Genomic DNA, 72,089 nt, shown 5'->3' on the forward strand with positions numbered 1-72,089 from the left:
ATTATCTCCATTTCCCTCCTTCCACCTCTAACCCCATTTGCCCAGTGTCTTATAATTTGAATGGTAATCGATTGATATATGGTCTCACATTCTAACACCCTCTAATATTTGATTTGAAGGTAGATGTGTAGAGCAGAAATCTTAACAAGAATCTCTTAAGATGTATTAATTACAAAAATTTACCATTTTAATATTAAATTTACCATTTTAACAATTTTTAATTGTACAATTACTGGTAAAACACATTTACATTGTGTTCAACCAGCACCACCATCCATTTCCAGAGTTGTTTTCGTCTTGAAAAGCTGAATATTTGTACTCATCAACAATAAGTCTCCATTACTCCATCCTTCCAGTCCTTGGGAACTACCATTCTGCTCTCTTTCCATGAGTTACTACTTTAGGTATCTCATAGAAGTGGAATTATGCAGTATTGGTCATTTTGTGACTTACACTTTTTTTGACATAACGTCCTCAGGGTTTATCCATGTTGTGGCATGTGACAGAATTTATTTCCTTTTCAGTGTTGAATAATACCCTACTGTATGCACATTTTGTTTATCCACAACCATCTGTGGATGGTCTTTTGGGTTATTTTTGCCTTTTGGTGGAAATCAGAATTCATAAACATCTCAATACTTTCATTAAATAAAGCCAAATTCCATCCAATTTTGAATATATGTCGAAAGTGAATAGCTGGATCATAAGGTTATTCTATTTAAAAGTTTTTGGGAAACATTTGTAGTAGTTAACTGGAACACCTATGCTCTAGACTTTGTTTTCAAAAGCAAGTTTCAAGGACAAGAGAAAAAGAGTGATCACTAGTCATGAATAGAGCTCCAATATTTGGGTGAGTCACAAAATTCTGAAAGAGTTTGTCACTCTTGCTACAGTGCATTGCTTAAATCAGGTGTCTAGTAACCACTCTGAATGGAATGATGAAGCCACTCTCCAGTGATCAGCTCCTGAATAGCAGTTTGGGCATCCATTATAATACGTTTTCTTTCTTATTTTGGTAAAATCCAAAGTTACAATTACTTAATTTTTCTTTAGTAGTTCTATTTGTATAAAGAAAGTACCAGTAAAAGACTGTCTTTGAAATATTTCAAAACTTGGGAAGAAGTCATTTTGCTACCCTCTAGTCTCTTTCAGTTTTTCTCTGGTAACCATCTATAGTAACAAAAACAGGGAACAGGCTTTTGCTATCCCAGCTCTGTGTTGTAATCCATTAGCTCTGTGTGAACTTTCTGATCCTTTTGAACTTTGTTTCATTCTTTGTAAAATGAGAAGCGGTATAGTCTTTAGTATTTTGTTGTGACAATTTATTAATAATATATCCAAGAGATTGTGAAGTAGGAGATGAGCAATTTAGGAGGGTACCTCAATAGGTACAGAGAAAGCATTTGAAAAAATCCAGATCCATTCCTAATTCAAGCTTCCACTAGATTATATAGAATTGAAGGAAATTTCCTCACCTTGAAAAAGGGCTAACAAAAGACCTGCATCAAATGTCATACTTGAGGGTGAAAGCCTAAGTGATTTTTCCTTAATTTCACAAATAAGGGAAGATTTTTGGCTTTCACCACCTGTATTTAATACTGAAGTAGTGTTCCATATAATGCAATAAAACACATGAAAGAAACAAAAACTATAGAGTTTGGAAAGGAGAAGTGAAATTATCTCTATTAACAGCCAGCATAAGTGGCTCTCTGAGCAGAAAATGGAAGAGAATATACAAAACAGCTACTAGAATAAATTGGTTTAACAAAGTCAAAAATGTACCTAGTATATGATCCAGCCGTTCTACTCCCAGATATGGACCCAAAAGATAGGAAAACATATTTCTATAAAAATATTATATATACAAATGTTCACAGCATTTTTTATTTGTAAAAGCTCCACTGGGACTAACCAATATGGTTAGCAAGAGGGGAATAGACAAATTATTTTGTAGGCACATGATGTGACACCACACAGAAAAAAAAAAAGTCCTGATAATGATGATCAATGAGAATTTTTAAAATAATTAGGTTGAGAAGAAGCCAGACAAAAGAACACATATGATCTCATTTTATAAAATTATAAAATACCCAAACTAATTCGTGACAGAAGTGTTGGCTTTAAATGAGGGTAGGAGAAGGTTGAGAGGATTACAAAGAAACACATGAGGAAACTTTTGGGGTAATGCATATGTTCATTATCTCCATTGTGGTGATAGCTTCACAGATAAATATATATGTCAAATCTTATAGAATTATTCACTTTATGGGGAGCCTGGGTGGCTCAGTCATTAAGCATCTGCCTTCAGCTCGGGTCATGATCCCAGGATCCTGGGATGGAGCCCTGCATCTGGCTCCCTTCTGGGTGGGAAGCCTGCTTCTCCTTCTCCCTCTGCAGCTCCCCCGACTTGTGTTCCCTCTCTCATTGTGTCTCTCTCTGTCAAATAAATAAATAAAAATCTTTTTAAAAATAAAAGCAAAAGTCTTCCTTTAAAAAAAAAGAATTGTTCACTTTAATTTGGTAGTTCATTGTTATACAAATTATGTATAAATAAAGCCATTAAATATCTAAAATCTACCAAGTACTATCCTCCCTAAATGTGCAAGTCTTCTTGTGTGACACAAAATGGAAAATATTTCTCCTGTAGGATTTCATTGGCATGAAATGTTTTCTTTTAAATTCTAGATAATGACTTTCTACATCATGAGCTACAATGTTTATTTTCAACCAGCATCATCCCAACCTATTTAGCATTGTCCCTGCATATCTCAATAGAAGTTTGTAGTGGCTTGTCCCAAATTCCTTTCTAGCATAATTTTGAGGCAGGTTCTGACAATGTGATTTGGAAGGTGGAGGGAAAAAGGATACATGAACCCAAATAGTACCCAGGACTGAATTTCTTACTTCACTCTCCATCTGGGTAAGTGTTCCCATGATGGATCAGACTCATTAAATCTGTGCAGAGATGCCTCCAGGAAATAGCCTGAGCTGTTTCTGTATGTGTCTAGAGATAACTGTTACAGGGCTTTATAGAAGATGTGTCACTCTCCAGAACTTTATGCTGATAATCCTGATTTCTTACCTTGTGTGAAAAATTATTTGATTAATGTTTAGGAACCAAATGTGACATATGGATGATAATAAGAATCTTTGAGCTAAAACCTGTTAAGAGTATATATACCGTGAGTATTTGTTGCTTGATTCATATGTAATAGTCACCTTATGTTGGAGTCACTAAAACAGTGACAATATTAGAATCTCAGATCATTCAGTCTCAGATCATTGACAACTTTATGTATGGTGTTTCTTTTGTCTAGAATTCCTGTTTTTTACCTTTTAATAATTCTGAAAGTCAGGAATACTTGATTGATAAATGCCTGCCTATGAAATAGTGTGACATTTCTTCTGAAAGCTTTATTAAAAATAGTATTTAATTATATTAGCAATTGCTAATAATTTAGAAACAAAAAATATGTTATATATCAAGTAAAGGCCATTTGTTCTTTTTTTTTTGGTTTAATGTAAAAATTATTCAGTGAATACTTAAAAAATGATAGTCACAGTTCTAAATGTTGGGGCACAGTGCCAAAAATCACAGAACCACTCAGCAATGACTTGACTTACTATTCCTTTCTCTGTGTTCAACCTCAACCCCTTTCCTGGCAGTCAGTGGGTTTGGGGCTGGTCCACATAGACACATGAGAATATGAAGTACTGTAGTAAGATGCTTTAAGAAGTTTATTACCCTCCCTGTTTCAGAAATGCCCTAGGATGCTATGTTAAAGAACTTCCATATCAGTCAGTGTCTTAAGAACAAAATAGACCTGAAAAGTCAGGATTGCTATTGTTCAGACTACCCAGGGCCACCTGAAGACTGACATGTGCCTCATCAAGTCAGGGTTGAAACAGATGTCTGACTTGGGGAGGATTCTGGCCAATGTGCATGCATTTTAGTCCCTGTCCACCAGGGGGTGCAGCTTCCTACCACAATCACATTTCCTGTGTGAAATGTGGGCTTCCACTGATCATTTTTCTGTCACTCCAACATTTCTTCATGGTAAGAATGAGGAACATTTTTTAGGTGACGCTCCAGAGATGAAGTGTTCTCCAGGCTTCGTGATTGTGGTACTCTTTATGCTTGGTAAGTAAAATGCCTCTTAACAAATTTGGACTTTTTCTTCCATTGTATCAGAAAACCTTTAACTATAATTTTATCAAATAGCTTTATACACAAGGTGACAGGTCTCTTTTCTTTTTCCCCAGGACAAACCCAGGGAGACTCGGTGACTCAGACGGAAGTCCAAGTGACCCTCTTAGAAGAGGCTTCCCTGACTGTGAACTGCACATATTCAACAACTGTGTTTCCCACTCTTTTCTGGTATGTCCAGTATCCCGGTAAAGGTCTACAGCTCCTCTTGAGCTCCTCGAGAGACCAGGAGAAGAAAAGCAACAAAGGTTTTGAAGTTACCTTGGACAGCAAATCCAAATCCTTCCACTTGGAGAAAGGCTCCGTGCAAGCATCAGATTCAGCTGTGTACTACTGTGCCCTGAGTGACACAGTGACAGGGACTGCAGGGGGAGCTGAGCACAAATTGAGCAGAACAGGGTCCTGGGTGCTGAGTGTCTTTGCCTGATCCACTCTGGCTCCAGCACAGTCTGTTGTTGTTTGTCCCTCAGTGTCTGATTGGTACAAAATCATACAAGTAACTAGAGCATAGGAAACAGAAGTAACATTCCCCAACCCCAGCTGTTCCTTAGGAACATTGAGTATAGTTTGATGCCAAGAGTTCCTCAACCAGGGTGTATGTAACTCATTTAAGGTAAAACCACGTACAATAAAGTGGTCATGTGCTCATCCTTACAGTGAAGGTCCAGCCCCACAAGTTTTTCATGGCATCCTGGTGGGTATTACTGTGTCTATGACACTTTTAGAGACACACAGTGTGCCTGAGAAGGTGGCCTCTGCCTAGTATCTTCCTGACAGAGTATAGCAGGAGAGGTGATGGAGATGATCAGCCCCAAACCAGGGTTTTAGTAGAGAAAGAAGGGAAGGGAAAGAAAGGTGGAGAAACACATGTACCCGAGCAAGGGAAAAGAGGCCAAGGACCTCTGCCCTGTTTTTTTGTTTTTGTTGTTGTTTTCCTAGTAAATCAGGTGATAGACACAAGCTGATATTCAACATGGAAGGGTGGGGACAGAAACAGAGTGGAGGAATTGGCCTAAGTCCTGGCCAGTTAAATAGATCAGTTGGCTTTCTGACCGTAAGAACTCAAGTGAGATTGTTCTCACTACCCAGGAAATATGGTGAGAGAAAATGCTCTTGCAGTCATGTTTCCTAACAATATAGTTAGATAAGTGACACCGGGAGGGAAATCCTATAGATTTCTCTAACACCTGCTTTGGAACCTCTCACAGAGGGCCACAAATCATGGGATTGGAGAATGCATGGGAGTAAGTGAAGTTTTGCAAGGAATAATAGAAAACACAATGTCCATATTACACTGCCAGATTGGCCAGTAATGTTGCAATCTTCCTTATTTTAAAACATTTTTAAGATTATTTATTTAACATAGAGAGCTAGGGAGATTGACGGGGGAGGGGTGAGGTAGGGGGAAAGCAGAGAGGGAGAAATTGATCTGAAGCAGATTCTGAGCTCAACCTGGAGCCAGACAAGGGGCTGATCTCACCATCCTGAGATTATGACCTGAGCCAAAACTAATAGTCAGTCACTTAGATAATAGTCAGTTGCTTAGCCAACTGTGCCAGCCAGTTGCCCTTTGATCTTTACATTATTATCTCAGTATATTTTATGAATAAGCCATGACCAAAATATTAATACATTTCTTTATATAGTAATGATATATTCTTGGTTTAAATTAATTTTTATTTAATTCTTTAAAATATAATTTTTTTCAAAGCTCTAGAAATATAAATGCATGTCAATATGTACTTTAAACAATTCAAAAAGGTATATAATAAGAATTTCCCTGACATTTGGACAAACAATGTAGACTAGGGATGCCTGGCTGGATCAATCAGTAGAATTGCAACTCTTGATCTCAAGGTTGTAAGTTCTAGCCCCACAGCATGTTATGAGATTACTTAAAGTCTTTTAAAAAAAAAAAATCATGGTAGATTATTGCTCATCTATTGATTTGTCTAAAATTCTATTAAAAAGATAGTAAAGACATCGCAAAGGGCAGGAAGCCACAAACCTACGTTTTGTGAAACAAGGAAAGAAGCTACTAGCAGAGGGTGACATCATCCAATTCTAGAAAATGTGTTGTATATGGAGAAAGCAAACTTGCATGAAAGACCAGCTGAAGAAGAAAACCAGGCCTAGTGTAGAAGAAATTAATTGTGTGCTGTGCCCTCCAGAAAGAGTCAGGAAAAAGAAGCACCACAGAATTTTTGATATTTGAGGAAGATGGTGTTGCCAGCATTGATGTGTGCTTGTGTTTGTGTGCTCTGTGTGCCTGTGTGCATGTGTTGAGGGTAGTGGGGTGAAGAAAGTAAAGCAAGTGGACTGAGAAAACTTAAAACTCACAGAATAGCCATCCATCCATAGCCCATTATAAGAAGCATTGATCACTTTCTTAACCTAGCAGGAAACTGGACGTTGCTCTTTGAGGAACTGAGAGGAGCACATATATAAATTCCCCCAAATCTGTGTATTAGTAAGCGTTTTAATTTTTGATCACCAGTTCAACGTTCCTTCCTTAAATAAGTTATTCAGTTCCTCCCTCTATCCCCTGGCAAACACTGATTTTCTTACTGTCTCCATACTTTTGCCTTTTCCAGAATGTCACATTTTCACATATGAGAATGCAGCCTTTTCAGATGGGCCTCTTTCACTTAGAAATATGCATGTAAGTTTCCTTCATGTCTATCCATTGCTTGATAATTCATTTCTTTTTAGCACTGAATAAGATTTTTTTAATCTGATCTATAAAGAACTTTTCAAACTAAACACCCCCAAAACACAAAAAATACCGTCAAGAAATGGACAGATGAATGGACATTTCTCCAAAGAAGACACACAAATATCCAACAGACATATGAAAAAAATGCTGAACATCACTTGGCATCAGGGAAATACAAATCAAAACCACAGTGAGATACCACCTCACACTAGTCAAAATGGCTAAAATTAACAAGACAGGAAATGACAGATGTTGGCAAGGATGCGGAGAAAGGGGAACCCTCCCACACTCTTGATGGGAATGCAAGCTGGTGTAGCCACTCTGGAAAACAATATGGGGGTTCCTCAAAAAGTTGAAAATAGAGCTACCCTACAACCCAGCAATCGCATTACTGGGTATTTACCCTAAGGATACAAATGTAATGATCTGAAGGGGCATGTGCACCCCAATGTTTACAGGAGCAATGTCCACAATAGCCAAACTATACAAAGACAAACTATGGAAAGAACTTAAAAGTCCATCAACAGAAGAATGGATAAAGAAGATGTCTCTCTCTCACACACACACACACACACACACACACACACACACACAATGGAATATTATGCAGCCATCAAAAATGAAACCATGCCATTTGCAACAACATAAATGGAATTATGCTAAGCAAAATAAGTCAATCAAAGAAAGACAATTATCATATCTCTCTGATATAAGGAATTTTATAAGCAGGGTGGGCATCATGGGGGGAAGGGAGGGAAAAAATGAAACAAGATAGGACTGGGGAGAGAGACAAATAATAAGAGACTCTTAATTTCAGGAAACAAAGTGAGGGTTGCTGGGGGGTGAGGGGAGGATAAGGTGGCTAGGTGATGGACATTGGGGAGGGTTGTGCTCTGGTGAGTGCTGTGAATTGTGTAAGACTTGCCTGTACCCCTGAAACAAATAATACATTATATGATAATTTTTTAAAAACAAGCACAATGAGACACCACCTCACATCAGTCAGAATGGCTAAAATTAACAAGTCAGAAAACAACAGATGTTGGTGAAGATGCAGAGAAAGGGATATCCTCTTAAGTTGTTGTGGGAATGCAAACTGTTGCAACCACTCTGGAAACAGTATGGAGTTTCCTCAAAAAGTTAAAAATAGAGTTATCTTATGACCCAGCAATTACTTTACTAAGTATTTATCCAAAAGATACAAACATAGTGATTCGTAGGGGCACCTGTACCCCACCATTATAACAGCAAGGTCCACAATAGCTAAACTGTGGAAAGAGCCCAGATGTCCATGGACAGGGGAATGGATAAAGAAGATGTGGCACTTGTGTGTGCACACACACACACACACACACACACACACGAATATTACTAAGCCATAAAAAAGAATGAAATCTTTGGATCACTACGTTTGTATCTTTAGGGTAAATACCCAATAGTGCAATTGCTGGGTCATAGGGCAGTTCTATTTTCAACATTTTGAGGAACCTCCATGCTGTTTTCCAGAGTGGCTGCACCAGCTTGCATTCCCACCAACAGTGTAGGAGGGTTCCCCTTTCTCCGCATCCTCGCCAGCATCTGTCATTTCCTGACTTGTTGACTTTAGCCATTCTGACTGGTGTGAGGTGATATCGCATTGTGGTTTTGATTTGTATTTCCCTGATGCCGAGTGATATGGAGCACTTTTTCATGTGTCTGTTGGCCATCTGGATGTCTTCTTTGCAGAAATGTCTGTTCATGTCCTCTGCCCATTTCTTGATTGGATTATTTGCTCTTTGGGTGTTGAGTTTGCTAAGTTCTTTATAGATTCTGGACACTAGTCCTTTATCTGATATGTCGTTTGCAAATATCTTGTCCCATTCTGTCAGTTGTCTTTTGATTTTGTTAACTGTTTCCTTTGCTGTGCAAAAGCTTTTGATCTTGATGAAATCCCAATAGTTCATTTTTGCCTTTGCTTCCTTTGCCTTTGGCGTTGTTCCTAGGAGGATGTTGCTGCGGCTGAGGTTGAAGAGCACCCGAATGTTTATAGCAGCAATATCCACAATAGCCAAACTATGGAAAGAACCTAGGTGTCCATCAACAGATGAATGGATCAAGAAGATGTGGTATATATACACAATGGAATACTATGCAGCCATCAAAAGAAATGAAATCTTGCCATTTGCGACAACATGGATGGAACTAGAGCGTATCATGCTTGGCGAAATAAGTCAAGCAGAGAAAGACAACTATTATATGATCTCCCTGATATGAGGAAGTGGGTGATGCAACATGGGGGCTTAAGTGGGTAGGAGAAGAATAAATGAAACAAGATGGGATTGGGAGGGAGCCAAACCATAAGTGACTCTTAATCTCACAAAACAAACTGAGGGTTTCTGGGGGGGAGGGGGTGTGGGAGAAGGGGGTGGGATTATGGGTATGTGCTTTGGTGAGTGCTGTGAAGTGTGTAAACCTGGTGATTCACAGACGTGTACCCCTGGGGATAAAAAAATATATGTTTATAAAAAATTTTTTTAAAAAAAGAAGAATGAAATCTTACTGATTTGCAATGATGTAGAGGGGAACTAGAGGGTATTATGCTAAATGAAATAAGTCAGTCAGATAAAGACAAAAAACATATGATTTCACTCATATGAGGAATTTAAGAAATAAAAACAGACGAAAATAGTGGAAGGGAAGGAAAAATAAAGTGAGAGGGATGCATGCAAACTCTAAGAGACTCCTAACTACAGGGAACACACTGAGGGTTTCTGGAGGGGAGGTGGTGAGTTGAGGCAGAACTGGGTGATGGGCACTAAGGACGCACTTGAAATAATGAGCACTGGGTATTATACGCAACTGATAAATCACTGAATTCTATCTCTGAGACGAATAATACAGTATATGTTAATTAAATTGACTTTAAATAAAAATTTTTTAAAAATACAACTTTGAGAAAAAAGAAGTCTCCTTTATCTGGATATGCCATAGTTTATTTACCCTTTCTTCTACTGAAGGACATCTTGATTGCTTCCATCTTTTGGCAATTATGAATAAGGCTGCTATAAATATTTGTGTGCAAGTTTTGTGTAAGCAAGAGTTTTCCAACCATTTTGGTAAACATGTAAGACTGCCATTGCTCGATCATTTGGTAGAAGTCTGTTTAACTGAGTAAGATACTGGTAGTTAGTCTTGTGTTCCAGTGTGGTGGTACCATTGTGCATTCCTGTCAGTCACGCATGAGGTATCCTGTTGCTGGACATCCTTCCTGGTATTAAATTAAAAACAAAAAACAAACAAAACAAAACAACAACAACAACAAAAAACCAGATCAACCTTGAAAGTTCCCTGGGCAAAGATCACTTCAAAATCAATTAAATCCTTCAAATAAAGCTTAATTTAATTTATTTGGGCAGACTACCTTGACCTGAATCATTTTTTGCTGTACCTTTGGAAATCGTAAGTGAAACTTGAACTATTTCCCAAGTTTGGTATTTGGTGTCCACTGAGCATCTTCTGATATCGTTTACAGGAATTCTGATATTATAACCAATGCTGCCTGTGAAGAGTAGACACTCCCAGACTCCTCACTATATCAACTGCTTTCTAGCAATATACCCCTGAGCCTCATTCCATATTTTGGTTTGAGTGTTCCCTCTTCATGAACTGTCTTTTCAGATGTGCACATGACACTTTTATTATTAATTACTACTTTGGTGAAATTCATTGGATTGACCTGGGCTATTTTTGAGTTTCTGACACCAGCATTTGGTGGTGGTAGTATTTTGGATTTTGGCCATTCTAACAGGTGAGACTGCGCTGTCTTTTTTTTTTTTTTAATGTAATTTGTATTGTGTAGCAAACACTTACCATGAGATATAGCCTCTTGAAATTTTAAGTGTACAATATGGGATTGTTGGCTATGGGCACAATGTTGTACAATAACTCTGTAATCTCTCATATGCTGCATTAGTAACTCCCTCTTACCCTGTATGCAGAGCCTATGGCAACCTTTTCTTTGATTCACTCTTTGGTTCTATAAATTTGAATATTTTAGATACCACATTAAGAGTGGAATCACATACTATTTGTCTTCCTGTGACTGGCTTATTTCAGTTACCATAATATCCTCAAGATTCATCCATGTGGTTGCATATTGTAGGATTTTCTTTTCCTTTTTCTTTTTAAGGCTGAACAGTACTCCGCTTATGTATATAGCACACTTTCTTTATCCAGCCATCTGTTGTTGGGGCATTCAAGTTGTTTCCCTATCTTGGCTATTGTGAGCAGTGCTGCAATGAGCATAGGAGTGCTTAATAACTCTTCGAGATTCTGATTTCAATTATTTTTTAAAAGATTTTATTTATTTATTCATTTATTTATTTATTTATTTATTTATTGTCAGAGAAAGGAGGAGAGTACAGCAGGGGTAGGAGCAGGCATGGGGAGATGTAGACCCCCCACTAAGTAGGGATCCTGGGATCATGACCTGAGTCAAAGGCAAACATCTAGCTGACTGAGTCACAGAGGTGTCCCCTGATTTCAGTTCTTATTATTACATACCCAGGAGTGGGATTACTGGATCATATGTTAGTTCTGTTTTCAACTTTTGAAGAACCCTTATATAGTTTTCCATGGTTAGAGCATTGTGCATTCCCACCAAGAATGCACAAGTGTTCCAATCTCTTCACATCCCTGACAACACTGTTGTTTTCTATTTTTGATAATAGTCTTCATTGTTTAATGTATAACATATGGATGATATAAAAATTTGTTGCAAATGTAGTGGCAAATACATTGAGATAGTCATCATTAAAAGGGAGTAGAAAATTACACATGTTTAAAGTATGTGCTTTTTTTTGCCACCTTTAGGTTGTGGCTAGTATCAACATTTTAAATACTGAAATATATAATGGGATGGCCCATTTTACATATTTACATGACTCTGTGAGGTGATATTTCACTAGGACTTTGATTCATATTTTCCTGATCATTAGTGACATTGAGTATTTTCTCACATACTGGTTGGCAATTTGAGTATCTTCTTTGAAGAAATGTCTACCTAGTCCTTAGACCATTTTTAAAAGTTGGCTTATTAGTATTTTTAAACTATTATTATAGGAGTTCCTTTTATCATTTGGATATTAGCCACTTATCATATATATGTCGTTTTCAAATATTTTCTTCCACTCTGTAGGATGACTTTTGATGTTGCTGACTGTTTCCTTTGTTGTACTGAGTTTGATGTGGTCCTTCTTGTTAGTTTTTGCTTCTGTTCCCTTTGCTTTTGATGTCACATCATTGATCACTGTTAAAACCAATATTGTGGAACTTCTCTCCTATGTTTTCTTTCCAGAAAAATAACTTTTAGGGTTGCCTGGGTGGCTCAGTGGGTTAAGCATTCGATTCTTGATCTAGGTTCAGGTCATGACCTCAGGATTGTGAGACTGATCCTTGTGTCAGGCTCTGGACTGAATGTGGAGCCTGTTTAATATTTTCTCTCTCTCCCTCTCCCTCCCCCAGCTTGCATGTACTCTCTTTATAAACTAACAAAAAAAAATCCCTTAGTTTGTGACTTTTCCTATTGTTTTGCTATTTCTGCTGTAATTTTTGTTATTTCCTTCCTTCTCTAGACTTGGAACTTACTTTATTCTTTTCTTAGTTCCTTGATCTGTAAATTAGGTTATTTAGTGGGGATCTTTTGTTAGGATATTAGATCTATATACATAATTCCTAGGGGAGAATATCTAAGACAAAGGAACACTTTAATTTAGGAAGCAATGCATTAAAACATGCATTTAAAAGATAAACTGTTAAAATGATTAAGATATTTGTATGTGTAGGTATGACTCCAAGATTGCTTTTTTGTGATACATTTCATTTAATAAAAATACTAAAATTGTCTCCCTATTAAATAAATGTGATATGCATAAACAAGACAGTCAAAGTCTCCCTTGATTGAAATTTGCACTTGATTTCTCATGCGGAGAATGATTATAGACAGTTTTGATGATGGTTTCTCAACTTCTCTTAATGGGTTTTTAGAGGCATTAGCAATGTGTGCTTTCAATAGCTCTTAAAGCATTCCCAGTTGTGAAAGAATGGATATATGGGGGACCACTGAAGAATGTGTAGAGGCTGTTACTCACACTTGTTTTTATCCTGTGCTCTATCGAGATGTGAAATTTGCTTAATTTCACTTTCATCCTTTTCTGCAAATCTCAATTTACTCTTGATATTTCATCTCTCCCAGTTTTCTCTCTTCTGTTCTCTTTTATACTGGAATATTAAATGTTTTAATCTCTTCTTTTCTTCTTTAGATCTTCCCTTTGCAGGAGTGACCTTAGTTCACTAACGAGGTGTTCTCTTAGGTAGCTTTGACTGATTCCACAAGACTGACCTTCCTTGGGATGGCTCCTGTGGGTGTGGTGGGTTTAGCAGTTGAACGAAGGGCTTTAGTCTTTCCACACAGAAGCAGCAGGAGAGTCCCATCCTATCTGCTCACCTTTCTTGGCTGTTTTCTTTCAGCACTTCCACAGATCACCTGGTGCTCATCAGGACAAAGGCACTTCTTCATCTCCTCACCTATTTAACCAATCCCCAGCCCTCTCCCTTCTGGTAACCATCAGTGTGTTCTGTTTAGTTAAGAGTCTGTTCTTCCTTTATCTCACTCTGTGTCTTATTTTTTCCTTTTACCTTGTTTGGCTTGTTTCTTAAATTCCACAGGAGTGAAATCATATGGTACTGGTCTTCCTCCCAACTACATTATTTTCCTCATTTTCCCCTCATTATTATACTCTTTAGCTCTGACCATGTTATTGCAAGTGGCAAAAATTTCATTCTTCTATATGGCTGAGTAATATTTCATTACTCTTCATATATTTTGGAATCTAGTAAACTACCCCAATGAAACTAAAAGTTCAATGAATATTTGTGGATTTCTTTTGAACTGCAGTAAAGAAATCAAAATAAATAGCACAAAATGAGATTTACCGAATTATTTTCTGATATAATTTTCTTTAAAATTCCACTTTAAAAGTAGGTTTAAGTCTACTTGTAATCCACATTCAATTTAAGGAATAATCTTCAATTCTGACCATCTGCATTTCCTTCATCAGGAAGATTGGAATGAATAGGCCTGGGGATGTGTGTCCCAGGAGTTGCCTCGTCTGAAGGCATCTTAGTTGACCCCTTCAGTCCTCTAGGGGGCACTATAGGCCTAACACGAAGCAAAAACTTCCTGGTGGTCCAAGCTTGAACAATTAAAGAGAGAACAGAAATCATGTGAGCCAGTCCAATTATAGATAGGAAAGGTGGGGAGAGAGTGGGGACCAGGTTTTGTGTAAAGCTCATCTAAGGTTTTCATTTCTGCCATTGCATATCAACTTCAGACATCTGTAGGCCACATCTCTAGAAATCCATTATAGAGACAATTCTTAGAGACAGGTGACAGGATAGGGATAGTTCTGGACCTTGTGACCAAGGAAATGAGACAGAAAACATTCTTTTACCTGGTATCAGTTGTTATGAATAAAAGCCCCTAAACCTATTGGCATTGAAATTATTTCAAAATCCCCAATATCCTACCTTTTTATATACCTCTGCTCAGAGTGGAGGGAACAAGAAAACAAGAAAAAAAAAAAAAAAGGAACAAAAAATAGAAGAAAAGGAAGAGATCAATATTGACTTTGACCAGCAACATTTTGACCAGCAACATGTGACTTGGCCCGCCTCAGCTATGTGGGTGAAAGAGTATCCACCACTAGCCACAGGAGAGGTGGAGAGGTGGAAATTAAATCAAACGGGGGGGCATTATGCAGAAATGTGTTTTTTCACCAACAAAATTCTGGTTGGAATAATTTTTTATGCAGATGTTGGCTGCCTGTTTTGGTTTCTAGAACTCTCCCAACTTCAAGAAATTGTAGCTACTTCTGCAGTACACAATGCATGCTACCAGATAGTTTTCCTTTATCAGTATTGTAAATACATAGCTGAATTCTCACATTGTCTAAGTATGCAATTTGGGGAATGGAGTGTCTCTTCCCTATGAGTCTTCAAGGTTCTATGTAAGCTCCTTTGGGACATTGACACTTCTAGGAGGATCATTTAGCTTTCCTCACATGCTAACCCATAAATCTTACATAAAGTGTTTTCAGGAAAATCCCTTATATCTTCCTTTATTGGAAATTTGGCACCTACCTCTCTGCCTTGCTGGCAAGCATACTTTTGGAGAGATTACTCTGCACTGCTACTGGGTCACTGTGGGTGGAGTCTGGAGTTCTGTGAATGACGGAGCTGAGGTGTGATTGGTGCTCAGTGGTTCTGTTGGAAGCGATTGAGGGTAAGAACACAATTTTTCTACACTCTGCAGACTGGGGTGTTCCTAATACAGCCACTGAAAAAGAAACATGAAGACAGACTGGGGAGCTCTGCTGGGGCTTCTGTGGGTCCATGTTTGCTGTGAGTTGCATTCCTTATGGGTATTGGGAGGAGTCCACAGCCCAGTGGTGAGGGGAGTGAGCGGACAGAGAACTCCTAGAAGGCCCTACATCATTGGGATTGGTTCTTTGAATATTTTACAGGTTTGAAAATGGCACCGCTGACTCCCCAGTCATATCATTTGTGTTTTTCCCTTTTCACACAGGGGTGAGAGGGATGACGGTGGAGCAGAACCCTTCAGACCTGAGCCTCCAGGAGGGAGCCAACTCTACTCTGAAGTGCAATTTTTCTAGCACAGTGAACAGAGTGCAGTGGTTCCGACAGAATCCTGGGGGCGGCGGCTTCACCTCATTGTTTTACATATTTTCCGGGATGAAGCAGAGTGGAAGGTTAACCTGCACAGTGAATACTAAGGAACAGTCTAGCACCCTCCACATCACGGCCTCCCGACTGGAAGACTCAGCCACCTACCTGTGTGCGGGGGAGGCACAGTGCTCCCGGGTGATCTGCAGCCTGCACCCAAACTGCAGCTGCACCTGCAGCCCCCGCCTCTCCCTGGGGCTGGCATTTTGCCCCCATAGCAGCCTTCGCATATTTTTAGACTTAAGTTACAGCACTTTTTTTCCCTTCTAAATTACAACTACCAGTGCTCTCAATTCACTTGCTTTTTCCTGCCCTTTTTCTTCCAAAAAGCCCTTTGTAGGTTAAAAAGTTCTACCATGGAACCTTTGGAGTAAGTGACAGAGATGCCCATATCCAGTACCCTGGGAAGAGAGATGTCCTGGCAGCTAGCATATAAATTATTTGTAAATAGCCAAATGGAAAAGGCTTGAAAAAATAGATGGTCATCAAAAATAGAGAGAGAGTTGACTAAAATTTTTAGTTACCTGTAAATGTTTTACTATCAAAGGATAGTAATGAGAACATGTGTAATGTTTTCTCCAGTCTGTATTCACCATTTTCCCCTTGAAAATACAAATAAAAATAAAATAAAATAATTTTATTGAGGGTCAGGCACTCTACTTACCTAATTGCATATATTTTTATTTTAGTAAGGTAAACCCTGTGAATATAGAACTTTTATTTCATGCAAGAATCAATGAGGATTTTAGAGCATAAGTGCTTTAGTGGAGCTCTTATTATTCCGAAAGCTAGTGAATCTGAGGTGATATAAGAGCTTATCCTCTGAGTATCTGATATAGAAGACACTTTAGAATCACAAAATCTTAATGATTTCCATTGATCAGTTTTTACAATATGTTAACATATCACTGACAGAAGTATTTAAGTCATTTCTAAATAGCACCTTGTGTGGACGAGTTTATGAGAATTTTCATTCCACTCCATGAAAATCATTGCTCTTCCTTGCATTTTGCATGAATTTATTCCTCATGATTTTATAACTTTATTCCCAGTCTGGGGAAGGGAGAAGACAGCTTTCAGGATTACCATAAAAGAAATCCTTCCCTCTTGTAACCAGAGACAAAGACTACATGAAATACATGCAGAAAGATTCCAGTAAAAAATGGGATTCCAGCCTGCACTGGCTTCTATGTTGAGAAAAGGGGCATTGACAGGAAAGCCTGTGCCCCTGAAAATTCAGATGAAGGTAAATGGGCAGATTCCCTGAAGCTGGGAGGAAACTCAGTTTCTTGAGCATGGGACCTCTGCAGTTACACAGCCCCCCAAATCTCCCAAGGAACCCTGACTTTTGATGCTGTGCCCTGTCTTGAAATTAATACTGGTTTTACTTATATGCTTGCCTTTTATAAGTGAGTCCTATAAGTGGGAGGAACAAGTGCCTGAGCAGAGAGGTACATGCGGCACCAGGACACAGGCGGGAACACATGCAGGCTCAGCTTTTGGGTCACAGCAGGCTGTGTGTGAGCTGAGCAGTTGATGGGGCCACCTGGGGTGTCTGTGCCTGCTTTGGACTAGCTGGGGCTTTGACATACAGCCAAGGTGTTGTAGTAAATAATGTTGGGAAATTACTACAGATTGAAAGTGTATACCTAGACATTTCAAGAAAGCAGTTTGGCAGTTTCTTATGGGACTAAACATATTCTTACCGTATGATGCAACAATGAATTTCCTGATTATTTTCCCAAAGGGTTTTAAAAATTATGTCCACACAAATTTGTACACAGGTGTTTTATAGCAACCGCAATTTTTATTCATAATTTCCAAAACCTTGAGGTAAGTTGCATGTCTTTCAATAAGTCAATGAATAAATAAATGGTGGTACATCCAAACAATGGAATATGATTTGCTGCTAAAAAGAAATGAGCCACGAAGCCATGAAGACATAGGGGAAATCTGTATGCATTTTACTAAGTGAATACAGCTGATCTGCAAAGGCTAGGTAGGGTATGATTCTGATCCTATGACTTTTTGGAAAAGGCAAAACTAAGTGAATACAGCTGATCTGCAAAGGCTAGGTAGGGTATGATTCTGATCCTATGACTTTTTGGAAAAGGCAAAACTAAGGAGGGAGTAACAGATTGTGGTTGTCAAAGGTTGAGGGGAGCAGCAGGGATGAAGAGCACAGAGAATACTTAGTGTAGTGAGCCTAGTCTCTGTGATACTATAATGGTGGATACATACTTACATTTGTTCACACCCATAGAATGCACAATAGCTGGAGTGAACCCTAGATAAACTCTGGGCTTTGGATGATATGATCTGGCAGCTCCTTCACTGTGAAAATTGTCCAGGGGAGGTTGATAATAGGAGAGGCTATACCTGTGTGGGGGCAGAAGTTGCATCGGATATCCAGTACATCAGCTGTTTTTCTTTGAACCTAGTTGAAATGGTTGAAAATAAGAGAGTCCTTAAAAAATTAAATTGAGAGACATGAAACTAATAAGTATGAAGAGTTAAAACATTTTTGATAAATGATTCCTCTAGAAAACATTACCTAATGAGAATTTTCCTTGCTTTTTGAAAGATGTTCCCAAGTTTTCATTTGGAATGATCTCAAAAATTGTGTAGATATCCATGGCTGGAAATAAGGAAACTCCAAAGTAAAGTTTCAAGGAGAAAGCCAGAATCCAAAAAGAAATTAAGCTGTCTTAAAAAGTACTTCTCTCAATAGAAACCAAAAAAACAATACAACAAATCAATGAAACTAGGAGCTGGTTCTTTGAAAGAATTAATAAGATTGATAAAACCCCTGGAAAGACTTATCTAAAAAAAGAAAAGAGAAAGGACCCAAATAAATAAAATCATGAATGAAAAAGGAGAGATCACAACTAACACAAAAGAAATAAAAACTATTATAAGAACATACTATGAGCAACTCTACGCCAACAAATTTGACAATATGGAAGAAATGGATGCATTCCTAGAAACATATAAACTACCACAACTGAACCAGGAAGAAATAGAAAGCCTGAACAGACCCATAACCAGTAAGGAGAATGAAACAGTCATTAAAAATCTCCAAACAAACAAAAGCCCAGGGCCAGACGGCTTCCCAGGGGAATTCTACCAAACATTTAAAGAAGAACTAATTCCTATTCTCCTGAAACTGTTCCAAAAAATAGAAATGGAAGGAAAACTTCCAAACTCATTTTATGAGGCCATCATCACCTTGATCCTAAAACCAGACAAGGATCCCATCAGAAAAGAGAGCTATAGACCAATATCCTTGATGAACACAGATGCAAAAAATTCTCACACCAAAATACTAGCCAATATGATTCAACAGTACATTAAAAGGATTATTCACCACGACCAAGTGGGATTTATTCCAGGGCTGCAAGGTTGGTTCAACATCCGCAAATCAATGTGATACAACACATCAATAAAAGAAAGAACAAGAACCATATGATACTCTCAATAGATGCTGAAAGAGCATTTAACAAAGTACAGCATCCCTTCCTGATCAAAACTCTTCAAAGTGTAGGAATAGAAGGCACATACCTCAATATCATCAAAGCCATCTATGAAAAAACCCACCGCAAATATCATTCTCAATGGGAAAAAAAACTGAAAGCTTTTCCGCTAAGGTCAAGAACAGGGCAGGGATGTCCATTATCACCACTGCTATTCAACATAGTACTAGAAGTCCTAGCCTCAGCAATCAGACAACAACAGGAAATTAAAGGCATCTAAATCGGCAAAGAAGAAGTCAAATTATCACTCTTCGCAGATGATCTGATACTATATGTGGAAAACCCATAAGACTCCACTTCAAAACTACTAGAACTTTAACAGGAATTCAGTAAAGTGCCAGGATATAAAATCAATGCACAGAAATCAGTTGTTCTCTACACCAACAACAAGACAGAAGAAAGAGAAATTAAGGAGTCAATCCCATTTACAATTGCACCCAAAACCATAAAATACCTAGGAATAAAACCTAACCAAAGAGGCACAGAATCTATACTCAGAAAACTATAAAGTACTCATGAAAGAAAATGAGGAAGACACAAAGAAGTGGAAAAATGTTCCATGCTCCTGGATTGGAAGAATAAATATTGTGAAAATGTCTATGCTACCTAAAGCAATCTACACATTTAATGCAATTCCTATCAAAGTACCATCCATCTTTTTCAAAGAATGGAACACATAATTCTAAAATTTATATGGAACCAGAAAAGACCTCGAATAGCCAAAGGGATATTGAAAAAGAAAGCCAAAGTTTGGTGGCATCACAATTCCGGACTTCAAGCTCTATTACAAAGCTGTCATCATCAAGACAGCATGGGACTGGCACAAAAACAGATACATAGATCAATGGAACAGAATAGAGAGCCCAGAAATAGACCCTCAACTCTATGGTCAACTAATTTTTGACAAAGCAGGAACGAATGTCCAATGGAAAAAAAGACAGCCTCTTCAATAAATGGTGTTGGGGGAAAATTGGGACAGCCACATGCAGAAAAATGAAATTGGACCATTTCCTTACACCACACACAAAAAAATAGACTCAAAATGGATGAAGGACCTCAATGTGAGAAATTTTTTGAAGGACTTCAATGTGAGAAATTTTCTCAAAAAATCCTTGAGGAGAACACAGGCAGCAAGCAACCTCTTCGACCTCAGCGGCAGCAACATCCTCCTAGGAACATCACCAAAGGCAAGGGAAGCAAGGGCAAAAATGAACTATTGGGATTTCATCAAGATCAAAAGCTTTTGCACAGCAAAGGAAACAGTTAACAAAAATCAAAAGACAACTGGCAGAATGGGACAAGATATTTGCAAACGACATATCAGATAAAGGACTAGTGTCCAAAATCTATAAAGAACTTAGCAAACTCAACACCCAAAGAACAAATAATCCAATCAAGAAATGGTCAGAGGACGTGAACAGACATTTCTGCAAAGAAGACTTCCAGATGGCCAACAGACACATGAAAAAGTGCTCCATATCATTCGGCATCAGGGAAATACAAATCAAAACCACAATGAGATATCACCTCACACCATTCAGAATGGCTAAAATCAACAAGTTAGGAAATGGCAGATGCTGGCGAGGATGCCGAGAAAGGGGAACCCTCCTACACTGTTGGTGGGAATGCAAGCTGGTGCAACCACTCTGGAAAACAGCATGGAGGTTCCTCAAAATGTTGAAAATAGAACTACCCTATGACCCAGTAATTGCACTACTAGTTATTTACCCTATAGATAGAAACGTAGTAATCCGAAGGTGCACGTGCACCTGAATGTTTATAGCAGCAATGTCCACAATAGCCAAACTATGGAAAGAACCTAGATGTCCATCAACAGATGAATGGATCAAGAAGATGTGGTATATATACACAATGGAATACCATGCAGCCATCAAAAGAAATGAAATCTTGCCATTTGCGACAACATGGATGGAACTAGAGCGTATCATGCTTGGTGAAATAAGTCAAGCAGAGAAAGAAAGACAACTATCATATGATCTCCCTGATATGAGGAAGAAGTGGTGATGCAACATGGGGGCTTAAGTGGGTAGGAGAAGAATAAATGAAACAAGATGGGATTGGGAGGGAGCCAAACCATAAGTGACTCTTAATCTCACAAAACAAACTGAGGGTTGCTGGGGGGGGAGGGTTGGGAGAAGGGGGTGGGATTATGGACATGGGGGAGAGTATGTGCTTTGGTGAGTGCTGTGAAGTGTGTAAACCTGGCGATTCACAGACCTGTACCCCTGGGGACAAAAATATATGTTTATAAAAAAAATGAAAAATTAAAAAAAAAAACGTACTTCTCTCTTTCTGTATTAGTAAGCTCATTTACCCCCTCTAGTTTGCCTCAACTGCCAACATTCTTTCTTTCTTATGTAGGATATATAAATTATATGTTTTATGTATATATATATATATATGTGTGTGTGTGTGTGTGTGTATATATATCATATATATATATCATATATATATGAGATACATCTCCAGAAGAATATCCTGCCTTCACATGCCTCAGCCATGAATCCCCCTGATCTCACTGCCTGTGAAGAACTTTCACTCAGTGAATAAATCCCATTTTATTACATTTTCATATGGATTTAACTCTCCTTGATACATTATTGATCTTCTAGAAGAAATGAAAATCCTGATAGGATTTCATTCTGAGGATCGTATCTCTGCTTCTGAAGATGCCTCTGCCATTGGCTAAGATCAACCTCAGACATACTCGGTCACCTGTGGCTGTGAAAATAGTCTTGGAGTTCCATGATGCAGGCAATTTCACCCACTCTGACACTTGTCCACAGTGCACAACACCAGTCATCAACAAATATTTGTTTTGTTATATAGTACTAAAGAAATTTAATGCTGGAAGTGCTCTTAGAAATTCTTGAGTCCAACTTCATTTACACATCAGAGACTGTAACCAAGATAACAGTAAGAAACAATTAGGTATTGAATGAGTGAGGCAAGAAAGAAAGTGGGTTTCCTCACTTCCTCTTTGACATAAACATTTTTGACTGTTGGTACAGTCAACTCTCTGGGAATCGCAAGGTCTGGAGCAAGGCCAGAGAAGGAATAGTCTGAAAAAAGAGGCATTTGAAATATCAAATGACCTTCTCTCTCTTACTCTAATCTTTGGCTTCTACGTTCCTTTTACAAATGGTTTTTCTCTGTAACAGACAAATGAGGACAATAGGTTTGGCAGAAAGGGAAGGGTTTCCATTTTCTTTGTTTAAGAGACTGAATCTTGATTCTTTCCTGAGTTCAAACATGGACACCAGGCCCATCACTGAATAAATAGCAATAGCATCTACCTCTTTTCAAATTACTAACAGTGACTCAGCAGTGTGCAGGCATGTAAACCTTGATCTCCATGTTCTTACTGTACAGTTCATCCCTGATCTAAGATATAATTTCCTTGAACGATTGCTGCCTTAATGCATGTGAGTCCATCAGAGGCACAGGCTAAGAGAACATTTCCCCAGCAAATTCATAGAGATGTGACCACAAGATGGCAGTTGACCCGTGCTGATGCAGAATACATGGAGGGTTCATTTTAGTGCATCTGATGGATTAGACTATGGCAGAAGCAGATCCTTTTTCTTATTGGCTGGTAACAATGTGGGAAGTTACTCTGTTAGAGGAAAGAAGGGACAGCCTGATAAGAGAAGGTGCTGAGCTGACTGGAGGCTGCAATTCTGAACCTAACTGGGAGGAACCATGAAGACATCCATGGGAGCTTTTATCTTGTTCTCGTGGCTGCAGCTGAACTGTGAGTTCAGAGTATATTAGTGGATATTCTTCAGAAGTCAAGACTGGCTTTACTCGGGTTTCCTCCACTTAGTGTTGAAAAAGAGCATTCTGAAGCACAATAACCTGGAATCTCTTCTCCTTTCTCTGACCTTTTCTTTCTGCACAGGGTTCAGCCAGGGAGAGAATGTGGAGCAGCATCCTCCTACCCTGAGTGTCCAGGAGGGAAGCAGCTCTGTTATCAACTGCAGTTATTCAGACAGTACCTCAGACTACTTCCCCTGGTATAAGCAAGAACCTGGAAAAGGTCCCCTGCTCCTTACATACGTTCATTCAACTGTGGCCACAAAAGAAGACCAAAGACTCACTCTCTCACTGAATGAGATGGCCAAAACGTTTCTCCCTGTGCATCAGAGACACCCATCCTGAAGACTCAGCTGTGTACTTCTGTGCAGCAAGCACACATTGCTTCCCACGCACATGCTGCATACACTCAAACCAGGGGCAGCCCCTGTCCTCTTAGACAGACCTTCAAGGATAGGTTTTGTGCTGTTGTTTGTCTGTGGTGGAAGCTAACATGTTAGACTATTAAGATGGAGATGACCCAAACAGGGTGAAAACATTTTGTTGGATGATTCTTGTTTTTGGATTCTTGAAGTGATTTAATAATGTTTTATTTTGAAATTCAAGTTTTCAGGATGACTTCATATTTGCTATTCAGACTCCTCTCCTACAAAATAACCAGTAATACAGTCCTTATTATGGATGGCTACTTAATACTGCGTTTCAAAGCAAAATTTATAATTTTTCAATTCTAAAACATTACATGTCAAATAGAGAAATACAGAAAGTGCAAATATGAAAGTGATAATTTTGTAATCACATAATATTGCTAATATAATTCTTATTATAATTAGGATCATGATTTTTTTCACTTTATGTAGTTTGATTTGATTATTCCACACTTCATCAAGTCTTTCCCTCAAACATCTGCTTTTTTAAAAACTACTTTTTTAAGTTTTCATTTAACATGTGCTTTAATATAGCTCTGTGGTATATTTTAATTAATTACACCTTCAAATCAATTTTGTTCCTCTGTATTTGGGGCAATATTTGACAGCCATTTCTTTTTCTTACAAAGATTTTATGTGTTTATTTGAGAGAGAGAAAAAAATAGAGTGCAAGTATGAGTCGAAGTAGGGGCACAGGGAAAGGGAGAAGCAGATTCCTCTCTCAGCTTGGAGCAGGATCCTGGGAACCTGAGATCATGACACGACCTGAAGTCAGTTGTCTGGTTTACTGAGCCACCCAGGCACCCCTGCCCACCATTTCTATGTGCTTTGATTAATGTCTTGTTCAAAAAATTGTGCCCCAGTTTTTCCAAGCACACAGCTGGTAAGTACTATTTGAGTGTATAAGGGGAATTAGATAGTGATCTGACAATGTGAGCTTCAGATAAAGCTCAGAAATCTGTTCTCATTTACACAATTCTGTATGTATCTGTTCACAATAATTCTCTCATACAATTTAGGACACAGAATTTTGTATTTCATTCATTTCTATATTTTCAGTACCTAGAAAATTTTTCCACATAATTGATTATCAATAGTCCCCTCTTCATGATAACAAAAGAAGGAAAGGACAATTCTGTTACTGACTCATAATTTTAAGCTAAGCTTTCTGTTTGAATTATATTTATAAATTAATTTGCAAAAAATAAAAGTCTTTAAAGTGTATGTGATTATTTGATTGAGTATATAGTGTTTCTTTCCATTTTTATATCTCTCTTAATGATGTTCTGCTGTTAGAAGATTATTCAATTTATTCTTGAACTTGTAAGTTTTTGTTATCATAATGAGAGCCTTTATTTCTGAGATATATGGGAAAATTTTTGTATGCATGTGTCAACCGCCTTACTATTAGTAGATTGCACAAAAGGCATTTGGACTAATGGCTAATGTAGAGGTGACGTGCTACCAACCCTCATTCCACATGTTCATGTTTGACTGAATTAAACATTACTAACCGTTACATATATTTTAAAAAAATCATTTCTCTAGTGTTGCAAAGAAATCAATGGAATAAAACAAACTGAGTAAATATTTAATTCTCTCATTCCTACCCCCACCCCTGCTCAAGGGCAGGGGTCCCTTTCAAGGTCCCTCCAAGTCTTCCTAACTAACGATGTATATAATTGGTAATTGGTAAGGTGACAGTGGTTCCTTTTAGCTGAGTTATGGTTGCTAAGTATTTAGTAACTGGCTTTCTCTTACTGGGGAAGTCCCCAGATTAAATTCAGCTTATCACATCTGACCAAAGGAGGTCAAAACTGTGCCCAGCACGTCAATGGGCTTGATTCCTTCCCCCTTATACCGCCAGCTCCTGTGCAGTAGAAGGAAGATGACTACTGATGGGTGCCTTTCCTCCAAGCCTGATAATGGAGTCAGAAGGGAGCATGCTTCTATATTATTCATTTATTTCCTCTTAAATCAATTAGAAGCAAGACAGAGGGTGCAGTTCCTACAGGTTTGAATGCTTGATAGACTGAGGTGAGAATTGATGCAGTGGAAGAAAACAAGTGTTTTAGCCTGAGTGTGCACTGAGTCTCAGACCCAGACACATTCAGGTTTAAACCTTCATCATGTTTGGGTGTATTTGTTTCTTACGTCCTGGGACAAGGTAGTACAAACTTTTAGGACTTCTCTGGATCCTGTGAAGCCAGATTGGGTGCCAAGAGTCTCCCTTTTGTTTCCTTTCTCTAGGAGGGTGCTGACTGAATTTGTGTGATTTCTCCCAATCCGGGAGAGTGGGCCTACTCTCTGTGCATGCACAGTAGCTGCTTACAAAAGCTCACTGCTGTTGCCCCCTGTGTGCACTGGTGGAAGGCCACAGGATGGGATGATGTGTGGGTAAGGGACTGAGTGTTGTGCGTGCTCATGGACCATTTGTGGGGGTCTGCAGGCAGGCCATCTCCAGTGGGCCATGGGCAGATTCCTAATGAAGGCTGTGCCATGGTTTGTAGGGTACATGCTGGGTACTACCCCTCAAGAGCCCTGGGTGCTGTTCTGCTGGGAGCACCCCACTCCCCAGTGAGCAGTGCACCTCAATATTCTGGATGGGTCTAGACGATGGTTCTCTTTGGCAGCATCCTCCAGAGGCTGGGGAGACAGATGTCACTCGCGTGTTCTTACTTCCCTCCGTGGGGGATTCACAGGCTGGATCTTCCATATACACTCATCTCTGGCTTCTGCTGATTCTCTAGACAACCTCTAAACTCTAAACTCTAGACAACCTCTTAAACTAAGAGTTTAAGATCTCTAATATGAATAAATTTTTCAGTTCTTGTCAGTGAAGGGTGCATGATGTCATACTAGTTAGTAAACATGTAACCAAGGATCCATTTCTTATACTTTATTTGCTGAACAGATAATAAGTAGCACCTAATAAGATCATTTTCACTGATCTCAATGGCAACTTTTTTCTGGGATTTTGTTCAGAGCACCAAAGGTTTAAGATCTTGTAAAGGTGAATAAATGAAAGGCCAGGAGAGAAATCTGTGTCTGAATAAAAGGAAAGGACCAAGGGCTTTCTTATCTATTTTAGTTTGTGATGCTGGAATAAGTATGGTTTTGGGACATCTGAGTTATGTGGGCTACAGTGAGAAATTTATGGTAAGACAGCATAGGACATTGTGAGGGTAGGATGCAGGGCCACCTGGTATAAGGGTAACGTGTACCAGACACTAGTAGCTGTGAACTACATTAAAAACGTATATTGACTGACTACATCATTTTTTGTCAATTGGCATGGCCAAGAGATATTCACCAATTTAACCACTTGAATTAATTTTACTTCTGGTAAGTGATTGGATTTTTTTAAAAGGAAGTCCAGAGTAGTAATTGCATGATCAGTCTGGTATTGTCTGTTTCAATATTTAAGATAAGATTATTAAAGATCTATTAACTCAGAAGTTGGTCTGAGAGTGTTTAAAACGTCTGTCCTGGACATGGACACTTCTTGAATGACAGAAGCAAAATCATGAGATTCTCTACACTGAGAAATCTATTAGAGTTGAATAATGGGAGAAGTAATGAATATTTCACACTATTCACCCAGCTGGTAGAAAAATGTTGGGTGTTTTTTAGATAGTTATAGTCTATCCCTTAGAGAGGAGGCCAGTTTGTACTGTATGTGGCTCCATCATATTTCATGCAGACATATGCAATGCAAGTTCTGAAGATGCTTCAACCCAATTTGCCTGAGGCTACAATGATTTTTGAGGCAAAAGATGTTAAGCTTTGGCTACTTTATCAAGAGACAGACAATGATAGGCAATGGTTCTTTGCTGTTCGCCATGATGTGGAGGAATATCCTTGGGGCCACAGCCTTACTTTTAATACATACACAGGGAAAGTTTTATTACAATCATTTATTATATCATCAAGAGTCCTATGGAGGTATATGGGGTCACCTAGTGCATATTCGCTTCAGAACTGAGCACACAAAGCATGGGAGCTTACTGTGGTTCAACTGAGGTGGTAAGGGCACCAAATGTAAAGTTAAAGGATTGATAACATAGTTACCAAACTCTGGTGTCTATTCTGGCCTTTCTGAACACAGCTGAGCCGTGGAAAACTAAACAGTGAGGAGAAGACCTCGATGACAGGATCTATTGTCTGAGGGCTGCAACCTGAACTCTTCAACAAAGAATGATTAGATTTTTCTGCTTTGGGGTCTGTACATAGTTATCTGTAGAGACATGGGTAGTGAGGAGGAACACTGGCATAACAATAGATACACTGAAAGAGCTGCAGTGAATGCCTAAACACTGCCTTCTTGTCATGTGATCTATTTCTACCTTAGATAAAAGAGCAGTATACATAGTGTGAGGATACATCATTCCTAATCCTATGTTGTTTTCATAATCCATTACATGAAGTATTTTCATGTAGGTGCCACCCAACTACTTTCATCACAGATGCAATGAATGTACATATCATAGTAGGTTAAACCATCAATCTTCATTTCAATATAAAATCTGATTTTCAGATGTAATTGTTTCCAAGTTAAGGGTTGTATAATGCAAAAAGGATGTTGGGTAGTGAGACTTTCCCTGGCACATTAAGAACTATGACATGACCCACACAACTTGGTACACCAAGATACCCTGTTTCCTGTTTTGGGGCCACAGCAGCACATACACAGCAGTCCTTCCCTCACCCTGTCAGGCTCCCCTCACAATGCCAAACTCTGATACAGAAGAAGAAGGAGAAAGGAGGGGGGGGTTGGAGGAAGAGGAGGGGAAAGAGGAGGGGAAGGGGGAGGAGGAGGGGGGGGGGAGGAGGGGGAGGGAAAAGAGGAGGGGGGGAGAAGGGGGAGGAGAAGCTAGAAGAGGAGGAGGAGGAGAGGGGGGTGGGGAGGAGGGGGAGGGGGGGAGGAGCGGGAGGGAGCTTTTGGGAAGCGGGAAGGAGGAGGAGGAGAACTCAAACATGTTGCTCCCCAGCCTTCTCAAGGTGTTTGTGGTTTCCATGCGGCTAGGGGGGAGGACCCTTGTTGGAATGTTCCTCCTCTATGTCCTAAAACGGGATGATGGGCAGTGTCTTGTGAGTGTTGTGGGAAGGAGGGATATAATAACATGTAAACTACAATTTTCTTTGTGCCACATCACTTATTCTGACACCCCTAATTCCATGTTTTTTTCCTTCAGGATCCAGTATGCCCAGAAGGTAGCTCGAGCCCCAACCAGCGAAGTTAGTGCTAGAGAAGGGGGCTAACATTCTGAAAAGCACATATGACCCTAGTGATCTAAGTGATAATCTATGGTGGTAGAAGTAGCCCCAGCTGTGGAGTGATGACATTCCTATTCATCAGGGTTCTTAGAACCAGCAATATGCTATCCTCCTAAGGAGACTAAAGGGCCTCTTCTCTGTTCGTTCCGTCTTATTAACACCTCTAGCATAGGTGTGCTCAGTTTGCACACTGGAGGTTTACCTGCTTCTCACCAGTCTTATCCACAAATGATCATAATTAGGGACTCTGAGGGGGACACTGAGAAGGAGCAGAGTATGAATTTTTCCCTTTGTCTGTCCCTGCCCTTGTCTTCAACACTTCTTCAAAAGCACTTTTTGCCAACATGTTGGCTCAGTTTGCAACACTTCCAAACCCTGGGGTTTGAACAGTGTTTCAAACTCCCAAATCCTCATTCTCTCCATTTCCCTCCTTCCACCTCTAACCCCGTTCCTGCAGTGCCTTAAAATTTGGACAGTAATGGATGGTTGATCATTGGTCTTGCATTGTAACACCCTCTTATATTTATTTAGAAGGCATACGAGTAAAATAGAAATATTATCAAGAAACTCTTCAAAACTTTTTTAATCACAAACTTTTACCATTTTAACCTACTATTTACCCATTTTAACAATTTTCAAGTGTACAAATCAGTAGTATTAAATACATTGACATTGTTGTTCAACCAGCACCACCATTGATTTCTGGGATTCTTTCCATCTTTATTTAAAAAACTGGATATTTGTGCTCATTAAACAATAACTCTCCATTACTCCATCCTTCCAGTCCCTGGAAACTGCCATCTGCCCATCTTGCTTTCTCTTGCCATGAGTTTGATTGCTTTAGATAACTCACAGAGGTGGAATTATGCAGTATTGGTGATTTTGTGACATTTCATTTAACGTAATGACTGCAGGGTTCTTCCTTGTTGAATCACATGACAGAATTTCTTTCCTATTTAAGGCTGAATAATATTCCAGGATATGTCATATACCACATTTTGTTTATCTATTCCTATCTGTTGATATACTTTTGGGTTACTTTACCTTTTGGTAGAAACAGGAATTCATAAACATCTCAATATTCTGGGTATATAGCCAAATATTTCAATTTTTGAGTATATACACCGGATGTGGATTGCTGGATCAACGAGGCACCCAGGTGCCCCCCAACTCTTGGTTTTTGGCTCAAGTATGAATCTCAGGGTCTTGAGATTGAGTCCTGCATCGGACTGAAAATCTTGGCATGGAGTCTGCTTTCCCTCTCCCTCTGTCTTGGCCCCTCCCCTCTTTCTTTTCCTCTCTCTCTCCCTCAATAAATACAAAACTATATTTTTTAAAAAGAATCTGAGATCATCTTGTGGGATTCAACTTCACTTATGATGTTTCTTCTATCTAGAATTCATATATTTCATCATTATGAATGATTCTGATTTTCCAGAATATTCAACTATTAAAATGATTGACTATAAAATAGTATGACTTTTACTCTGGAAAACTTTCATTAAAAAAGATAGTATTCCTTACAATTGTTAACTTTTATGAACCAAGTAATATGGTGTTTCAAGTAAAGGCCATTTGTTCATTTTTGTTTAATTTAACAAATATTCAGGGTGGGCTTGGGGTGGCTCAGTGGTTAAGCCGCTGCCTTCGGCTCAGGTCATGATCTCAGGGTCCTGGGATCGAGTCCCGCATCGGGCTCTCTGCTCGGCAGGGAGCCTGCTTCCCTCTCTCTCTCTCTCTGCCTGCCTCTCCGTCTATACTTGTGATTTCTCTCTGTCAAATAAATAAATAAAATCTTAAAAAAAAAAAAAACAAATATTCAGGGAGTGCTTTAAAAATTACAGTCACAGTTCTAAATATTGTGGTACAGTGCTAAAACACAGAATCACTCAGCAAAGGACCTGGTTTCCTATTACCTTTTCCATATTTCAACTCCAACTCCTTTCCTGGCAGTCAGTGGGTTATAGGCCCCCCGCCCACATGGACACATGGGAATATGAAGTAAAATGCTTTAGAAGATAGCTATCCTCCAGCTACAGAAATTCCCTGGGGTGCTGTGTGTTAAAAGAAACTTCCATATCAGGTAGTGTCTTAAGAAGAAAATAGACCTGAGAAAGTCAGGATTGCTGTTGTTCAGACTTCCAAGGGCCACCTGAAGCCCGGCATGTGCCTCATGAAAACGGGGTCATTTTTTTTTTTTTTTGGGGTTAAACAGATGGCTGACTTGGGGAGGATTCTGGCCAACATGCACGCAGTTTCAGTCTCTGTCCACGAGAGGGTGCAGTTTCCTACCACAGTCGCATTTCCTTTGTGAAATGTGGGCTTCCACCGATCATTTCTCTGTCACTCCAACCTTTCTTCATGGTAAGAATGAGGAACATTTTTTAGGTGACGTTTCCAGAGATGAAGTGTTCTCCAGGCTTCGTGACTGTGGTAGTCCTAATGCTTGGTAAGTACAAATGCCTCTTAAAATTTGGATTCTTTCTGCCATTGTGTCAGCAAAACCTTTAACCATAATTTTATCCAAGAACTTTATGCCCAAGGGTGACACAGATATCTTTTCTGTTTTTCCTCAGGACAAACACATGGAGACTCAGTGACTCAGACTGAGGGTCAAATGACCCTCTCAGAAGGAGCTTCCCTGACTATAAACTGTACTTTTTCAACAACATGGTCCCCCACTGTTTTTTGGTATGTCCAATATCCAGGAGAAGGTCTAGAGCTTCCTCCTGAAAGCCTTGAAGGACAAAGAGACGAAAACACAACAAAGGTTTTGAAGCCACCTTCAACAGCAAATCCAAATCCTTCCATTTGAGAGAAAGAAAGGCTCTCAGTGCAAGCCTCAGATTCAGCTGTGTACTACTGTGCCATGAATGACACAGTGACGGGGACTGTAGGGGGAGCTGAGCGCAAACTCTGAGCAGAACAGGGTCCTGGATGCTGAGCATCTCTGACTGGTCCATTCTGGTTTCAGCAGAGTCTGTGGTTGTTTGTCCCTCAGTGTGTGGTTGGAACAAAAATCATACAAACAACTAGAGCACAGGAACCAGAAGTAACATTCCCCAACCCCAGCTGTTCCTTAGTGACATTGAGAACAGCTTGATGCCAAGAGTTCCTCAGCCAGAGCATAAGTAATTTCAAGGTAAAACCACATAACAATGAAGTGGTCTTTTTGCTCATCCTTGCAAGTGAGAATTCAGCCCCACAAGTTTGTTCAGGGCACCCTGGTGTGTGTTGTTGTGTCTATGACTCCTTTTAGAGAGACATGGTATGCCTGAGAAGGTGGTGATGCCTAATGTCTTTCCTGACAGAATATGGCAGGAGAGCGTGATGGGAGAGCTTCAGCCCCAAACCAGGATTTATTAGAGAAGGAAGGGAAGGGAGGAAAAGAGGAGGAACACGTGAACCTGAGCAAGGAAAATAGAAGGCAGAGACCTCTGCCCTGCTTTCTCCTCTAGTAAATCAGGTGACAGACTCAGGCTGATATTCAAAATGAAGCGGTGGGTACAGAAACAGAATGGAGGAAGTGGCTCTTGTCCTGGCCAGTTAAATAGATTAGTTGACTTTCTGACAGTAAGAACTCAAGTGAGATCCTTCTTAGTACCGATGTGAGAAGTGTGAGAGAAAATGCTCTTGCACTGAAGTTTCCTAGCCAGTATAGATGGGTAGGTGACAATGGGAGGGAAATCCTTTAGATTTCTCTAACTCCTGTTTTGCACCCTCTCCCAGAGGGCCATAATCATGGGATTGGGGTAAATGTTTAGGAGTCAGTGAAGTTATGTAATGAATAATAGAAAAAACAGTGTATGTATTGCAGTACAATACTTTGCCAAAAATGTTGGCATATTCTTTATTTTTAAAATATTATTTATTTTATTAAAAAATTTTTGAAATATTTTTAAGAATTTATTTATTTATTTTAGAGCAAGAGTGAAAGATAGCCAGAGGCTTGGGTGGAGGGGGGTGTGGAGGAAGGAATGAAAATTCTCAAGCAGACTCCTCACTGAACAGGGAACCTAACACGGGGCTTGATTTCATAATCCTGAGATCATGACCTGAGCCGAAAAGCGAAAGTGAGTCGCTTAACCATCTGAGCCCCCCATGTGCCCTGTAATCTTTAATTATTATCCACTTCAGTAGATTTTTATGAATGAGCTATGATCAAAATATTAATATATTTATATATATATATTAGTATATATTCTTGGTTTAAATTAATTTTTTTTTTGTTTTACATGGTTTAAAATATAAACTTTTTAAAAACTTCTATCAATATAAATGCATGTCAAAAATGTACTTCAAACAATTGAAAAAGAATATATAATAAGAATTTTTCTCTGACACTGGGATATAATGGCCCAGACTAGGGGGTGCTGGCTGGTTCAGAAGGCAGAGCTGCAATTCTGGATCTTGTGGTTGTAAGTTCGAGACCCATGTTGAGTGTTGAGACTACTTAGAAATAAAATCTTTTTTAAAAAACCATGGTAGACTAATAATGCATGTTTACCTCTTTGATTTTTCTTAAAGCTCTATTAAAAAGATAGTAAAGACATCTTAAAGGGCAGAAAGCTGCAAACACAGAGAGAAACAGGACAGAAGCTATCAGCAGGCAGCAAAGTCAACCAGCTTTTAGAAAACGAGCTGTTTATGGAGAAAAGCAAACTTGCATGATAGACTAGATAAGGAGAAACCCAGGCCTCCTGTGGAAGCACCTCAGTGTTTGCTCTGCCTCCTGGAAAGGGTCAGGGAAAAGAAGTACCACGCATTTTTGGATAATTGAGGAAGATGGTGCCGCCTACATGGGTGGGTGTGTCCCCATATGTGAGTGTGTGTGTGTAGGTGGTGTGTGTGTGTGTGTTGAAGGTATTGGGGTGGAGGGAATAAACTAGGTGAGCCACCGTGAGAAAAATTTTAAGTCACAGAACAACCATGCACTACACAGCCCTTTATAAGAAGCAATGATCACTTCTAATCTCAGCACAAGACTGCAAGTTGGTCTTTGAGGAATTGAGAAGAGTACATAAAAACTTTCCACACATCTTGTGTATTATTAAGCTTTTTTAATTTTGCTCACCAGTTCAACTTTCCTTTTCTTTCTTTCTTTTTTTTTTTAAGATTTTTTTCTTTATTTATCTGACAGAGATCACAAGCAGGCAGAGAGGCAGGCAGAGAGAGAGGAGGAAGCAGGCTCCCTGCAGAGCAGAGAGCCCGATGTGGGGCTCTATCCCAGGACCCTGGGATCATGACCTGAGCCGAAGGCAGAGGCTTAACCCACTGAGCCACCCAGGTGCCCCTCAACTTTCCTTTTCTTAATGAAATTCTTCCCTTCATCCCTGTAATCTCTGACAACCACTGATATTTTACCTTTTCCAGAATGTCATATAGTGGATATCAAACAGAATGCAACCTTTGCAGATTGGCTTCTTTCACTTAGAAATAATGCATGTAATTTTCCTCCATGTCTTCCCATGGTGGTTTGATGGCTCATTTCTTTTCAGAACTGAAATAAGATTCCCTTATCTAGCTGTGCTATAGTTTGCTTACCCTTTCTTTCACTGATGACATCTTGGTTGCTTTCATGTTTTGCCAGTAATAAATAAAGGCTGCTACAAATATTTTTGGTGCAAGTTTTTGTAGACAGAAGTTCTCCAGCCATTTGGGAAACACTAAAGATTGTCATTGCTAGATGATATGGTAGGAGGTGTGTGATTAAGCTATGTAAGAACCTTCTATGCTTGTGTTCCAAGTAGGCTGTACCATTGTACATTCCCGTCAGCCACAGATGAAGTTTTTCTTGTTGCTGGACATCCTTGTCCATGGTTAAAATAAAAACCAAACTGAGCAGCCTTGAAAGTTCCCTGGGCAAAGATTACTTCCCAAATCAGCCTTAGTCCTACAAATAAAGCTTAATTTATTTTATTTTGTTGAATTAACTTTACCTGCATCATTTTTTTGCTCTGCTTCTGGAAATCATAAGCAAAACTTGAAACTGTTTCCCAGGTTTGACGTGAGGTAACCCCACCTCCCCTGACTAATTTCGGATATCATTTACAGCAACTCTGATATAACTAATCACCCCCAGGAAGAAGATAGACTCCTGGTGTCCTCACTATACAAATTGCTTTCTAACAATATACTCCTGAGCCTCATTCCATGTTTTGGTTTTGAGTGTTCCCAACTTTATGAAACTGTCTTTTTGGGGTGTGCGTGACGCTTTTTACTACTTAATTAATACCTTGGTGTAAGTCATTGGATTGACCTAGGGCTATTTCTGAATTTTTGACACCAGCATTTGGTGGTATCATTGTTTTGGATTTTGACCATTTTTGATACCTGTGGTTTCTTACTTTTTTTAAAATTTAATTTGTATCATGCAAAGAACACTTACCATGAGATTTAGCCTCTTAAAATTTAGGTTATACAATACATGATTGTTGGTGTGGGTACAATGTTGTACAGCAACTCTGTATTCATTCATATGCTGGATTACTAATCCAGTATATCCAGTTAATTCTCCATTACCCAATAGCCAGAGCTCATGGCAACCAAATTTTTATTCACTCTTTCATTCTATGAATTTGACTATCACAGATACCACATTTAGGTGGAATCATCCACAATTTGTTTTACTGCTACTGGCTTATTTCAGTTATCATAATGTCCTCAAGATTCATCCATATGGCTTCATATTGTCAGATTTCCTTTTTCTTTTTCCTCTTAAGGCAGGGTAGTACACTACTTCTGTATATAACACCACATTTTCTTTTATCCGTTCATCTGTCTTTGGGCATTGATGTTGTTTCCCCATCTTGGCTATTGGGAAGTGTTGGCAATGAAAAAGGAGGGCTTAATATCTCTTCAAGATCCTGATTGAAATTCTTTTTGATATGTCCTCAGAAGTGGGATTACTGGATTATACGGTGGTTCTCTTTTTAACTTTTTCACAACCTCTTATATTGTTTTCCATGGTTGCAGCATTGTGCATTCCCACCAACGGTGTGCAAGTGTTCCAATCTCTTCACATCCTCGGCAACACCTGAATTTTTTGTGTTTCTGATAATAGCCATCAATTTTTTTAAAAAAATATAAACTATGAATGATATAAAAGAATTTATTGTAAATGTAGAGGCAAATACATTGAGATAGCCATCATTAAGTAGAGGCAAATACATTGAGATAGACATCATTAAAAGGAACAAAATTACACATGTTTATAGTATGTATTCTATTTTTTTCTCCCATGTTTTAAGTTGTGGCTAATACCATTTTAAATACTGAAAGTACCAAATAGGGTGGTCCTTTTTTACATAATTGCATGACTGAGGGAGGTGATAGTTCACTGCAGCTTTGATTGCATTTTCCTGATAATCAGTGACATTGGGTATTCCACTCACACACTTGTTGGCTATTCGAATGTCTTTTTTAAAGAAAACGTCTATTCTAGTCCTTAGACCATTTTTTAATTGGCTTATTAGTTTTCTTAAAAACTATTATTGTAGGAGTTATTATATTATTTGGATATTAAACCCTTATCATGTATGTAGTTTGCAAATATTTTCTCCAACTCTGTAGGATGACTTTTGATGCTATTGATTGTTTTCCTTCTTATGCTGACTTTTTTAGTTTTGTTTGTTTTTTTAGACTTTGTTGTTTTTTCTCAAATCTTCTCTTTGTAAGGGCTAATTAGTTTGCTAGCTAGGTCTTCTCTTAGGTGCCTTTTGACTGTCTCTTGGGCAGAACTGACAGTTCTTTGTGTTCTTTCTTTGGGTGTAGTGGGTTTAGTAGATGAGGAGAGGACTTCAGAATATGCACGCTGGGACAGCAGGGAAATATCATCCTATCTGCTCATGTTTGTTAGTTGTTTGCTCTCAGGTTTGTTTCTTAAGCAATATGGAGAAATGGTTTTAAATTTTGATTCAATTTGGGGCATCTGGGTCACTCAGTCAGTTAAACAGCTGCCTTCGGCTCAGGTTGTGATCCCGGGTTTCCTTGGATCAAGCCCGCCTGCTTCTCCCTCTGCTGCCTGCCACTCTGTCTACTTGTGCGCTCTCTCTCTGTCAAATAAATAAATAAAATATTTAAAAATTTTTGATTCACAATTATCATACAATCTCTCTCACATGAGGAATAATTTCTTTTTTAATCTATGTTCTGATTACTGAATATTTGAACTTGTTTCTAATATTTTGGTTTTGTTCCATATGCTTTTTGCCTTTTTCATTTATTTTCCCTTCTGTTGCATTGACAGAACTTTCACTTTTTCTCTGCTGATTTGAAAAAAGCAAAATGTGCTTCCATATTATTGACAATATTCTCAAATCGTGTGTGGGGGTGTGTGTGCAGATGTTTACATTTTTTTCTGTGTTTTAATTTTGTTCTGTAATAGTTTTTTCCTTATATATACATACCACTGCTTTCTCCTTGGGTGTGCTTTTTCTCTTGCTGATTTGCTATATTTTGGAAAACCTCAGTGAATGGTTAGAGCAAACTATATACTACCTCTGTATCAGGACAAAATTTCAGAAAGAGTTTATCAAATGAGCTGATAAACTCCAGTTTTAATGCACATTAAGAAAAAAATAGAAAATGAAAATCTTCTAACACAATAATGAGAACATGAGTTCTCTTCATTCTTCTTCAAGCCCTTTGTCCCTGACTTTCCTCCACCTGGAGTAATTTTCACCTGCCAGCCTCAGGGCTTATTCCTTCATTTCTTCCTCATCTCTTGTTCCTAAAAAAAACATGTGCTCATGTGGAGGAATTGCTTAATAAGCTTTATTGTAGTGTAGTATTTCCTAGATTAAATAAATCATTGTAGCCTTTAATCAATAGAGGAAAGGATGTATAAAAATGTGTACACTATATAGAATATAATGGAACAAAGGATGTATATGGGTTAATATAATAAGACCTACAAGATTTACTACTGAGTTTATAAAACAAGTTACAGAATAGTATACCTTAAATGTATGCTTACATTATAATAAAGTCTAAGTAAAATACTATATATTTTCTGTTGATTCAAATCTAGTAAACATCTGGAATTATCAACTCCAAATTGTAAAGATGAAGAAAGTATTACGGTAATCAGTGATCTAAGGGTCAGAATTGAAAAAGGTAGTCAAAAGGGATTTTAGTCTATAGGTAATGTTTTATTACTTTTAATAATTCATATATGCACAAGTTCCTCCTATTATTAAAAGTAATAAAAATCATAAAAGCCATCATAAAGGCTTATCCATATTCTCTTCTATCCTTGAGGCCAAAAAGGGGAAGGGAGATTTTCGCAAGATTTTGTCCAAGGACCTAATGAAAAATGTATTTGTTCCTCCTCTCAGATCAGGTATTTTTTTTAGTTTTTCCTCCTCTTATGGTCCTACCCTTTTACTCTATAATTATGTATATTTTTGCCTTTCCCCACAGATTGTAAACTAGTACGTTTTCTAATTTTATATATTTATTATTTTTATTTTCTTTTCAGTTACTTAAGGTACAATGTTATATTAGTTTCATCTGTACAATATAATGATTCAACACTTCCACAGAACACCTGATACTCATCACTACAAGGGCATGCCTTCACTCCCCCACCTATGGAATCCATCCCCCCAGTCCTCTCCCTCTGGTAACCATCAGTTTCTTCTCTTTAATTAAGAGTCTGTTTCTTGATTTTCGCTCTCTCTATTATATATTTTTCCTTTGCCTGTCTGGTTTGTTTCTTAAATTCCACATGAGTGAAATCATATGGTATTTGTTTTCTCTGACTTACTTATTCCTTCAGTGCTATGCTATACTCTCTAGCTTAATCCATGTCATTACAAATGGCAAGATTTCATTCTTTTTTGTGGCTGAATAATATTCCATCACACGTTTAGATATTCTGAATATCTAGGAAATTACCCCAGTGAAACAAAAAGCTCAATGAATGTGGATTTCTTTTGAACTAAGTTAAAGAAATCAAATAAAAGCACAAGATGAGATTTACCAAATTATTTTCTGATATCAATTTCCATGCAATTCCATTTTAAAAGTAGGATTTGGCTCACTGGTAATCCCCCATTCAAACTAAGCAGTTATTTTCTTTTCTGATCATCTCCAATTCCTTCATCAGGAAATTTGGAATGAAAAGAGCTGGGAGGTTCTTTCTGTGGAGTTACGGTCTGAAGTGTTTTTGCTGACCGTTTCAGTCCTCTAGGGGGCACTCTAGGCTTTACCAGAAACAAAGACTTTTTTTTTTTTTAATCTTTTTTTTTTTCAGTGCTCCAAAATTCATTGTTTACACCACACCCAACAAAGACTTTCTGATGGTCCAAGGTTGAGCCACTAAAGGGAGAACAGAAATCATATAAGCCAGTCCAATTATAGACAGCAAAGTCAGGGGAGGCAGGGATGGACAGACTTTGTGTAAAGTTCATCTCGGGTTTTCAGTTCTGCCATTCTATATCAGCTTCACACATCTGGAGGCCATGTCTCTAGAAATCCATTATACAGATAATTCTTGGAGCATAGGTGACAAGATAGGATTATTTCTGGGCATTGTGACCATGGAAACGCAACAGAAAACGTCCCATTACCTGTTGTCAGTATCAATAAAAGCCCCTAAACTTACTGACCCTGAAATTATTTCAATACCTCAGAAACCCTACCTTTTCATGTATCTCTGCTGAGAATGGAGGGAACAAGAATGAAGAGAAGAAAGGAAAAAATAAGGGACAATAAATAAGAGAAAAGAAAGGGAGAAGACAATATTGCCCGTGACCAGCAATGTATGGCCTGGCCAGACTCAGCTATGTATGTAAACAGAGTGTCCGCTAGTTAATGGCAAAGGAGAGGTGGAGAGGTAGAAATTAAATCAGAAGGGACATCATGCAGGTATTTTACTTTTCACAACAAATTCTGGTTGGAATAATACTCTTGCAGATGGTGACTATCTGTCTTGGTTTCTAGAACTCTCCTGATTTCAAGAATTTGTAGCTACTTCTGCAATACACAATGCATGCTATTGATAGTTTTCTCTTTTTATATAACCAAACCCTCAGCTTGCCTGTCAAACTGTGAAGTTTGGGGAATGGAGTCACTCTTCCCCATGATTCCTCAATCTTGAGTGCAACCCACTGAGACACTGACTCTTCTAGAAGAATCATTCGCCTTTCCTCATACACTAACCCACAAATTTCTTATATGAGTGTTTAAGAAAGAAACCTCTTATATCTTCCTATATTGGAAATATTGTCCCTACCTCACTGCACTGTAAAAATCACAATTTTAGAGAGATTGTTAATGAGTGTCACTGGGCCACTGTGGGTGGAGTCTCGAGTTCAGTGAATGACAGAGCTGAGGTGTGATTGGTGCTCAGTGATACTGGTGGAAAGGATTGAGTGTAAGAACACAATTTCTCTGAATCCAAGACTACACCCAGCACAGTAGCATTGTCAGTAATTCAACAACTAGACAAGAAATCATGAGGAGATATTGGGGAGCTCTGCTGGGGCTCCTATGGCTCCAGGTTTGCTGTGAGTAGGGTGTTCCAGATGGGGCTGGGGAGCAATGCACAGCCCACATTGGGGGTGGGGGTGCTGACACTGAGCTCCTAGAGGGTCTTACATTTTCAGTGGTGTGTCTTGGGATATTTATTTTACAGGTTTGAAAATAGCACCAGTGACTCCCCAGTGACATCACTTGTGCTTGTTCTTCTCTTTCCACACAGGGGTGAGAGGGATGACGGTGGAGCAGAGCCCTTCACACCGGAGCCTCCAGGAGGGAGCCAGCTCTACTCTCAAGTGCAATTTCTCTAATGCAGTGAACAATGTGCAGTGGTTCCGACAGAACCCCGGGGGCGGCAGTCTCACCCGGCTGTTTTACATAGTTTCAGGGATGAAGCAGAGTGGAAGGTTAAACTGCACAGTGAATACTAAGGATCGGTCCAGCACCCTCCACATTGGGGGCCTCCCAACTGGAAGACTCAGCCACCTACCTGTGTGCAGTGGAGGCACAGTGCTTCTTGGTGATCTGCAGCCTGCACCCAAACTGCAGCTGTGCCTGTAAGCCCCACCCTTCCCTGGGTTGTACATTTGCCCCCAAAGCAGGCTTTGCACATTTTCAGACTTTCAGATTTATGTTAGGGCACTTTTTTTCTCTCCTAAAATTAGACCCATCAGGGCTTTCATTTCACTTACTTGCCCTTTTTTTCCTCCCAGAAAGCCCTTTGCAGGTAAAAACCTCTACCATGGAGTCACTGGAACAAGTGATAGAAATGCCCATATCCAGTACCACCCTGGGAAAACAGATGTCCTAGCAGCTAGCATATAAATTATCTGTAAGTAGTCAAATGGAAAAATGCTCAAAAAAACTCAGTGGTCATCAGCAAACAAAGAGATGACTAAATTTTTTAGTTATCTGTGGGTGGTTCTTTTTCAAAGAAATGTAAAGAGAATATGCACAATGTTTTCTAAAGTCTGTATTCAGCTTTTTACTCCTGGAAACACAAATACAATAAAATAATTTTATTGAGGGTTGGGCACTCTACTTATATATTTTCTTTTTCAGTAAGATAATACTCTGTGAATAAGTACTTTACTTTTATGCATGAATAAAGGGAGGATTCTAGAGCATAAGCTATATTGTTGAGATCATATTATTTCAAAATTAGTGAATTTGAGGTGACATTAGAGCTTATTCTCTGAGAACCTGGTATAGAAGACCCTACAGAATAATAAAATCTAAATGATTTGTACAATGTATTGACATACATCACTGACAAAAGTATCTATTTGAGTAATTCTAAATAGCACCTTGTGAAGAAGAGCTCATGGAAATTTTCATTCTGTTCCATGAAAATCTATTGCTCTTCCTTGCATTTTAAATGAATCTATTACTCGTGATTTTGTAACATCATTCCTAGTTGGGGAAGGGAAGCAAACAGCCTCCAGGACTTCCCTAAAAGATCCCTGTCTGTCTGTCTTTGTATTTGAGGTCTGTTGTAGCCAGACCTCAAATACAAAGTCGAAACACAAAGTCAAAACTTACATGTGTAAAGATTCCAGCACAAACTGAATTCCAGCCTGCAGTGGCTTTTATGTTGAGAAAAGGGCATTGATAGGAAGGCATATGCCCCTGAAAATTCAGATGGAGGTAAATGGGCAGACTCCCTGAACCTGGGAGGAAACTCGGTTTCTTAAGCATGGGACCTGTAAAGTTACACAGCCCTCCACTCTTCCAAGGAACCCTGACCTTGGTTTGATGCTGTGCCCTCACTGTCTTGAAATTAATACCAGTTTTACCTTTATGCTTGTCTTTTATAAGTGAGTCCAATAAGTGGGAGGAACAAGTGCCTGAGCAGAGAGGTTCGTGGACAGCAGGACATAGGTGGGAACACATGCAGGCTCAGGTTCTGGGTCACAGCAGGCTGCGTGTGAGCTGAGCGGTTGGCAGGGTCACCTGTGGTGTCTGTGCCTGCTTTGGATTAGCTGGGGCTTTGACATGCATCAAAGGGTACAGTAAATATTATTGGGAAATTACTACAGATTGAAAGTGTATACCTGGACATTTCAAGAAAGCAGTTTAGCAGTTTCTTACGGGACTAAACATACTCTTACCATTTGATGCAGCAACGACTTTCCTGAGTATTTTTCCCAAAGGGTTTTAAAAGTTATGGTCCACACACAACTTGTACACAGGTGTTTTATAGCAATTTTATTCATAATTGCCGAAACCTTGAGGTAAGTTGCATGTCTTTCAATAAGTGAATGAATAAATAAATAGTGGTATATCCAAATACTGGAATATGATTTGCTGCTTAAAAAAAAAAAAAAAAGGGAGCTGTGAAGCCATAGGGCAACTTCATATGCATTTTAGTAAGTGAATACAGCCCATCTGAAAAGACTACATAGGGTATGATTCTGATCCTATGACATTCTGGAAAAAGGAAAACTAGGAGGGAAAAAAAGATTGTGGTTGCCAAAGTTTGAGGGGAGCAGCAGGGATAAAGAGCACAGAGAATACTTAGTGTATTGAGCCTAGCCTCTATAATAGTATAATGGTGGATACATTCCTTATACACTTGTTCATACCCACAGAATGTACAACAGCTGGAGTGAACCCTAGAAAAACTGTGGGCTTTGAGTGTTTAGGATGAAGCAGTGAAGGCTCATCCATTGTAAAAGGTGTCCTGGAGAAGTTGACAATGGGAGTCTGTACCTGTATGGGGGCAGGAAATGCACTGGATACCTCAATATGTCTGCCTCATTATCTTTGAACTTAGTTTGAAGTGTTTGAAAATAATAAAGTCTTTAAAAAATTAAATTGAGAGACATGAAACTACTATGTATGAAGAGTTAAAGCATTTTAGAAAAATGGTCCCTTAGAAACATTACCTAGTGACACATTTTCCCTGTTTTTTGAATAAGGATCCTACATTTTCATTTTGAAATGATCTCAAAAACTGTATAGGTATCCAAGGCTAGAAATTTTAAACCTCCAAACTGAAGTTTTAAGGAAAAAGTCAGAATCCAGCAAGCAATTAGACTGTTTTAGAAAGTACTTCCCACTTTCCATATATAGTAAGTTCATCCACTTTGCCTAATTTGTTTTTCTTTTTTTCATACAATACATACAATTATATGTAATAGATAAATAGAAGAAATATGACTCCAGAAGAACATCCTACTTACCCATGGCTCAGCCATGGAGCCCCCTGGTCTCACTGCCTATGAAGGACTTTCCACTCAGTGAATGAAGACCCATTTTTTTCCCCATGTTTAATTTGGCTTTAGTTCTCCTTGATACATTATTGATCTCATAGAAGAAAGAAAAACCCAAATAGGATCTCGTCCTGAGAATTGTGTCTATATTCTGAAGAGGCCTCAGGGTGGGTTAGGATCAACCTCAGATCCATTAGATTACATGATATTGTGAAAATGGTATTGGGGTTCCATGATGCAGACAACTTCTCCCACTCTGACACTAGTCCACATAGCACACAATCAGTATTCAATAAATATTTGTTTTGTTATACAGTATAAAAGGAACTTAGAGATGGAAAAGCCCTTAGAAATCCTTTTGTCCAACTTTGTTTTACAAAATAGAGACTGTATTCTAGATGACAGCATGGAACAATTATGTAGTAAATGATCTGGGTGAGAAAGAAAGTAGGTTTCCTACTTCCTTTAAAACATTCTCTCCCTTGCTGTAGGACCATCCTGCTGTGTAAAGAGAATGTGTTTAATGCAAGCCCAGATCTCTGAAGTTTTGGTCTGATAAAGACATGGTCCTATCATTTTGAAACCCTAAACGAAGAGTTCCACTTTGTGTAAATGTCTGAGACCTTGGGCAGGAAAGACACTCTGGCTGAGCTACTTTGACTCTACCAGCAAACTCGTGCATCACTCCCTGTTACTGTGGGAGAAAGCCAGAGGTGATGGCGTCATGTGAACACCAACAAGTATTTCTAAGGACTTTCCCCAAAATAGCTAATATATTTATCATCCCAGGTGGAAATCCCTTGAAGGCAGTTTGAGTATAATGAGTATAATTCACACATTGTCTACAAAATGACCATTGGAATTGGAAGACTTGTGCAGCTGGAAGTCCACGAAGATGGTAGGTGAAGGTTTTCTAGGCCAGCACTTTAACAAAAGGAAAGCAATATTCTATGAAATCATCATGGAGCTGGAAATTTTGCTCCAGGAATGGCTGTTTCTCTGCAATAGTTAATTCATGGAAGAGAGTCGTTCATATGAATGGTCATATTCAGACCATTATATTTTTTGTTAGTGTCACACCTCAAAAGTGCAAATATTGTCTTTTTGGTCTCTGAGAAGAGGAAAATTTGCCCAGAAAGTGTTTGAGCATGCTTATTTTATGGGGAATGGGTGAAAGAATGGAAGATGCTCTGAATCAAGAAATTTTCCAAACATAAAAACAATTTCATATATACACGTATATTTATATATTGAGTTGATTGATATTCTTCACCATAGCTATCTTTAAAGCTTTCAAGGTGAGAAAGGTGGAAGGAAGATGAGTGTATTCTTTGTCATTTAAGAGGATCCATGAGTAGGAATTAGAGGAAAGGGGCTTCTTTTGAAAATGAGGTTGTCTTGTTTTCCCAGAGACCATTTCTCCTCATCAGTTCTTTAGGACAAGTTTCTTGTTGGTACCATCCCCAGAGCACAGGGAATATTTGTGATTGCCTGGATTTATTGTCACAGAGGTCATCAGAAATTTCCAGATAATTAATGTGAATGTGAAAGGGGCTTTAGCAGAGAGAGATATTTCTCGATACTCACAGGGCCACTGAGCTTTATCAAACACTGTAGTGGCGTTTAGGGGAAATATGATGGCGTATGGAATGTGAAGCGTGGGGGGCAGGAACTGGGAAGCATGACAGGGTAGATGGCTAATACTCAAGAGGAAATTGTCCTGAGGCCATGAGTCAGTAAATTGCATTGGAGGACATGCCATCTATTTTGATTTGAGAAAAGGAAATCACCTCAAGGATAAACTCACATGTGGTTGTATTTTCTGAGTTCGCAGGTTGAGGTTTCATCAGAATTTCTACTGTGTCTTTCAGTACTTTCCAGAATATAAAACACATAGCATTCAAATAAATTTCTTAAAGCACATCAGATTTATTTATGTAAATTACTGCAATCTTGGGTCAAAGTGTTTCCTGTAGTTGTAATATTAATAACTGATGGAAGTTATCCCCACTGCTTATCACTTAGATTTAGTCCTTTACTTTTTGTTATAGTCATCTCAAGTGAGAGAATAGTCTACATTTTGACTGTTGGTACTGTCAATCCTCTGAAAAAAGCAAGGTCATGGGCAAGACCAGCTAGGCGAAACACATCCTGAGATCAGAAACATTTGAAATATCATATGATCTTCTCTCTCTTATTCTAAGCTTTGGGTTACATGTTCCTTTTACAAAGAGTTTTCTTCGTCACAAATGAGAATGATAGATTTGGCAGAAAGGAAAGTTTCTCTAATATCTTTTTTAAGAGAGTGAATAATGATTCCCTCCTGATTTCAAACATGTGCACCAGACCTATCATGGAATAAATAGCAATAACATCTATAGCTTTACAACTTATAAACAGTAACTCGGTAATGCACAGAGGCATAAACCTTGATCTCCACGTTCTCACTGTGCCCTTCATCCCTGACCTAAGATTTAATTTGCTTGACTGACTGCTGCCTTGATACATGGGAGTCCCTCAGAGGCACAGGCTAAGAGAAGAGCATTTCCCCAGCGAGTTCAGTAGAGATGTTACCACAAGACGGCAGTGCACCTGTGCTGATGCAGAACATGTGGAGGGTTCATTTAAGTGCATCTGATGGACTAGACTATGGCAGGAGCAGAGTCTTTTTCTTATTGGCTGGTACACAATGTGGGAAAGTACTCTGTTAGAGGAAAGAAGGGATGGCCCAATAAGAGAAGGTGCTGAGCTGGCTGGAGGTTACAATTCTGAACCTGAGCTTAACTGAGAGGAACCATGAAGACATCCATGGGAGCTTTAATCATGTTCTCGTGTCTGCAGCTGAACTGTGAGTTCAGAGTATATTAGTGGATATTCTTCAGAACTCAAGACTGGCTTTACTCAGGTTTCCTCCCATTTAGCGTAGAAGAAAAAGAGCATTCTGAAGCACAATAACCTGGAATCTCTCCTCTTTTCTCTGACCTTTTCTTTCTGCACAGGGTTCAGCCAGGGAGAGAATGTGGAGCAGCATCCTTCTACCCTGAGTGTCCAGGAGGGGAGGCAGCTCTGTTATCAACTGCAGTTATTCAGACAGTACCTCAAGTTACCTCCCTTGGTATAAGCAAGAACTTGGAAAAGGTCCCCAGCTCCTTATAGACATTTTTTCAAAGCATGACCACAAAAGAAGACCAAAGACTCACTGTTTCATTGAATAAGACGGCCAAACGTTTCTCCCTGCACGTCAGAGACACCCAGCCTGAAGACTCAGCTGTGTACTTCTGTGCAGCAAGCACACATTGCTTCCCAGGCACCTGCTGCCTGCACTCAAACCTGGGACTGGGGCATCCCCGTGTCCTTTAACACAGACCTTCAAGGATAGCTTTTGTGCTGTTGTTCGTCTGTAGGTGGAATCTAATATGTTAGACATTAAAAGAATGTAGTAAGACTATTAGGATGGAGATGACCCAGACTTGTTTAGAAAATTTTGGTGGATGACTGTTTTTTAATGTATTCTTGAATGGACTTAGTAATGTTTTATTTTGAAATTCAGGTATTAAAAATGTCTTTACATTTGTTATTCAGACCCCTCTCCTACAAAGAACCAGTAATACAGTCCTTATTATGGATGGGCACTTAATATTGTGTTTCATAGGTGGCATTTATTATTTTTCTGATTCTAAAACATTACATGCCAAATATAGAAATATGGAAAGTAGAAATATGAAAATGATAATTCCGTAATCAGATAATATTGCTAATATTCCCTTTAGTCTCTACAATATTTATTAGAATTACATTCACGATTTTTTCACTTTATGTATTTTGATCTGAGCATTCCCCACTTCATCAATTCTCTCCCTCAAAGGTCTTTTTTTTTTTTTAAGTTTTCATTTAACATTGCTTTAAAATATCTCTGTGAGGTATTTCCATTAATTGTAGTTTCATATTAATTTTGTTCATCTATATTTAGGGCAAAAGTTCATCTATATTTAAGGCAAAAGTTGACTGCCAAAAACTTCTATGTGCTTTGGTCACTTTCTTCTTGTGTCATGGGTTTTCCTTTAGAGCCCAGGGATGCTATGTATTGTTTGTGTGTTTAAGGGAAATTAAGATAGGGAGAGATTTGACAATGTGTGCTTCAGATAAAACTCAGAAATCTCGTCTTGTTTATAAAATGTTGTCAGTCTCTGTTCACAATCACCCTCTCATAGAATCTAGGAGACAGAATTTTGTATTTCATTCACTGGTATATTTTCATGAAGTATCACAAACTTTTTCACATAATTAATTATAAGTAGATGTTAAAGAAAGACGGAAAGGAGAATTCTGCTACTTACTCATAGTTTTAATTTAAGCCTTATGATTGAATTAAATTGATTTGTGAAAAGAAATGTCCTTATTCTATATCTGAGTATTTGATTGTTTTTACAATATACTGTTTATTTCTACTTATATGTGTCTCTTTCCTAATAATGCTCAGTTGTTTGAAGATAATTCAATTTATTCTTGGACTTATAGTTTTTTTGTCATCATTATAATGAAACTCTTCCTTCTGAGATATATGGGAAAATTTTATATGCATGTACCAGCCACCTTACTATTACTAGTAAATTGCACAAAGGCATTTGGACTAATGGCTGATGTAGAGATAATGTGATATCAACCTCCCTGCCACGTGTTCACGTTGACTGAGTTAAACATTACTAACTACAACCATCCTTTAAAAAAAAAAAAGTTATTTCTCTAGTATCTTGAAGAAGTCAAAGGAAATAAGTTGTGTAAATATTTAATTCTCTCAATCTCCACCCCTGCTCAAAGGAGGCTCCTTTCTAGGTCCCTTGAAGTCTTCCTAACTAACAATGGATATAATTGGCAATTGGCACAGTGGGAATGGTTTCTCTTAGCTGAGTTATGGTTGTTAGATATTTGCTAATGGCTTGTTTTTACTGGGGAAGTGTTCGGATTAAATTCAGTTTAAAACAGCTGAACAGAGGAGGTTAGAACTGTAGTCCAACACGTCAATGGGCTTGATTCTTTCCCCCTTATACTGCCAACTCCTGTGCAGTAGAAGGAAGATGACTTCTGATCGGCGCCTTTCCTCCAAGCCTGATAATGGAGTCAGAAGGAAGCATGCTTCTATATTATTCATTCATTTACTCTTAAATCAATTAGAGGGTGCAGTTCCTACAGGTTTGAATGCTTGATCAGACTGAGGTGAGAATTGATGCAGTGGAAGAAAACAAGTGTTTTAGCCTGAGTGTGCACTGAGTCTCAGACCCAGACACATCCCAGTTTAAACCTTCATCATGTTTGGTGTATTTGTTTCCTACATCCTGGGACAAGGTAGTACAAACTTTTAGGACTTCTCTGGATCCTGTGAAGCCAAACTGGGTGCCAAGAGTCTCCCTTTTGTTTCCTTTCTCTAGGACGGTGCTGACTGAATTTGTGTGATTTCTCCCAATCCGGGAGAGTGGGTCTACTCTCTGCGCATGCTCACTAGCCACCTACAAAAGCTCTCTGCTGTTGTCATCCTGTGTGCACTGGTGGGAGGCCACAGGGTGGGATGATGTGTGGGTAAGGGACTGAGTGTTGTGCGTGCTCATGGGCCATTTGTGGGGGTCTGCAGGCAGGCCATCTCCAGTGGGTCATGGGCAGATTCCTAATGAAGGCTGTGCCATGGTTTGGAGGGCCCATGTTGTTTTACTGCCCTCCAAGAGCCCTGGGTGCTGTTCTGCTGGGAGGACCCCACTCCCCAGTGAGCAGTACAGTTCAGTATTCTGGATGGGGCTAGAAAGAGGTTCCTCTTTGGGAGCATCCTCCAGAGCTGGAGGGTCATGTGTTCACTCACATGTTCTCACGTTCCTCTATGGGGGAAATCACAGACTGGAAAGTTCCTCTTGGCTCGGGACTGAGTCACATGGGCTGGGGTGATGGAGGTAAAGTGAAATTGTTTTTCATCCTCTCCTCAATGTATCCAATCTCAAATTCGTTTTGTTCCACAACTGCTGTGTCTACTTTGCGGGACTTCTTAATAGGCACTTTCTTTTAGTTTATTGTATGACTGTGAAAATTGGTTGGGGGGGGTTGGGGAGGGGTGGCAGAGATGGTAGAAAATTTCTATTTTGCCATTTTGATATCAGGGTTGACATTTTTATTTATTTATTTCTAATACCTCAAGTGAATTTTTAAAAGATTTTATTTATTTGAAAGAGAGTGAGACAGAGGGCGTGGCCAGGAATGGTGGGGTTGGGGGGGCAGTGGGAGAAAGAGAAGCAAATTCCTGGCTGAATAGGGATCCAGATGCACGGCTGGATCTCAGGACCCCAGGATTATGACCTGACCTCTCAGAAGACCTTTAACCAACTGAGCAACCCAGTTGCCCCTAAATTTTTTATTTGAAAATAAGTATATAGAAAATTCACATTTTTGGTGTATGTTCCTGTGAATTTTGAATTTTAATACATTGTATACATCATGTAACCATCATACAATCAGTGTACAGAATAATTTCTTTGGTCTCCAAAACCCCCTTGTGCTATTCTCTTACCTTTACACAATTCCATATTCCCCACTCCTTGCAAACATTGGTCTATTCTTATTTTTGTGTTTTAAAATGTCATAATGATGAGAGCATACAATACATGAGCTTTTGAGAACTATGTGTCTTGGTGGGAGGAAGCACATGCCACAAGCACATGCATAACCTTACCCTTTCACTACTCTCAGTGTTTCCTACCCCTGAGGTTTTGAACTTTGAAGTTATTTTCATCAGAATAAGCTCATCATTTCAAGTGTTTTGAATATCTTTAGAGACTTGATTTATAATTCTATAGAATGTATTTGGCAATTGATAATGCAGAGATGGTGTTGAAGTTTGGGTCAACTCATAATCGAGATGAGTCACATTTTGTACACAAGTCTTATTGTACAAACTTCATCTTAAATTTTTATCAATAGATACTTTTTCACATTGTATGAGCAATTTAATCGGTTAAAATTCACTCTAGCAGTACCAATTAGGGTATGGTTATTACTTGTTTTTCCCAGGAATTCATTTGAGATAACACATCCAATGATTTTTTTTTAAGTTAATTTATCTATTTTAGAGAGAGAGCACAAGTGAGAAGAGCACAAGAAGAGGGAGAGAGAATCTTACGCGGTCTGCCTGCTGAGCATGGAGCCCAACACAGGGCTCAATCTCACAATCTTGAGATCAAGACCTGTGATGAAACCAAGAATCCAGTGCTTAACCAGCTGTGCCACCCAGGCACCCCTGCAATAATTCTTAATCTTTGTTACACTAGCAATGTCTGTACAGAGCTGAACTATAACACTAGGGTGGATATGTATTGTCTCAGGTAAAGGCTATACACGTGCAAGTTATTTTATTAGTAAAAGAACAAAGTCAAGATAATCAGAAATATGTAACATTTTACCATTAAAGTGGGAAAGTACCTATAAAAGTATAAAAATAACCTCAAAAGAAGCAAAGTATTAAAATTGGTGGTTCCAAAAATCTAGGAGAGAATTCTTAGATTCCATCTCTTCTAATGGCTTAGGTGGAAATCTGCTTTAAGCAATTACCTGCTTATTTCAAGGCTCTTGCTTATACACTCATCTGTGGACTATCTCTTTCTGTTGATTCTCTGGGGAACCTCAGTTTAAGATCTAATATGAGTAGCTTTTTCAATTCTTGTCAGTGAAGGATGCACAATGTCATATAATTGATAAACCTGTAAGCAAGGATTCATTTCTCATACTTTATCTGCCAAACTGGTAATAAATTGTACTTATAAGCTCATTTCATACATCTCAATGGCAATCTTTTTCTGGGATTTTGTTCAGAGCACCAAAGGTTTAGGTCATGTAATGATGATGAAATGAATGGCCACAGAGCAGTCTGTACCTGTGATGAAAGGAAGAGTGTCAAGGGTTTATTTATCTAGTTCTATAGTTTGTGAAGGTTAGAATGTGTATGGGTTGGGACATCTGAGTTATGTGGGCTACAGTGAACAGTTAAAAGTGAGACAGCCTAGGACTTTGTAAGGGGGAAACAAAGCCATGAGGGCTAAGGCTGTACCAGACCACAGTAGTTCAAGGGTAACTGTTATAGTAACTCATTTCAGTTTTAATATTCCATTTGTTGTTTCCACTTTTCCACAGGATCGGGGTGTGATAGGAGAAGAGAAGTTTCTATGTGAGTTCTAACCTTACCTAACTTTCCCAAAGAAATTTACTCTGCCCTCTGGAGAGTAATTGAAATGGCATAGGCAGTAAACACAAAATCCAGTTGATATTTGGCTCTTGTGATTGCTGTGGTTTTCAGGCAAGAAGGTGGGCCAATCCATGTAGGAAATAAAATACTATTACCCGTCCACACTCATAGCTCATGGAGGGAATGCAACTGTGTTATATCCCTTTGGAGATACTCAAATGTTTCCTTAAGACGGTATTTCAGAGCATATTCCACATTCCAGATTTTATGGGATTTCATTGACTCCCAGAAAAGCATGATTAGCCCCATTGTCTGCCATCCTAGAAGTCTGCCACTAGTGTTTGTTTAATGTTGCAACCAGTATATTCCCAGTGTGAAGTGTTGTTTCTGGTGGATTGTAGCAAGTGTTCATTGGAGATCATTTGGATTAATTGCACCAGGCAGCTGTTCTGGCTTTGATACATCTTGTTCTCATGGATCATCAAATCAATCATTCATAGTGATTCTTTACAAAATTTAGTGCCACATTCTCTTTTTTTTTTTAATTTAATTTTTATTTATTTTTTATTTGAGAGAGAGAATGAGGGAGGAAGAAGAGAGTATAAGCAGGGGGGGGAGAGTCAGAGGGAGTGGCAGACTCCCAGCTGAGCAGGAAGAATGATGTGGGACTCGATCCCAGGACTCCAAGATCATGACTGCGCCGAAGGCATTCGCTTAACCAACTGAGCCACCCAGGCGCTTGGTGCCAAACTTTCTGTAATTAAGATGGTATTATTAAACTTTCTCATGGTTTTGTCTTTCTGTTTTTAAAGAGATGGTTACAGGGATGCCTGGATGGCTCAATGTGTTAAGTGGCTGCCTTCGGCTCTGGTCACGATTCCCAGGGTCCTGGGATTGAGTCCCGCATTGGACTTCTTGCTCAGTTGGAAAGCCTGCTTCTCTCTCTGCCTCTGCCTGCTTGTGCTTTCTCCCTCCCTCTGACAAATAAATAAGTAAAATATTTTAAAAGAATAAATAAAAAAGAGGTGCTTACATAGACTCTTACTTGGAAATGTATATTCAGATAACTTACTCAAGCTTTTTTTCTTAGCTTCTACCTTGTCTTTTTTACTATGGGATTTGTCTTTCTACAAAACTAATTTGAATTACATGAATTCATCAAATATTCATGTATTTGCTGTGCATTTCTAGTAGGATGCAGGAGATATGTGAAAGGGTTAAGAAAAGTTAGGAAGTTAAAAAACCTCATTATTGGGTGCCTGGGTGGCTCAGTTGGTTAAGCGTCTGCCTTCGGCTCAGATCATGATCCCAGGGTCCTGGATCATCAGGCACCCTGCTCAATGGAAAGTCTGGTCCTCCCTCCTCTGCTCTCTCTCTCAAAAATAAATAAAATCTTTAACACAAAAAAGGAATGTCATCTTCTTTATAGTATTTGAAAGTTGTGACCAACATTAAAAACATATTGACTAACACTGACAACATTATTTTTTGTAAAATGAGATATAAATGAGATGTTCAGTAATTCTGCTACTTGAATTAACGTTACTTCTCCAAGGTTTGGATTTTATAAAGGGGTCTGTAGTAGTAATTTCTTGACCAGTCTGGTTTTGTCTCAGTGTTTTAACGGACTCTGGCCAACATGCACACATTTCAGTCCCTGTCCACCAGAGGGTGCAGCTTCCTACCACAATCACATTTCCTGTGTGAAATGTGGGCTTCCACTGATCATTTCTGTCATTTCAACATTTCTTCATGTGAAGAATGAAAAATATTGTTTAGGTGATGCTCCAGAGATGAAGTGTTCTCCAGGCTTCGTGACTGTGGTACTCATATTGCTTGGTAAGTAAAATGCCTCTTAAAATTTGGATTCCTTTTTTCATGATGTCAGGAAAAAGTTTTAAGTATACTTTTATCTAAGACCTTTATGCCCAAGGTGACACAGTTTTCTTTTCTTTTTCCTCAGGACAAACACATGGAGACTCAGTGACTCAGACAGAGGGCCAAGTGACCCTCTCAGAAGAGACTTCCCTGACTATAAACTGTACCTATTCAGCAACTGGGTATCCAAATCTCTTCTGGTATGTCCAGTATCCAGGAGAAGGTCTAGAGCTCCTCCTGAAAGCTGTGAGGGACAAGGAGAAGGGAAGCAACAAAGGATTTGAAGCCACCTACAACAAAGATTCCAAATCCTTCCACTTGGAGAAAGGCTCAGTGCAAGCCTCAGATTCAGCTGTGTACTACTGTGCCATGTACGACACAGTGATGGGGACTGTAGGGGGAGCTGAGCACAAACTCTGGGCAGAACAGGGGCCTGGATGCTGAGTGTCTCTGCCTGATCCACTCTGGTTCCAGCACAATCTGTTGTTTGTCCTTCAGTGTCTGGTTGATACAAAAATCATATAAATGACTAGAGCACAGGAACCAGAAGTAACATTCCCCAACCCCAGCTGTTTCTTAGTGACACTGAGACTAGCTTCATTCCAAGAGTTCCTCAGCCAGAGCATAAGTAATTTCAAGATAAAGCCGCATAACAATGAAGTGGTCTCTTGCTCATCCTTGCAGTGAACGTCCAGCCCCACAAGTTGTTCATGGCACCCTGGTGCGTGTTGCTGTGTCTATACACTTTTAGAGACACACAGTGTGCATGAGAAGGTGGCCTCTGCCCAGTGTCTTCCTGACAAAGTGTGGCAGGAGAGGTGATGGAGAGCTTCAGCTCCAAACCAGGTTTTAGTAGAGAAAGAAGGGAAGGGAACAAAGGAGGAAAAACACGTGTACCTGAGCAAGGAAAAGAGAGACCAGGGACCTCTGCCCTGCTTTCTTTTCTAGTAAATCAGCCGGGGGGTGGGGTACAAGCTGATATTCAACATGAAGGGGTAGGGAGCAGAAACAGAATGGAGGATGTGGCTCACGTCCTGACCAGTTAAATAGATCAGCTGGCTTTCTGACAGTAAGAGCTCAAGAGAGATTGTTCTCAGTGCCCAGAAAATACGGTGAGAGAAAATGCTCTTGCACTGAAATCTCCTAAAAATATCGATAGTTAGGTGATACTGGGAGGAAACTCCTATAGATTTCCCTAACTCCTGTTTTGCAACCTCTCACAGAGAGCCACAAATCATGGGACTGGGAGAACGTATGGGACTCAGTGCAGTTCGCTGAGAATCATGTCAAAAGCAATGTCTGTGTTGCAGTGCAAGACTTTGTTAATATTGTTGCAATTTTCTTTAATTATTATCTACTTATCTGCAGATTTTATGAATGAGTTATGATCAAAATATTGATACATTCACTATTATGTTACTTATATATTCTTCATTTAAAATATTTTTATTTAATTGGTTTAAAATGTAATTTTTATTTTGCAACCTGTATAAATATAAATGCATGTAAAAATATAGTTTAAACAATTTGAAAGATATTTAATAAGTGTTTTCTCAGACATTTGGATAAACACAGTAGACTAGGGGTGCCTGGCTGGCTCTGTGGATAGAGCTGGGACTCTGAGTCTGAAGGTTTTATGTTTGAGCCCATGTTGAGTGTAAAGATTATGTAAAGGTAAAATCTCTAAAAAAAAAAAAACAAAAAAAAACCATTGGTAGATTAATAATATATATATTTATCTCTTGATTTCTCTAATGCTCTTTTTTTGTTGTTTTTGCTTTTGTTTTTTTTACCATTTTTAAAATTTTTTATAAACATATTATATATTTTTATCCCCAGGGGTACAGGTCTGTGAATCGCCAGGTTTACACATTTCACAGCACTCCCCATAGCACATACCCTCCCCAATGTCCATAACCCCACCCCCCTCTCTCAACCCCCCTCCCCCCAGCAACCCTCAGTTTGTTTTGTGAGATTAAGAGTCACTTATGTGTTTTGTCTCCCTCCTAATCCCATCTTGTTTCATTTATTCTCCTCCTCCCCCCCTTAACCCCCCATGTTGCTTCTCCACTTCCTCATATCAGGGAGATCATATGATAGTTGTCTTTCTCTGCTTGACTTATTTCGCCAAGCATGATATCCTCTAGTTCCATCCACGTCGTCGCAAAATGGCAAGATTTCATTTCTTTTGATGGCTGCATAGTATTTCCATTGTGTATATATACCACATCTTCTTGATCCATTCATCTGTTGATGGACATCTAGGTTCTTTCCATAGTTTGTCTATTGTGGACATTGCTGCTATAAACATTCGGGTGCATGTGCCCCTTCAGATCACTACGTTTGTATCTTTAGGGTAAATACCCAGTAGTGCAATTGCTGGGTCATAGGGTAGTTCTATTTTCAACATCTTGAGGAACGTCCATGCTGTTTTCCAGAGTGGTTGCACCAGCTTGCATTCCCACCAACAGTGTAGGAGGGTTCCTCTTTCTCCGCATCCTCGCCAGCATTTGTCATTTCCTGACTTGTTGATTTTAGCCATTCTGACTGGTGTGAGATGATATCTCATTGTGGTTTTGATTTGTATTTCCCTGATGCCAAGTGATGTGGAGTACTTCAATGCTCTTTTTTTTAAGGATTTTATTTTTTTGAGAAAGAGCGTGCATGAGCACAAGCAGTGGGGGAGGGCAAATAGAGAGGGAGAAACTTCCCACTTAGCAGGGAGCAGGAGGCATGGTTCAATCCCAGGACACTGAGACCATATCCTGAGTTGAACTCAGAAGCTTAACTGACCGAGCCACCCAGGCGCCTCTCTAATACTCTTTAAAATTTTTAGTAAAGACATCCCAAAGGGCAGAAAGCCATAGACACAAATAGAAATATGAGAAAAGCTATTAGCAGACAGTGACACCAACCAATTTTAGGAAATAAGATATATATGGAGAAAGGGAAACTGGCATGAAAGACTAGATAAGAAGAAACCTGGGCCTACTGTGGAAGCACCTCAGTATGTGTTGTGCCCTCTGAAAAGGGTCATAGAAAAAGAAGCACCACATGTTTTTTAGATAATTGAGGAAGATGGCATTTCCCATGTTGGTACATGTGTGTGCACAGATGTGGTTGTGTGCATGTGTGTTGAGGGTATTGGAGGAGAGAAGGTATATAAGAAGGTTGAGTGGTCACACTGGGTGCTCAGAACTGAGCATGAACAAAAACATGGGAGGTTATTGTGTTCAAATGAAGTAAGGGAAAAAAAATAAATTCAAAGGATTGATAACCTAATGACCAAATTCTGGTGTCTATTCTGGCCTTTCTGATCAGAGCTGAGCTGTGGAAACTAAACAGTGAGGAGAAGACCTCGGTGACAGGATCTATTGCCTGAGGGCAGCAGCCTGAACTCTTCAGCAAGAGTGATTAGATATTTCTGCTTTTGGCTCCAACATAGGCATCTGAACAGACATGAGTAGTGAGGAGGAACACTGATATAACAATAGGTACATTGAAAGAGCTATAGTGAATGTCTAAACACTGCCTTCTTATAAAGTGATTTATCTCTACCTTGGGTGAATGATGAATCATGTAGGGTAGACATACAAGATTCTTTACATTTTTTTCATCATGATTCTTGCATTTTCATTGCTTCAATAATTCATATATGTAGTATTTAAAAAAATTATGGAATGCTTCATGAATTTGCATGTCATTCTTGCCACACAGGCCATGCTAATTTTCTCTGTATCATTCTAATTTTAGTATATGTGCTCCCAAAGTGAGCCTTATCTGTCATGTTTTCAATAAGTGCCACCCACCCACTTTATCGCAGATGTGATGAATGAACATCACAGTTAGTTAAACCATCAATCCTCAAATCCTCATTTCAATATAAATTTTACTCGTGTCTATTTTCAGATGTAAGGTTTTCAATTAAAGTTGCTTAATACAAAAGAATTTTGGGTAGTGAGACTCTCACTGGGACATAGAGAAGTGTAACATGACCCACACACTTGCTATACCAGGAAGCCCCTATTTCCTGTTCTGGGGCCACAGCAGCACATAACCAGCAATCCTTCCCTCACCCTGTCAGGATCCCCTCACAGTGCTGAGCCCTGAAGCTGAAGAAGAAGACATTTTCCCTCTTGTGGGAAAACTCAAACATGTTGCTCTCCAACCTTCTCAAGGTGGTCATGACTTCCGTGTGGCTAGGTAAGGATGGTCCCTGTGGGAACGTGTCTTCTCTATGACCTAAAATCAGGAGAGATAGGCAGGATCTGGCGGGAACCTTGGGAAGAAGGGATGACAGTGTGTAAAATAGAAGTTCTTTGTGCCACATCACGTATTCCAGAAGTCTCTGATTCTGTGTTTGTTTGTTGTTATTGTTTTTTTCTTCAGGATCCAGTATTGCCCAGAAGATAACTCAAGCCCAACCAGCAATGTTAGTGCAGGAGAAGGGGACTGTCACTCTGGAATGCACATATAACACCAATGAACCAAGTTATAGTCTTTTATGGTACAAGCAGCCCAGCAGTGGGGAAATGGTTTTCCTTATTCGTCAGGATTCTTACAACCAGCAAAATGCCACCGAAGGTCGCTACTCACTGAATTTTCAGAAGACAGGAAATTTCATCCAACTTGTCATCTCATCTTCACAGCTGGAGGACTCTGCAGTGTATTTCTGTGCACTGAGGGAGGCCACAGTGAGGGGAGTGATGGAGGGAGGTATACACAAACCCCAGGGCTCTTGTTGATGCTTCCCCTGTGTTGAGCCAAAGGCAGGGAGAAATTGTCATCCCAGACAGGAAGTGGCACAGGTACAGGAGTAGAGGGAGAAATTCACTCTAAGAAAATACCACTCTGGATAAGAGTTATCTGCATCAAACACTTCCTAATCCCTGAAAATTTGTGTTGAAATTGTTTTTTGAAGACTAGTCATGAAAAATAATTTTATTTAGCTAGATTTAGCTAGAAGAATTGGCTAAGGAAATTTAGAAACATTTGACTCAAAAATCAGTAATAATGTGTGCAAATTGTTGGATTTTTCAGTACATATTTACTTGTTCAGTACATATTTATTGAGTATATATTATGTTACAGGCATCTCTTGAATAAGAAGGTCGTGAATGTTTCTGTGATTTTCCTTTTTTTGTTTTATATCCTGATATTTTATGCCATTTAATGATTTAGTTTAAAATTAGGTTTGTTTGCCATGAGTTATCGTATTCACATTTAGTTTCTAATGAGCCTGCTCTGTAAGGTAGTTTGTACTAGTGTTTCATTCCATCTTACTAACACCTCTAGCATAGATGTGCTCAGTTTGCATAATGGAGGTTTAGTGCATCTCCCCAGATTGATCCACAAATGATCATAATTAGGGGACTCTTAGGAGGACACAGTGAAGGAGCAGAGTGTGAATTTTCCCCTTTATCTGTTCCTGCCCTTCACTTCAACACTTCTTCAAAAGTACTTCTTGTGCTCAGTTTGCACACCTCTGAGCCCTCCTTGTTTGAACAGTGCTCTACTCTCCAAAATCCTCATTCTCTCCATTATCCTCCTTCTATCTCTAACCCTATTTGCCCAGTGCCTTAAAATTCAGATGGTAATGGATGGTTGATAATTAGTTGTACATTCTAACACCCTCTTATATTTGCTATAAAGGCAGATGAGTAAACTAGAAATCTTAACTAGAATCTCTTCAAATGTTTTTAATTGCAAAACTTTTACGATTTTAACATATATTTTTTACCATTTAAAAAATTTTGAGTGTACATTTCAGTGGTATTAAATACATTTACATTGTTGTTCAACTAGCAATACCATCCATTTCCAGAGTTCTTTCCTCTTGAAAAATTAAATATTTTGCACTCATTAAACAATCACTCTCCATTACTTCATTCCTCCAGTCCTTGAGAACTTTTTCTTTCCATGAGTTTGACTACTTTAAGTACCTCATAGAAGTGGAATTATGCAGTCCAAATGCCCTACCACTGAGCTGTACCCCCTCTAGAAGTGGAATTATGCAATGCTGGTAATTTTGTGACATTTTATTTGATATAATGTCTCAACATTCACCTCTGTTGCAGTGTGTGTGAGGATTTCTTTCCATTTTAAGGTTGAATAATATTCCAGTGTATGTACATAGCACATTTTGTTTATGTACATCTATTTGTGGATGGACTTTAAGGTTGTGTCCACCTTTTGGTAGAAATAGGAGTCCATAAACATTTCGATATTGTGGGTATATAGCCAAATTCTTGCCATTTTTGAGTAGAATCTTAAAGTTGAATGTGGAGGTGTTCTTAGAAAATATATTGTAAGCCCTAAGGAGTGACTGTGGAAGCAGCTGAAACGTCAACGGCATTCCAGCTCTCGAAATATTGAAGGCAATAGTCCAGTAGGAGTAGGATAAGATCCCCAGGGGCAGAGCATAAGTTAGGAGGTATGAAAGAAATTCCACCCTCAGCCCCCCCTTTTCTGCACCTGGCGATTGCTAGCCCAAACATTCGGCTCCTCCCTTACCCCATGACTGGCTGTGTTCCTACATGTAGGGGGCAGTACAAACCTGCTTCAAGTATCTGCCATCCCATTTTAATCCTTTCCCATGTTTTGAGGAGTCTTTTTTTTTTTAATTAAATGGAATACTATGCAGCCATCAAAAGAAATGAAATTCTTGCCATTTGCGACAACATGGACGGAACTAGAGCGTATCATGCTTAGCGAAGTAAGTCAAGCAGAGAAAGACAACTATCATATGATCTCCCCCTGATATGAGGAAGTGGTGATGCAACATGGGGGCTTAAGTGGGTAGGAGAAGAATCAGTGAAACAAGATGGGATTGGGAGGGAGACAAACCATAAGTGACTCTTAATCTCACAAAACAAACTGAGGGTTGCTGGGGGGGAGCGGGGGTTGGGAGAAGGGGGTGGGATTATGGACATTGGGGAGGGTATGTGCTTTGGTGAGTGCTGTGAAGTGTGTAAACCTGGCGATTCACAGACCTGTACCCCTGGGGATAAAAATATATGTTTATAAAAAATAAAAATTAAAAACAAAACAAAACAAATAAAGCTATGTGCAGGATTCAGCTGCTGCTGCTCTCCCTTGCAAAGGCAGTGCTGCATGACTTCTCAGACTGGTGTCTGAGAACTTTATTTCAGTGCATGATGACAGTTGAACTTCTGGGATTATAAGGCCATTCTATTTCACAATTTTTTCAGAAACATTTATACTTATTAATCAGAACAACAATGTTCTAGACTGGCCTTATCACAAACAAGTTTTCAAGGAACAGAGAAAGAGAGTGATCACTAGTCATGAATGGAGCTCTAGTGTATCAGTGACTCACAAAACCCTAAAAGAGTTTGTCAATCTTGCTTCAGGGCATTGCTTAAATCAGGTGTCTAATATTTTGGTCTGGATGGAATGGTGAAGCCACTAGCCACTGGTTAGTTTCCTGAATATAAGTTTTGGGTACCCATTGTTCTATGTTTTCTTTCCTCTTTTTGGTGAAAGAGTTAAACTTGTCATTATTTAATTCTTCTTTATTAGTTTTCATTTGCATAAATAAAGATCCTGCTAAGGTGTGACTTAAAATATTTCAAAGGCTGGGAAGAAGTCATTTTACTACCATATAGTCTCTCTCTCTCTCAATTTTTCTCTGATGACAATCAAAGTAGCAAAAACAGGGAACAGGTTTTTGCTATCATTGAGCTCTGTGTTCTAAACTATTAGCTCTGCCATGAAACTTCCTCCTGATCATTTTGAGCTTTGTTTCATTATTTATAAAATGGAAAAAAGTGTGATATCTTTTTAAATATTTTGTTGTGACAAATTTGACAGCTATGTATCCAAAGACTTTGACAAATAACTTTGATGAGCAATTTAGGAGGGATCTTGACAAAGTCCTGATCTAAACCTGAGAGAAAGTCCCAGTGAATTAGATAGAATGGAAGGGAATCCTCACCTTTAAAAAGGGCTCCACAAAAAGTTTGCATCAAATGTCATACTTGATGGTGAAAGCTTAAATGTTTCTCCTTAATTTGGGATGTAAGGAAAGAATTTTCGTTTTCACGTATGTCTAATATTGAAGTAGATGTTCCAGCCAATGCAATAAGACACGTGGAAGAAACAAGAGCCATACAGTTTGGAAAGGAAGACGTGAACTTGTCTTTATTAATAGGCAGCATAATTGTCTGAGCAGAAAATGCAAGGGACTCTACAAAATAGCTACTAGAACAAATTGGTTTCCGAAGCTAATTGTATACGTACCATATGACCCAGCCATTGTACGCCCATATATGGAGAGCAGAAAAAATGAAAGCATATGTCTATAAAAAAGTCTTATACACATATATTCACAGCAACTCTATTTGTAAGAGCCCCTCTGGGACTAATGGGATATGGTCAACAACAGGTGAATAGACAAATTGTTTTTTACGCACATGATGGGATACACCACAGCAACAGAAAGAAACAAACTCTTGATAATTATGGTCAATGAAAAAAATATATCAAAATATTATGTTGAAAAAAGAAGCCATACAGAAGAGTACAATACAGAATTTCTACAAAATTAAAAATATGCAGACAAATTCATGCAGAAATATTACCTAGAAATGGGGGGGGGGGAGTGTTGAGAGAAAGATTACAAAGAGACATGAGGGAACAGTTGGGGTGATGCATATGTTCATTATCTCAACTGTGTTGAGGGCCTCATATGTCAAAATCTTATAGAACTTTTCACTTCAAATTGGCACAGTTTATTTTTTTTACAAAAAAATTACCCATTATTAAAGCCATTAAAACATCCAAATTTACTAGGCATATCTTCCCTCAATGCTGTACAATTCTTTTGTGTGAACCAAAAGGCAAAAAATATTTCTCTTGTACATTTTCAGTGGCCTAGAAATATGTTTTTTTTTTACTAGGAGTTATAGGTAATGACTTTCCGCAACCATGTGCTAGACTGCTTATTTTCAATCCAGCATCATTCCAACTTATTTGGTATTCTGTCTACATGTCTGAATACAAGTTTTCAGCTACTTGTCCCAAATTTCTTTTTTAACATAGATTTTAGGCAGTTTCTGATAATGTGATTAGAAGGTGGAAGGGAAGAGAAGGGACATGTGAACCCAAGAAATATCCAGACCTGAATTTCTTATTTCACTCTGCATCTGGAAAACTTCCCATGTTAGCTCTGGACTCATGAAGTTCTTTGATCTGATTGTGTGGAGAGTAGCGTCTAGGAAACAGCTTGAACTAAGCTTCCCATCTCTGTTTCTAGAGATAAATGTGTTTATAGGGCTTTACAGAACATGTGTTCCTTTCCAGAACTTTATGCTGATAATTCAGATTTCTTAGCTCATGAGGAAAATTTTTTTGATTAGCATTTGGCAACAGAATGTGGTAGATAGGTGGTAATAGAATGCATCCTTGAGGCTAAAACCTGTTAAGGGTATACAGCATTAGTGAGGCCCCCTGGGTGGCTCAGTCAGTTTTTAAGCATCTGCCTTTGGGTCAGGTCATGATCTGAGTCCTGGGATGGAGCCCCATGTTGGGAATCCCTGCTCAGCAGAGAGTCTGCTTATCCCTCTGCCCCACTCTCCCTGCCAGCTTGTGCTCTCTCTCTCTCTCTCTCAAATAAATAAATCAAATATTTTTCTTTAAAAAAAGGAGTATAACATTAGTATTTGTTACCTGATTCACATACACTATTCATCTCATGCTAGAGTCAACGAAACTGTGAGAGTATAAGATAAGAATCTCAGATCAGTCAATTAAGCATCCAGCCCTTGGTTTGGCTCAAGTAGTTATCTCAGTTTTGTGAGGTTGATCCTCATGTTAGACTCTGTGCTCAGCCTGGGGAGTGTTTTCCCTCTCCCTCCGCCCCTCTGCCCATCCCTTGCTCTCATACTCTCAAACATAAAAAAAAAATAAATCTTTAAAAAAAGAAGAATCTCGCATCATTCTATAGGTATTTGACAACGTCATTTGTGATCTCTCTTCTGAATACAATTGATATTTTCCATTTGTTTATGATTCTGAAAATAAATATTTGACTATTAAAATGGTTACCTATAAAATAGTGTGACTTTTATTCTGAAAAACATATATTAAAAAGATAGTATTCCTTAAATTGCTAATTTTTATGACCAAGTAATACAGTGTTTCAGGTAAAGGGCGCTTTTTGTTCATTTTTTTTAAATTTTAACATATATTTTAGGGAGTGCTTTAAAAAAAATGATAGTCACTGTTCTAAATATTGAGAGCACAGTGCCAAAACAAAACAGACACAAACGAATACAGAATCACTCAGCAAAGACTTGACTTCTAATTACTTTTTCCATACTCAACTCAAACCCCATTTCTGGCAGTCAGTGGGTTTGGGGCTGGTCCACATGGACCCATGAGTATATGAAGTACTATAGTAAGATGCTTTAAAAGAGTTTTGTTACCCTCCCAGCTACAGAGATTCTCTGGGATGCTGTGTTAAAGAATTTCCATATCAGGCAGTGTCCTAAGAACAAAACAGACCTGAGAGGTCAGGATTGCTATTGTTCAGACTTCCAAGGGCCACTTGAAGACTGACATGTGCCTCATCAAGTCAGGGATGAAACAGATGGCTGACTTGGGGAGGATTCTGGCCAACATGCACACATTTCAGTCCCTGTCCACCAGAGGGTGCAGCTTCCTACCACAATCACATTTCCTGTGTGAAATGTGGGCTTCCACTGATCATTTCTCTGTCACTCCAACATTTCTTCATGGTAAGAATGAAGAACATTATTTAGGTGACACACCAGAGATGAAGTGTTCTCCAGGCTTCGTGACTGTGGTACTCTTAATGCTTGGTAAGTAAAATGTCTCCTAAAATTTGGGATTCTTTCTTCCATTGTGTCAGCAAATTGTTTAACTGTCATTTCTCCAAGAGCTTTATGCACAAGGTGACACAATTCTCTTTTCTTTTTCCTCAGGGACAAACACATGGAGACTCGGTGACTCAGACAGAGGGCCAAGTGACCCTCTCAGAAGAGGCTTCCCTGACCATAAACTGTACTTTTTCAACATCATGGTCCCCCACTCTTTTCTGGTATGTCCAGTATCCAGGAGAAGGTCTAGAGCTCCTCCTGAAAGCCTTGAGGGACAAGGAGAAGGGAAGCAACAAAGGATTTGAAGCCACCTACAACAAAGATTCCAAATCCTTCCACTTGGAGAAAGGCTCAGTGCAAGCCTCAGATGCAGCTGTGTACTACTGTGCCATGTACGACACAGTGATGGGGACTGTTAGGGGGAGCTGAGCACAAACTTCTGAAGCAGAAACAGGGGCCTGGATGCTGAGCGTCTCTGACTGGTCCATTCTGGTTTCAGCACTGTCCCTCAGTGTGTGGTTGGAAACAAAAATCATACAAACAACTAGAGCACAGGAACCAGAAGTAACATTCCCCAACCCCCAGCTGTTCCTTAGTGACATTGAGAACAGCTTGATGCCAAGAGTTTCCTCAGCAGAGCCAGAGCATAAGTAATTTCAAGGTAGAATCACATAACAATGAAGTGGTCTCTTGCTCATCCTTGCAGTGAAACATCCAGCCCCACAAGTTGTTCAGGGCACCCTGGTGGGTGTTGCTGTGTGTCTATGACACTTTTAGAGACACACAATGTGCCTGAGAAGGTGGCCTCTGCCCAGTGTCTTCCTGACAGAGTGTGGCAGGAGAGGTGATGGGAGAGCTTCAGCCCCATACCAGGTTTTAGTAGAGAAAGAAGGGAAGGGAACAAAGGAGGAGAAACACGTGTACCTGAGCAAGGAAAAGAGAGACCAGGAACCTCTGCCCTGCTTTTTTTCTAGTAAATCAGATGGGAGACACAGGCTGATATTCAACATGAAGGGGGTAGGTTAGAAACAGAATTGAGGAGTTGGCTCATATCTAAATCACCCATTGTGTCCTTTCCTTTTATTCTCGGCAAGTACATGGATCATTAACCTTCTAACAAGTAGGCTTTGAGTGAAGTGGTTTTTCAGTGCCAAAGAAAGTTGCACCATACATACTCGTCTCTATACCCCTGAAGCCCTGTTAAAAAAGTGGTAAGGAAATTATAAAGAGAATAGACAAAAAATGACAGTGGACAGTGATGTTAGAAAAAACTTTAGAGGGTGAGGTGTATGCAAACTTGCTCAGCAGACCAAGTAAAAAAGAAACCAAGGAGAACTTAGGAGAGAAGCATCTCAATGTACGGTGTATCCTTGGAATGGGTTAGGAATAGGAGGCATCAATTACATTTTAATAATTATGGCAAGTACTGTGTGTGTGTGTGTGTGTGTGTGTGTGTGTGTGTGTGTGTGTGTTGGGGACATTTGGAAGATCTTAGGAGGACTGAAGAGAAAATATGTGAGTAATAGACAACCCAGGCTATTTTACAGAGCCTATATAATAAGCAGTGATCACGTTTTCAAAAAACCCTGCAAAAGATGGAAGGTAGTCATTAAGAACTGAATAACTGCACATAAAAAGTCCAAAGGTCAAGGAGCACCTGGGTGGTTCAGTCAGATGAGCCTCTGCCTTTGGCGCAGGTTATGATCTCAGGGTCCTGGGATGGAAGCAGGTATGGGGCTCCCTGCTCCTCAGGGAGCCGGCTTCTCCCTTTCCCTCTGCCCTTCCCCCTGCTCATGCTCCTGCACTTGGGTATGCATGTTCTGTCTCTCTCTCAAATAAATAAATAAAATCTTTAAAAAATGAGAAAGGCAAAATAATTAAAACAGAAAAATATAATGATTAATTATTCACTTCAGAAAAAATAAAATACTACTCAGGAAAGGCACATACTCATAACAGTCCGTATGTTTCAACCAAATTGTCTTCTAGATAAGTTTTAGTAATATGTATTGCTAATAATGGTGATTGGGCAGAAAAACATATTACACCTTTGTGTATTACTGAGATTTTCAACTTTTGTTTGTCAGTTAGGCTTCCTTTATTATTAATAGTTTCTTTAATTTATGTATGTGATGGAATTTCATCTCGTGTATTTAAAAGCTGTTTACATTTTTTCTGTACAAATTGTCCACATATATATCTGCCTATTTCCGGTTATGTTACTGTCTTTTAAATAAACAATATTTTAAGGAACATTGCCTGTGTTTAAGAAAATTGTAATATGACTGTCATATATATGTGCCTTTTTAAAAAATGTCTATTATTATCCTCTTGACTTTCCAGGGTTTTCTTGCTACCCAGAATTTTTAAAAATAGTATATAGTACTTGGTACACTAAAAAAAAGAATATTAAGCTACCTGATTATTTTTTACATCCATTACTTATCTTTTTTCATATGTAAATTCATCTCTCAGAGAATTAGCATATGATTCCCCAGTAAAGACAGAATGTCAATTTTCTTTAGCATATCAACTGTATAAAAAAATAATAATAAAATTGTTCTTAAAATCCCCTGAAAATAGTAAATAGTAAATTTAATGAATTTTTAATGGATTCTGAGTCATTGCATGCTACTTAATAATCCTCAGCACTCTAAAATGTAACTTTTTTTTTTTTTTTTTTTAAAAATTAACTTATAATGTATTTTTAGCCCCAGGGGTACAGGTCTGTGAATCGCCAGGTTTACACACTTCACAGCACTCACCATAGTACATACCCTCCCCCAATGTCCATAACCCAACCACCCTCTACCTCCCCCATGCCACCCTCAGCAACCAACAGTTTGTTTCCTGAGATCAAGAGAGTCTCTTTATGGTTTATCTCCCTCCCTATCCCATCTTGTTTCATAAAATGGTAACATTTTATCTCATTTTTTTCTTTAGTTTCTCCCAAATTATTTTATTTTTTTAAATCTCTCACTTGGATGTGTGAGTATAAGATGTAAGCTTGAGGTTCAAGGCTTTCTCTTTCCCTTAATTTTGTTTGTTTACTTTGAAGCAACTAACCAGGCTCAACATCCACTCTTGAATGACTAATTATTCTTCATTGATATTAAATGTTTCTCTTTTGGGGTTTTTTTTCCACTTATAAATTTTTTCCTTATTAAGGTTTTCAACATAGCCAACGGGTGTTTTCATCCAAAATTATACTTGAATATTTTGGTGCTTCCAATAGCTTACTGAATATGTAAAGAATATATATGTCCATTCAGCCTGGAGCCCCATTCTAGAACTTAATACAGAGAAGATGTTGTGAATGGAAGCAATGCCATTAGAGAAGGAGGGAGAGGTGAACCCAGCCCATGACTTGACAAGATGTGTAGTGAGAGATCCTTTCAGGCCATGTGAACCAATCACTGGTTCTTCTGACTCTGCCAGTCATTTTGGATTGAAAAGACCCAAAGTACCTGATGCTATGCTCACAAACGATTCACCCAAGAATGGGAAGTAGACAGCCAAGTTTGAAGAATAAGTACAACTTTGTAGCTCTTGTGTCCTTCTTTAAGCAGAGGAATTAAATAACCAAGACTTGGTTTTGGAGTTCAGAAGAGTCCCAGCTACTTGAAATGCTTTGAAAGCTGATGCTGCCTCAGTGTTTTGGATCCTGTCACTGTTTTGCAGGAAATTTCCTAACTTTTCTTCTATTACTGTATATGCTTCTTGATGAAGTTTATGAAAATCCATTGTAGTAACGATCATTGCCTCTCTTGAGGGTGCTGTTCAAAGTACATTTTATTTCAAAAACAGAGTGCGTTTTATTTTAAGCAGAATGAGTATGGAATGTTCTATTGTCTGAGACTCTCTCTTTCTCCCTCTATCCTCTCCTCTCTTTCCTCAGCTTTCTCCCTCCCGAGTTTGTTGGACCGATTCTGTGTTTTAGTTCTTCCTTGAAGTGAGTTTCTCTGAGGGATCAACCATTTCTTGGGGCTACAATATCTTCACCCATCGATACTTTTTTATTAAAAATCATTTTTACTGTGAAATCCAACAAATTTCACAAAAGTAGACAACACAAACACACCATCTGTATTACTTAGGGGTATACAAATTTAAGACTAATTTTTTTGAATATGAAATTTCTTCATTAATTTTTAAAATTACTTTCTGTATTAGGGTTCTCCAGAGAGACAGAATCAATAATATCAACAGAGTGTGTGTGTGAGGCTGTGTGTGTAAAGAGAGAGACAGACACAGAGAGACAGAGATTTTAGGAATTGGTTCATGTGATTGTGGAGACTGGCAAGTCAATTCTATAGGGCAGGTGGGCAGGCTAGAGACCCAGGGAAGAGTTGATGTTGTAGCTTGTGTCCAAAAGCAGTCTGGAGGCAGAATTCCTTCTACCTCCAGGACCTCTCATTTTTTTCATAAGATCTTCAACTGGTAGGATGAGACCCACTCATGTTATAGAGAGTAATCTGCCTTACTCAGTCTATTGACTTAAATATTAATCTCATCTAGAAAATATCTTCACGGGTGCCTTGGTGTCTCAGCTGGTAAAACATACTGTCTCGGTTGGTTAAACATATGACTCTTGCTTTCAGCTCCGGTCATGATCTCGAGGTCGTCGGATGGAGCGCCATGTGGTGTGGAGCCTGCTTGGGATTCCCTTTCTCCCTCTCCTTCTGCCTACAGCTCTTGAAACAGAACAAAACAAAACAAAAATGAAAAAACATTCATAGTGACTTCTAAACTGATGTTGGAAAATATCTGCATGACCTAGTCAAGTAGACACATGAAATTAACCATCACACCTTCTTTACCTCCAATAATTCTATATCTAAAGCCTAGTTTGTTTTCTATGCATTCAGTATGCCAAGTTTTTTTTTAAATAAGGGTTTGCATGGTCTATTTCTTTCCATCTTTTGCATTCAGCCACTGTGTGTACTATATCTCAAACTTGCAATGAAACCTCATATATATACACCCTCAACTATTCATTGAAAAAAAATAGAAGCAATAAGAAGAGAATTTTCACAAGCTTCTAAACTCACAATTTACCAGTATCTATGCTCAAATATTCTGCCTTTCCTCTTACTAGATTGTAATTCCATGAGAGCAGTCTTTGCTTATTCTCAACATGTACAAGCATACCTGACAAACAGTAGGTCTACAAAAAAATTGTTGAATTACAAATGAGTAATAAAAAATACCACCATCAATACTAGAGCAAAAAAATATCATTAATTCATTCAAGGAAACCTTGTTATGTGCCCATTGTTACAAACTGACGGTATAGTAGAGAATAGAACAGATATCCTAAGGAGTTTATATTTTAGTTAAGGGAATAAACTATTCCCGGCTGTAGGCACTTTATATGCATTTTCTCTTTTGTTTAAAAATTTTTCCAGCTTTTCTGATGTAAAGTTGCCTATATATAGGCATATATATTGTCTAAATTGTCTAAATATAGACAATAAAATTTTCTAAATTGTCCAAATATAGACAATAAAAATTGTCTATATTTAGGGTGTCCCACATAATCTTTTGATGTATGTATACATTATGAAAGGATTACCACAACAAAGCTAATTAACATATCCACTATCTCACATAGTTACTAGTGTGTATGTGTGTGTGTGTGATAAGAACACTTACGGTCTGTCTATTTTCTTAGCGAATTCCAAGTATGCAGTACTATTAACTATACCCTAACTAATATCCTAATATCTCAGATATTAGGTCTTCAGAAATTACTCACCTGGCATGACTGAACCTTTATTTCATCCTTTTACATACATCTCCCCATTTTTCCCCACACCCAAAACACCTTAACACCACCATTCTACTCTCTATTGCTGTGAGTTTAACTTTTTAAGATTCCTCATACAACTTGATTCATGCAATATTTTTCTTTCTGTATTTGGTTTATTTCATTTACTGTGTGTCTTCAGGTACATCCTTGTTGTCACAACTGGCAGGATTTCATCTGTTGGTGGACATGTAGATTGTTCTCCATACCTTGGCTGTTGTGAATAATGCTGCAGTGAACATGGGAGCACAGATATCTTTTTGAGTTACTGATTTCATTTCTTTTGGATTTATACCCAGAAATGGGATAGCTGGATTGTATGGTTGTTCTGCTTTTAACTTTTTGTGGGACTTCCATACTGCTTTCCATAGTGCCTGTACCACCAACAGTGCTCAAGGGCTCCCTGTTTTCTTTCTTTCTTTTTAAAAAAGATTTTATTTATATATTTGACAAAGAGAGAGAGAATACAAGCAGGGAGAGCTACAGGCAGAGGGCAAGGGAGAAGCAGATGCCCCACTGAGTCCCACTTGGGACTCAATCCCAAGACCCTGGGATCACGACCTGAGCTGAAAGCAGACACTTGACTCCCAGTCACCCAGACACCTGGCTCCCTGTTTTCTACATCCTCACCAACATTTGTTATCTCTTGCCTTTTTGGCAATAGCTATTCTAACAGGTGTGAAGTGGTATCTCATGGTGGGTATGATTTGCATTTCCCTGATGATTAGTGATGTTGAGCCCCTTTCTATACACCTGCTGGCCATTTGTATGTCTTCTTTGGAGAAATTTCTATGTAGGTTCTTTGCCCATTTTTAAATAATTTGTTTTATTGTTGTTGAGTTGCTTGCGTTCTTTATATAGTTTGGATGTTAGTTTCTTATCAGATGTGTGGTTCAGAATGATTTTATCTCAGTTAAACAGTGATTTTGTTGTTTATGCAGTAAAACTTAAACTGACCCTGTCCCCTCCCCCCCCCCCCCCGCAGGGGAACTTACTTAAAAGCAAGTCCAGGAAACCAGTAACATGTGGCCCACCAGTCCTTGATAACAGAGCCCAAATACAAGGGTGTGTCAGGTCAAGTGGAGATAACAGAGCCCGAATGCAGGGATGAGTCGGGCCAGGTAGAGACATCCAATCTGTGGGGAGGGCATACTGTCTCCCTAGCTACCAAGGAGAGTGAGCCCTGACTTTTGGGCGCCTTTTGGGCGCCAATTCTGACCAAGGTGATAAGCTCGTTCAAATAGCTACTATGGGGTGAATTGTAATTCAACTGGCCACCTGTGTGTGACCTAGCATGACTGTGCAGGTTTCTCAGTGTGTTGCAATCTCATTGGCCACCTGTGGGTGGCCAGGCTCAACCACATGGCTTTTGCTCTATAAAAGTTAGTCTGTGAGGCTAGGAGTCGCTCACTTTCTCTGTAAGAGGTGGCCCCAAATGGTCGGTTTGATATTTGATGCTTGGCACGAAATAAAGCTTTGCTTGACCTTCACTTTGTATCAGTCTCGCTCCTTTGACCACGGACCTAACAGCAATCCCACTCATTTATTCTTGTTTTTGTTTTCTGTGCCTTTGGGGGTCATATCTTAAAAAAAATAAATAAAAAATAGCTAACTGAGAGGCTTAAGCTCTGACTGTCTTTCAGTGCTCTGTATGAGGTGAGATAGAAACTGGCTCATGGAGGGTGGTTGGAATTACCAAGCATCAGGCCTCCTGCCCTTCCATCCCTTCCTTGTGGGGGTAAAATCTTGGTTCTGCACCTATTCCCAATCTTGCAAACCATACCAGTGGTAGAATGATGCCTTTCCTTTACTTTTGTTCCCAGCTGTCCTAACAGATTGGGCTCTAC

The 72,089-nt window shown here is 39.0% G+C and overlaps 1 non-coding gene, 2 pseudogenes and 5 gene segments (V, D, J or C); 7 read left to right on the top strand and 1 right to left on the bottom strand.

The window, feature by feature from the left end:
• Positions 1 to 4,049: 4,049 nt before the first annotated feature.
• Positions 4,050 to 4,634, top strand: LOC101682112. The segment is given in 2 exon segments: positions 4,050 to 4,141; positions 4,264 to 4,634. Coding segments are annotated over 2 exon segments (417 nt in total).
• A 10,639-nt stretch (positions 4,635 to 15,273) lies between these two features.
• On the top strand, positions 15,274 to 15,974 carry LOC101681815. The segment is given in 2 exon segments: positions 15,274 to 15,362; positions 15,547 to 15,974. Coding segments are annotated over 2 exon segments (480 nt in total).
• A 6,986-nt stretch (positions 15,975 to 22,960) lies between these two features.
• On the top strand, positions 22,961 to 23,513 carry LOC101681521 (annotated as a pseudogene).
• Positions 23,514 to 46,249: 22,736 nt separating this feature from the next.
• On the top strand, positions 46,250 to 47,103 carry LOC123388332 (annotated as a pseudogene).
• A 6,339-nt stretch (positions 47,104 to 53,442) lies between these two features.
• On the top strand, positions 53,443 to 54,264 carry LOC123388333. The segment is given in 2 exon segments: positions 53,443 to 53,532; positions 53,657 to 54,264. Coding segments are annotated over 2 exon segments (405 nt in total).
• A 2,976-nt stretch (positions 54,265 to 57,240) lies between these two features.
• Positions 57,241 to 57,346, bottom strand: LOC123388375. The gene has a single exon (XR_006602931.1). It is a non-coding gene; the product is annotated as a U6 spliceosomal RNA (small nuclear RNA).
• Positions 57,347 to 57,617: 271 nt separating this feature from the next.
• On the top strand, positions 57,618 to 58,612 carry LOC101680371. The segment is given in 2 exon segments: positions 57,618 to 57,774; positions 57,961 to 58,612. Coding segments are annotated over 2 exon segments (405 nt in total).
• A 5,690-nt stretch (positions 58,613 to 64,302) lies between these two features.
• On the top strand, positions 64,303 to 64,862 carry LOC123388363. The segment is given in 2 exon segments: positions 64,303 to 64,415; positions 64,540 to 64,862. Coding segments are annotated over 2 exon segments (369 nt in total).
• Positions 64,863 to 72,089: the final 7,227 nt, after the last annotated feature.

This window comes from Mustela putorius, unplaced genomic scaffold, assembly GCF_011764305.1.
Source record: "Mustela putorius furo isolate JIRA1106 unplaced genomic scaffold, ASM1176430v1.1 tig00003898_pilon_pilon_pilon, whole genome shotgun sequence".
Lineage (NCBI taxonomy): Eukaryota > Metazoa > Chordata > Mammalia > Carnivora > Mustelidae > Mustela > Mustela putorius.